Source organism: Helicoverpa armigera, chromosome 29, assembly GCF_030705265.1.
Source record: "Helicoverpa armigera isolate CAAS_96S chromosome 29, ASM3070526v1, whole genome shotgun sequence".
NCBI classification, from domain to species: domain Eukaryota; kingdom Metazoa; phylum Arthropoda; class Insecta; order Lepidoptera; family Noctuidae; genus Helicoverpa; species Helicoverpa armigera.
Window position 1 is genome coordinate 1,216,920 of NC_087148.1, and position 60,948 is coordinate 1,277,867.

General features: G+C 40.2%; 5 protein-coding genes across 6 annotated transcripts; 3 read left to right on the forward strand and 2 right to left on the reverse strand.

Annotated features, from left to right (window-relative positions):
* The first annotated feature begins 2,758 nt into the window (after nt 1-2,758).
* LOC110381861 (fatty acyl-CoA reductase wat) lies at nt 2,759-13,150 on the forward strand. Its single transcript, XM_049851066.2, has 11 exons — nt 2,759-2,880; nt 3,424-3,620; nt 4,097-4,187; nt 4,896-5,018; nt 6,257-6,381; nt 7,750-7,908; nt 8,613-8,722; nt 9,051-9,118; nt 9,663-9,852; nt 12,177-12,372; nt 12,729-13,150. Exons 2-11 carry the CDS (start codon nt 3,445-3,447, stop codon nt 13,090-13,092), a joined length of 1,602 nt encoding a protein of 533 aa, XP_049707023.2. The 5' UTR covers nt 2,759-2,880; nt 3,424-3,444; the 3' UTR covers nt 13,093-13,150.
* A 332-nt stretch (nt 13,151-13,482) lies between these two features.
* LOC110381862 (fatty acyl-CoA reductase wat) lies at nt 13,483-38,890 on the reverse strand. Its single transcript, XM_064042571.1, has 12 exons — nt 38,674-38,890; nt 29,040-29,211; nt 27,986-28,076; nt 27,237-27,359; nt 26,368-26,492; nt 25,777-25,935; nt 24,952-25,061; nt 22,589-22,659; nt 21,908-22,103; nt 15,071-15,266; nt 14,298-14,498; nt 13,483-13,664 (listed from the first exon to the last, which is right to left on the reverse strand). The coding sequence occupies exons 2-12, from the start codon at nt 29,207-29,209 to the stop codon at nt 13,505-13,507; spliced, it is 1,602 nt and encodes a 533-aa protein (XP_063898641.1). The 5' UTR covers nt 29,210-29,211; nt 38,674-38,890; the 3' UTR covers nt 13,483-13,504.
* Nucleotides 30,815-33,707, forward strand: LOC135119071 (uncharacterized). The gene is made up of 4 exons (XM_064042580.1): nt 30,815-30,873; nt 31,145-31,232; nt 32,384-32,536; nt 33,462-33,707. Exons 1-4 carry the CDS (start codon nt 30,831-30,833, stop codon nt 33,598-33,600), a joined length of 423 nt encoding a protein of 140 aa, XP_063898650.1. The 5' UTR covers nt 30,815-30,830; the 3' UTR covers nt 33,601-33,707.
* A 5,927-nt stretch (nt 38,891-44,817) lies between the features above and the next one.
* On the forward strand, nt 44,818-51,749 carry LOC110381870 (fatty acyl-CoA reductase 1). The gene is made up of 10 exons (XM_064042517.1): nt 44,818-45,021; nt 45,505-45,595; nt 45,823-45,945; nt 46,364-46,488; nt 46,915-47,073; nt 47,667-47,776; nt 48,445-48,512; nt 49,475-49,652; nt 50,075-50,279; nt 51,221-51,749. Exons 1-10 carry the CDS (start codon nt 44,852-44,854, stop codon nt 51,576-51,578), a joined length of 1,587 nt encoding a protein of 528 aa, XP_063898587.1. The 5' UTR covers nt 44,818-44,851; the 3' UTR covers nt 51,579-51,749.
* Nucleotides 51,750-51,856: 107 nt separating this feature from the next.
* Nucleotides 51,857-60,746, reverse strand: LOC110381868 (uncharacterized). 2 transcript variants are annotated; one of them, XM_064042567.1, is made up of 18 exons: nt 60,608-60,746; nt 59,787-59,912; nt 59,150-59,329; nt 58,940-59,020; nt 58,262-58,366; nt 57,496-57,639; nt 57,195-57,281; nt 56,915-57,127; nt 56,489-56,593; nt 55,978-56,121; nt 55,669-55,755; nt 55,389-55,601; nt 54,954-55,058; nt 54,404-54,550; nt 54,101-54,187; nt 53,829-54,033; nt 53,055-53,203; nt 51,864-52,612 (listed from the first exon to the last, which is right to left on the reverse strand). In XM_064042567.1, exons 1-16 carry the CDS (start codon nt 60,675-60,677, stop codon nt 53,966-53,968), a joined length of 1,962 nt encoding a protein of 653 aa, XP_063898637.1. In that variant the 5' UTR covers nt 60,678-60,746; the 3' UTR covers nt 51,864-52,612; nt 53,055-53,203; nt 53,829-53,965. The 2 variants fall into 2 exon arrangements, with proteins under 2 accessions (XP_063898638.1, XP_063898637.1); XM_064042568.1 differs by lacking the exon at nt 59,787-59,912 and having other exon boundaries at nt 51,857-52,612; nt 60,608-60,688.
* Between the last annotated feature and the right edge of the window lie 202 nt (nt 60,747-60,948).

Below are 60,948 nucleotides of genomic sequence, written 5' to 3' on the forward strand. Positions count from 1 at the left end.
CGTTTTTCACCGGAAAAATCGACATTCAAGCCAGCATGGCCGGTTTGTTAGTCACCGAAGTTCAAGACACCCGATCATCGGGTGTCTATTTAGTTGCTGGTTCTCCGATCGATGCCTAACAGTTCTGCGAAGAGCAACAAATTTATTTCCACGTTTTTCACCGGAAAAATCGACATTCAAGCCAGCATGGCCGGTTTGTTAGTCACCGAAGTTCAAGACACCCGATCGTCGGGTGTCTATTTAGTTGCTGGTTCTCTGAGAGACATTAATCACCTCTGTGACGAGCAACAAATTCATTTCAACGTTTTTCACCGGAAAAATCGACATTCAAGCCAGCATGGCCGGTTTGTTAGTCACCGAAGTTCAAGACACCCGATCATCGGGTGTCTATTTAGTTGCTGGTTCTCCGATCGATGCCTAACAGTTCTGCGAAGAGCAACAAATTTATTTCCACGTTTTTCACCGGAAAATCGACATTCAAGCCAGCATGGCCGGTTTGTTAGTCACCGAGTTCAAGACACCCGATCGTCGGGTGTCAATTTAGTTGCTGGTTCTCTGAGAGACATTAATCACCTCTGTGACGAGTAACAAATTCATTTCAACGTTTTTCACCGGAAAAATCGACATTCAAGCCAGCATGGCGGGTTTGTTAGTCACCGAAGTTCAAGACACCCGATCGTCGGGTGTCTGTTTAGTTGCTGGTTCTCTGAGAGACATTAATCACCTCTGTGACGAGCAACAAATTCATTTCAACGTTTTTCACCGGAAAAATCGACATTCAAGCTAGCATGGCCGGTTTGTTAGTCACCGAAGTTCAAGACACCCGATCGTCGGGTGTCTATTTAGTTGCTGGTTCTCTAAGTGACAAGGAACAGTTCTGTGACGAGCAACAAATTTATTTCATATTTTTTTCATGAAACAATTGACATTCAAGCGCGCAAAGCAAATCTATTTGAAAAAAAAAAAATTTTTGCACCTCAAATTTATTTTGGTTATACAGCATCAAATTAGCAACAAATTTGTAGTGATTTTGTTTATTTTACCTTTACTTTTATCTTATAATCCATGCCAGCTTATGGTGAAGCTAGCATTGTTGACGATTTCTCGAAATCGGCAAAAGCAAAAAAATCGATTATTTGGCAACTAATTAGCAACAAATTAGCAACAAATTTTGAGCTTTTTTTTTTAATTTTTGCCCACTTTGTACTGCCAGCTTTATAGAGCTATGAGCAAGCGTGGTGGTGATTACTACTCAGTGCTTCCCCGTGGGAGAGGAGGCCGCAGCCCGCAGTGAGGCGGTTAAGGGGTTGTAACTAGGGCATGCAATTTCGGTAAAACAAAAATTACCGGTAAAAATTCGGTAATAAAAATATATATAATATAAAACGGTAATTTTTGTATTTTTTTTCTAATGTGATATTATAACAATAAGATTGGGTAGTCTTAAAGCAAAAACTAAATACATATGCAAAGTATAAGGTAGTAAACGTTTTTTGTGACGTGGGCCGTAACAAAAAACATGTCAGTACCATCCGTACGCGATGTCGCCGACAAAATGGAAGAGAAACGGCTGCGCTGGTACGGACATAAGAAGGAGGACGTAAAAAGGAGTGTCACCTGAGGACATCGGCAGTGTGAATGTGATACTCAATCTCAATATACCCGGTCAAATGCGCAAAGGCAGGCCGAAACCGTGGTGGTTGAACCGAAAGGTCGCCGCTGCCTTGCCTCGACGACAACACGGTGGTAGGTACCCTTCCCAGGCAGTGCACACCTGGACTGTGTGCTCCACCGTGTCCTCTGAGCTGTCCGCATGGTGGTGAAGTAAAAGCCCCTGCTCAGTAAGGTCATAGGGTAGGTAAAATAAGCATTAGCTACATTTGTACCTAGTATGAGCTGACAGCTATGAGGAAAAACAGAATAACCGAATGATACAATTTGTTTAGATTTTATAAATTAAGATGAGAAACAAGATTTGTATCTCAGCTAGAGATAGTTAAGGACACACACGTTTACTTTCCTAAAAAACAGCAACTTTAACACTCTTACAATACGTAATGTATGCAACATTACATTATATTCAGGCTACATAACAAAGATTTGACGTTAAATGAACAAACGCTATATTTTATCACAAAAACGTAAAAACCGGTAAATTACCGGTTTCATATTATTTTTACCGGTAATTTAAAACTCGCAAAAATGGGCGATTTACCGGTAAAAACAAAACCGGTTAACCGATATTGCATGCCCTAGTTGTAACAGTAACATGTACTGACATATTAATACCTACCTGATCGTTGCGCTGTCGCAAGCTCGGCTGCTGAACACGAGGTATCGGGTTCGATTTGTGGGTTTTAATAACTTTCACAAAGCAGCCCGGAGCCTGGAAGTTGGTGATTGATACACCCGTGCATCTTAGAGCACGTAAATGACGGTCCTGCTTGTGATCTCTCTCTGGTCGTGTCGGATTGCCGTCCCATCGGGTTACGAGAGTGAAGGAATAGGGAGTGCACCTGTGTCCAAGTAAATGCTCGTGCACTATAATATGTCCTGCAAAATTGGGTATATCTCTTTATGTGAGAACAGCCGCCGTAGCCGACAATATAATCAGAGGACATCATGTCAGTATTGATGATGATGAATTCACGATTTAATATTTTTTTTGAACCATCGATCGCGCCGACTGTCGACTGAAAATGTAGTCGACAGTATACGGGTACTGTACAAACTGTTAAAATAATCAGTTGATTATTAACAATATGTAAATAAATACAGAAAACAAAAGCAACGTTTAAAAAACAATTTCTAACTATAGTTTATCATTAGAAGTGGTCTAAGTAGGTTGGTTCTATTTGGAGTTAACCATTTAGGATACTGGTAAATGTTTTTTTTATATTGTAATTTGTGCCCTCCTAGACGTTTGAAGAAGGGGTAGAAGGGGGTTTGGGAAGTCACGAGAAGTATAGTTCCACCACCATGGAACCATGAGACGCGGGTGAAACCACGGAACACCTGACTTTGGACGTGATCATTGTTGTATATTCGATAAATCAAGTGATTGTAGGAACTTGCTCGATTTGTAAAACATGGTCCGTTTTCAGTGGTAGATTTTAGTCATGAACCATGAATTATAGTCTAAATTCGTGGTTCATGATTAGTAATAGTAAAAGTATCAAGTGAATATTACACTATGTCACTTGGCGTTTTGGTGGCTTTTGTCCGCCACGCCACGCCACGAGGTCAGATCATCCAGTAAGGGTTATAAAGGTCATAATGGCAAAAATATCTCGCTACCTACTGTAGGTACTCGGAGGCCTCATGAAACTTGTTAGTCATGTTTCCTAACATACAGCAACAGCTTTATTTAAAAGTATATTATTTCACAAACAACAAGTCTAATTCTATGACTTTTCATTAAAGGATCAAGAACCAAAGGCCAAAATGACGCTGAATGCAGCAGAAATAGTAGAACAGGCAGCCTTAGCGCTGCAGAAACCCATGAACGATGTAATAGACCGCGGAGACTCGGCCGTGCAGCAGTTCTACTGCGGCGCCACCGTGTTCGTGACAGGCGGCTCCGGCTTCCTCGGCAAGCAGCTCGTAGAGAAACTCTTCAGGTGAGGGATATTTGTCAGGCCGTGGAGACTCGGCCGTGCAGCAGTTCTACTGCGGCGCCACCGTGTTCGTGACAGGCGGCTCCGGCTTCCTCGGCAAGCAGCTCGTAGAGAAACTCTTCAGGTGAGGTATTTGTCAGGCCGTGGAGACTCGGCCGTGCAGCAGTTCTACTGCGGCGCCACCGTGTTCGTGACAGGCGGCTCCGGCTTCCTCGGCAAGCAGCTCGTACAGAAACTATTCAGGTGAGGGATATTTGTCAGGCCGTGGAGTTCAGCAGTTCTACAAAGCATAGCCGGATCCTCACAATTGAACTCATCTTCTGAAAGAAGGATACAGATAATGGCATTGATCATTACCCATCTACATATCGACCACGCGAGTTGTTCTCTTTAAACGTTGATGCCTCAAGCCACTACTCTTTTCTATAGTATTGCAATATAAGCCACTTTTTATTCACATGTAGCGTTTTTCTTTTCAGGGCATGTAAAATAAACAAAATATACATGTTATTAAGACAAAAGAAGGGAAAGAATATCAAAGATAGATTGGAAGAAATACTTAAAGATCCAGTGAGTATAACAGTTCAAATTATAAGAGTTACTCCCTCGCTTACATAGTAATTGGTGGTTAAACTTTCCTTTATATTATGCTTGGTTTAAATTATGGTTTAAATAGACCAAACAACATTTTAAACTATCAAAGTATTTTAAACATCATCATCGAAGACCTCAATATCATAAATAATATCAATATCGTGATCCATGAAAAAATCCATCTTGTATGCATGATACAATATCATGCATATGTACTTGTAGTATAGCTACCACTCTTCAACCCCCTTGCATATGCACACACGCGGAAACAGAACACTATGTAAGCAATTATTGCAACCATGAACTTGCACCCTGCATACATAATATAATTGAACTTGCATAAATAATTTATCAGCCTTTTTATCGTCCCACGTCCTTGGGCTGCGGGATCGTTCGCGCGAGTTACCGCGGCCCTGGTACATAAAAGACCTGAGGAGGAACATGATGGGTTTTAGTCAGTAAGAGTCTGACACTCCCTCACGCTGCTAAGCCACAGCGGGAGGGGTCATTTGATGATTTCCTAAAAAAGGCTGCGGCCTCTCACATAATTTATCATAAGTATTTCATTTATGTCGCCTCCAAAAGGTATCTGTGGAGATCTAATGGGGAGGCCTATGTTCAGCAGTGGACGTCCTATGGCTGAGATGATGATGTTGATTTAATTTATGTTTTTTTTTTGTCTAGGTATATGATATGCTAAAAGAAAAGCAGCCTAAATTCGCTGAGAGGATAATACCAGTGGAAGGTGAAGTGGCAGATCTCAGGCTTGGTATCAGTGATGCTGACTGGTCGACTCTCACTAGTGAGGTAAGATATACTGCAAAATCTTCTAGAGGCTTTCATCATAAAACATCAAGCTTAGCCCCTTACTGAGTAAATACTACAACGCTCCATGTAAAACAGTGGTACTTAAAAACAACATTCTAGAAACATTCACAAAGTAGCCCGTAGTCTGGAAGTTGGTGATGGATACACCGTGCATCGCAGAGCACGTAAATGTCGATCGTTCCTGGTCTCTTTCCGGTCGTGTCAGATTACCGTCCCATCCACCAAGGAATAGTGAGTGCACCTGTGTCCAAGCAAATGCTTGTGCACTATAATATGTCTTGCGCAGCTGGCTCTCCTTGCATAAGAATAGCTGCCGAGGTAAAAACCGGCCTTGGACCTCATGACTATTAAAAATTAAATCAGGCGTTTTCAAAAAAACTGGTAATTCTTTAGCATTGCATACAATAACTATTGCATTAAATCAACAAGTGACTTAATTATCTAAATAAAAAAAGTGTATATGAATATTCCGATTAACTAGGTAATGTAAATAATAAAAAGCAATATCATGGTCACGTCATTATTAGAAAACTTTCCACAGTCAACAACTGATTATATTATCATTATAATGATATGTAATATATACATAACTTACTTCCGAAGAATTTGCAATAGGCATAAACATTATATATGTAAAGCATATTTATTCTACACCCGGCGGTTTTCCGACTTTGTAACCCGCGTTTTGGGGGACTGTTCTCGAACAAAATGTAGCCTTATGTTACTCAGGGATAGTCTAGGCTTAACAAAATATAGCTCATGCTACTCAGGGATAGTCTAGGTTTAACACACTATAACCTATGATACTCAGGGATAGTCTAGTTGTAACAAAATACAGCCTATGCTAGCAAGGGATAGCCTAGGTTTAAGTTAACATAGCCTATGCTACACAGGGATAGTGTAGACTTAACACAATAATATATAGCCTATGCTACTCAGGGATAGTCTATATCATCTTAAGCGCCAAACGTTTCCATACTAATGATCGATCGATCTATGCGACTGTTACTTACCCACGATCGCCCCATTTTAATGATCATGTAACATCATCATGATCTCCCGAGCCTTTTCCCAACTATGTTGGGATCGGCTTCCAGTCTAACCGGCTGCAGCTGAGTACCAGTGTTTTACAAGGAGCGACTGCCTATCTGATCTCCTCAACCCAGTTAGCCGGGCAACCCAATACACCTTGGTAAGACTGATGATTACGTTTGCAGGTGGATACAATTTTCCATGTGGCTGCCACCGTGAGGTTTGACGAGGCCCTCGCCAAGGCTACATTCATTAACATCAGAGGAACCAGAGAGGCTTTGGCACTTGGCAGAGCCTGTCCAAAACTTAAGTGAGTTTAAAAGGAACTTTTTTCATTTTAGCGGTTACCTACTTACAATTTTGGATGCCTATATTAAAAGCTCTTCTCGGGACTAAAAGTAACCAATTGTCCCGTTACTGAATACTAACTTCTGCCAGCGGTTTCATCCGCATCGTTTGCACGAACCCAGATAAAAAGTAGCTATAGCTTTCCTCGATAAATGGGCCATTTAATACTGATTTACAAATCGGACCAGAAGTTTCTGAGATTAGCGAGTTCAAGCAAACATACAAACTCTTCAGCAGTATAGATTCATGTATGATAGGTTCATGTTTTCCTCCACATTTTAGTAAGGGTCAATTCCCACTGAAAGAGCAGCGGCCGGCAGCGGCCGTAAGAGCACGGAAAATGTAAGAGCGCGGCGCGGTGCGGCGCCGCGCGGCCCGCCGCGCTCGCGCTCAATCCCTTGCAATTACGGCCGCTGCCGGCCGCTGCCGGCCGCTGCTCTTTCAGTGGGAATTGACCCTAATAGGCATGGTGAATGAATATTAGTAACTAGTCCGATCTTTTAGATATTGGACACGTGTTTTTTCATCTCTCTCATGAACAAATGAAAACGAAGATACTACACGATTGAATTTTGTGTTACGTTTTTTCTAAGTACAAAAAATATAACATAGACGTGACGTCACGAGCCCCCATTATTATCAATCTTTGTTGAGTTATACATATATACTTAGTATTTTTTAGGTACCTACGCATGACGGGGTTTTATTTCATCCATTTACATAGATATTTACACATTACTTTAAAAATATAAATACATATATGTCCAATATCTTTTGCCAATTTATATGGCGGACCAATTAGAATCACCTTTTTTTAACCTTGTCATCGCGACTATTATATGTAAATTCTAAAAGTAGCTTTAGTTGCTTGACCTGGAAGTGAACCCGCACACTCATACTTAATAGGCTGGTGCTTTAAACACAAGATACATAAAATACTGAATACCTCGTTGGTCTAGTGGTCACAAGCGCGACTGCTATGACTGAGGTCTCGAGTTCGATTCCTGGGTCGGACAAAAATCGCTCTGTAGGTTTTATAAAACTTTCACAAAGCAGCCCGTAGTCTGGAAGTTGGTGATTGATACACCCGTGCATCGGAGAGCACGTTAATGTCGGTCCTGCGCCTGATCTCTCTCCGTTGTGTCGGATTACCGTCCCATCGGGTTATGAGAGTGAAGGGATAGTGAGTGCACCTGTGTCTGCAAATGCTCGTGCACTATAATATGTCCTGCGCAGCTGGCTGAGCTCCTTATATGAGAACAGCCGCCCTGGCCGAAATCGGCCTTGGACGTATCATTATTATTATATCAAATACTTTCCTAATTTTCAGATGTTTCGTACATGTGTCCACGGCATTCAGCCACGCGACTTTCGAACGTATTGGGAAGGAAATAAGAGAGGAATTCTATAAAACCCCCGTGTCTCCTCATATCCTGATCAAGATGGCTCAAGAAATGGACAGCGAAAGACTGGACGGTATTACGCCTGCGTAAGTGATTTTGAACTGTAGTGCTTTGGCATAAGAATGAATTTTCCTAATTTTACTTCTGGGGAGTTTAAAAATTTACCACAGGTGTCTTGAATATAAAATTTCCGATTGCTATTTAGAAAACTTTTAACCCGTTTCACCGGATACTGATAAAGTATCTGATACCCTATCAGGAACTTTTCTGACAGCTAATCTATAATTTTTCACGGGTCACCGATAGCAAGATCTGGTAGAAATTATAACCAGCCTTTGTCTAGCAGATAGCATTAACTATCAGATAACTAACTAGCACTTTATCGGTGACTAGTTAAACCGGGCCTTAAAGTACTTAGGAGCTCCTAAAATGCTACCATACTGGTTACCATATGTTAATGATTCATGTAATACCTATTATTTAAAAAAAAGGACCCATGGAGTTTCTTGCCCGTTCTTCTCCATAGGAAGCTACTTTTGAAATAGGCAACTAGAATAAAACCTATTTATAATTTTTGACGTTCATAAGTGCTTGTAAAGACCTAAATGAACTCAAAAACGTTTCATTCGAATTAGGCTGATAAATCAGCACTTTTCGAACGTCAAAAACAAAAGACAGTCCCCAAAACGCCCACCCTTCACCACTTCCTATGTGTTTTTGCTGGGAAAAAGAAGTGGTGCAACAAACTCCCCAGAAATAAATGATTTGACGTTGATGATTTTACTTCCAGGTTGACAAAAGGCTGGCCGAACACGTACACCTTCACGAAGGCTGTAGCTGAGGAGATGGTGAGGACCGACGCCGGAGATCTACCCGTCACCATCGTCAGACCACCTGCTGGTAAGATCCGAGAAGACTTCATTTTACAGCCTTTTTATCGTCCCACTGCTGGGCTGCGGCTTCCTCTCACACGGAGAAGGATTGAGCGTTAATCACCACGCTTGCTCAATGCGGGTTTGTGATTTCAGACTATATAGTCCAGGTTTCCTTAAGATATGTTCCTTCATCTTTTATCAGCCACTGGTGTCTAAGGTATACTTAGAAAGTACATACAAACTTAGAAAAGTTGCATTGGTACTTGGAATTTGGTTGGTTGACCCACTAGGCCACCACCACGACTTTGTGGATTTATGCTTCAATCCAATATCATACTTACTTATATTTTCAGTGATAGGCAGTTACTACGAACCAAGCCCTGGTTGGATGGATATGAGCTGTGTCTACTCCACAAGTGGGGTATGTTCTTTATTATTTGTTCTTTGTAATTTGCAGTTAGTCTATTTGGGCAATGCTTATCGTCCTCGTCCAGTAGTGGACGTCTTTTGGGTGAAACGAGAGTCTGTGGAAGATAACTTTAAACCGGCAAAGTTATTTAACAAGAACTGACAATAGTGTAGAAAATAAGGATTTATCTCAACCACCATTGGGCCGCTTGAAGTAAAAGAGGCGAAAGTATAATAACCTTATAGGCAACTACATGTTTGAACCGTTTGGGGTTGAAACTCTAGGGCCGTGGGGTCCGAGCGCCCACCTTCTTGCCAGGGATATTTCCCAGCGCCTGGTTGACACTTCCCGGGACCCAAAGGCTGACTTTTATTTCGCACAGAGGTTGAGCATTGCCATCCAACGTGGCAATGCTGCCAGTCTTTTGGGTACATTATTGGGACAGCAACGAGGAGCAATTTTTTGATACAATTTATTAGTTTTAAGTTTATTTTCAATGTTTAAAATTAATGTAAATATTTCAATTATTATAATTTATACCATCATTTATTTCCAGATAATCTTAGGGGTGGGCATGGGCCTAATCCACGTGGCTAACGTTGACAAACACGTGGCTCTTAACGTAGCCCCCGTGGATATGGTGAACAACACTATTTTGGCCGCTGGATGGCAAGCGAAGGAAAGGGATGATAAAAACGAAGTCAAAATATACGCGTTGGCTACCGGTGAACAGACAGTCACGTTTGGTAAGATTAATTTTTTTTGACGACCTCGATGGCGCAATGGTCACCATGCCGGACTGCCGAACCTGGGGTCCCGGGTTCGATTCCCGGTTCGGTCGACATTTGTGTGATGAGCATACTTGTTGGCCGTGGTCTGGGTGTTACAATATGTATTTGTGTAGCTTATGTAATTTGTCAGTTGTGTTAGCACCCATAACACAAGTTAATTAATAACTTACCATGGGGCTAACCAACCGTGTATGAAAAGGTGTCCCGACATTATTTATTTATTTTATTTAATTATATCAATTAAGCGCACATTATATAATCATACCCCTGCTAGTAATCTGTGCCCCTGCGCCCTGAGCCCTGACCTTCACCTGTGCAGAAGTGATTTATTGGTTTACTGCCATAAGGGTACGGTGCGCAAAGCGATCCCCACTCTTCCGGAGCTCATTAGCCGTGTCGATAACTATACCCTATTTACCGAGCCGTGAGCCAAAATGTAAACAAAGAATGACACTTTTTCAAGATGGCGGGCATAACCCGATCGATGACAAAACGTAACATTTTTATGTAAAATGTTCGCAGTATCTGTGGTCTACAATTTAGTTGGGTTCTATGTTTGACAGTCAAGTCTTTTAGGTTCTTTTACATGTAAACAATATTTGTTTTTTTTTCATTGTAGTGTCATAGTATTTCAGAATTAACCCAATTTTATGAATGAAAATGAGTGATCGTTGCATACCTATGCTTTGTGTTTGCGTTTGTGTGAGGGCGCAGTATGGTTTTAAGGCCAGTAACACACGCGCCGAGTTTAAATACGGGAAGGTGACATTGACGGAATTTCGATTTTTACACGCTTTTTATTAGCTTCACCTGTATGTTTGTAGGTTTGTATGTTTGTATGTTTGTATGTTTGTTTGTAACCGACTTCTTTGGGCGCGATTTTGACCCACTTTAAACGGCCAGATTTCGTTCAAACTTTGTAGATTTATTGAGGACCGATGACAATACACTAATTTGATAAAATTATTCCATTTTTAACCGACTTCCCAAAAAGGAGGAGGTTACACATACACATCGATTACTCCGAGGTTTATAGACCGATTTACGTGATTCTTTTTTTGTTCGACTCGGAATAGCTGCCAGTTGGTCCCATAGTCATCAGGTCAGGATCTGATGATGGAAACCCTGAGAAATTGAGGGCAACCTTCAAAAGTTGTAGGCATACATAGGGTAAAAACTTGACACTCAGGTGTACGCCTAAAAGCACTATTCAACTGTGAAGATTTGGAGCTGACCTGATGATGGAGACCAGAGAGGGTCGAGGGAACTCGACAACTGAATATGTAAACTACCTCGTGTTTGGGCTTATATTATTTGTATTGACAAGACCTTTGCAACAGTGAAGGTTTGGAGCTGACCTGATGATGGAGACCAGAGAAAGTCGAGGGAACTCGACAACTGAATATGTAAAATACCTCGTTTGGACTTATATTCTTTCTATTGATGAGAACTTCCCACTTGTATGGATAGTGACAACTATGAGTATCACTGAAAAGCTTTAAATAAATAACCTTTTTACAAAAAAATTAAACCGACTTCCCAAAACACTAAAAAGCAAACAAAAAAACTAATTTTAGGTGCATCGGCCTAGAAGTCGGTGGCAAAATTAACTTAGTAACGTCCATTAGACACCAACTTCGGCTTTTCAATTTGCAAAATATGATTTTTGTTAATTTATATAATTTTCATCTATAGTCGATAAGGTAAGAAAATTAATTAAAATTTTATAGAATTTTTCTCTACAGTCGATAAGGCAGGACTCGATGTTAATTTTTATTTCCAATAATTATCTTTAGCCATTTTCTCTAATATTGTCAAATTTTTGTATACTAAAGAGAATTTTAATTCTACAAAACAAATAATAGTTTTAAAACAAACTAAAAAGTAGAAAATAAATAATAGTTTAAAAAAACTAAAAAACACGCTTTTTATAGAAAATCGAACTAAAAAATAGAAAATAAATTTTAATGAATTTAAATCAAGAAAACAGTGTTAAAAATTTCAATGAATATAAATTAATAATAGTGTGAATACAAAAAAAAATATTTAAAAAAAGCGTGGGGTGCTTTTTAAGATATTATCGAAATGAAAATCACTGTACTCATATCTGTCAATAAAATATTTATAACTATTGACACCATGCACCCCACGCTTTTTTTTAAATATTTTTTTTTTGTATTCACACTATTATTTTTGTTTATTTATGTTGAGAATCATTAGCATAATTACGTCCTTGATTGCACGGATGCAAATCAACAGCTTTAATATTCATATTACAGATTATACTGCCAATATCATGAGGAAGGAATGCGTGAAGTTCTCAGCTAATAAAGCTATCTGGTACTGCAGCCTGATTGAAGTGAAGAACCGATTTCTCTATAACATAGTGGCCTTGCTTCTCCATTATATCCCGGCTTTTTTCATTGATATTATTGCAGGGCTAGCCGGCCTGAAGTTGCAAGGAAAACCTGTTTCGTAAGTTGATTTTTAATAACGAATTCAAGAACTTTTTAAGCAGGCTAGAATAGGGGTGAATTCTAACTAATATTATAAATGTGAAAGTAACTCGGTCTGTCTGTCTGTCTTTCTGTCTGTTTTTTCTTCACGCCTTAACTACTGAACCGATTTGTGTGAAATTTGGTACAGACATAGTTTGGAATTAGAGAAAGGACATAGGATAGTTTTTATTACAAAAAAAGTATTCCGGACATATAGCGCCACCTATTGGTCAAACCAAAAATCTGCCAGAAGTCACGCGAACGAAGTCGCGGGGAAAAGCTAGTTTGAAATAAAAACTTTTGACTTTGAATGAAAGTTGATTTCACTTTCAGATTTACAAAGATCTACGAGAAATATGACAAGCTGCTGAAAACCCACGGTTATTTCCTAGCGTACGAATTTGATTTCAAGGACGATAATCTTAAGGGTCTTAGGAGCAAGATGAGCGATGCTGACAAGGCCATTTTCAACTGTGACTTGAGGTCCTATGAGAAAAACTTGTTCGTGAAAGTCTGGTGTCTTGGCGTAAGAAAATATATTATACAAGATGGTTTGAGAAATGTTAGGAAAGCCTACCGAAAACAGATTTACTTTGGAATAGCTAACTACGTGTTTCTAGCCTTATATTTCTACACTTTGTACTGTCTTTTCTGCTACTCTTGGTTTATTTTAAAGTATGTTTTCGCTAACTTGTAAGCGAGTAAAGTTTTTTTTTATAAATAAGATTTGTGTAAATAATTGTAACCAATAAAATTTCAAATTTTTGAATGTTAATTTTTTTTTGTTTGAATATACTAACACGTGGATGATACAGGGGGGTGGAATAGCCGCGAAACGCTTCGAGAGAAGATATTACGTCCGTGCCCGGTTTGCTCGAGTCTTGGCTGGGGCACTGCCGTGCCCCCAGATAATATAATATACAGGAAACTTTCGTTTGTTTGAATCTTTAGGGCTCCGAAACTACTGAACCGATTTGAAAAGTATTTCGCTGTTGGAAAGGTGCACTCGTCTCGAGTAAAACAGGCTATATTTTTTCCGTGTACGGCTAAACAGCTATTAAAAAATAAAACAAATGGACGGACTTAAAAAATATTTTATTTTAATTAATCTACAAAGGCATCATCATAGCAACGGTTGAGTAGACATAGTATAATACTTTCCAAATCAAGTACATGTATAGACCGATGAATATAATGTTAGCGTAATAGAACATCTTTTGTTTCCTATAACCTAACGCTGTATTTTTCAATCCATCTTTAATGATGAACCTGTAACAAAAATATCTTTTAATTTTACTAACCCATACTGAAATAATTAATAAAGAGGAAACACTGTTGTTTCTTATGCTCCGAAACTACTGAAGCAATTTGAAAAATATTTTCACTGTTGGAAAGCTACACTCTTCTCGAATAACATAGGCTATATTTTATTCCGGTACGGGCAGTAGTTCTCACGGGATGCGGGTGAAACCGCGGTAAATCAGCTAGTTCTAAATAATAATAATGGTGTCCTAGCCGATTGTCGACCGCAGTGGCTTTCCTCTTATCAGGCGATCAGCACATATTATAGTGCACGCACATTTGCTTAAACACAGGTGCACTCACTATTCCTTCACTCTCATAGCTTAATCGGACGGCAATCCGACACGACCGGACAGAGATCAGGCGCATGACCGACATTAACGTGCTCTCCGATGCACGGGTGTATTAATCACCAACTTCCAGACTCCTGGCTGCTTTGTGAAAGTTTCTAAACCCCACAAAGCTAGTTCATCCCGGGAATTGAACCCGATCTCGTGCACAGCAGTCGCTATACGACCATAAAAGCTATTTCGGTCCGACCCGGGACTTGAACCCGAGACCTCATGCACAGACAACTAGATGATGATGTATGATACCCACCTTCTTAGCCCAAGACACATGGCTTGCATAAATTCTTTCAATTTAACTGTCTCCATGTTACAATTGTATATGATTTTATCTTCTGGAGACATTCTCTTGACCATGGCCATTAAATTGTCGTCTCTAAAGTTCCATTCGTTCGATAAAAAGTATCTGTATACTTTGGTCAGCTTGTATGCTCTTGAGTATACTTTTACTAGTCTGAAAATATAAAGATGAACAAGATTAGAAGTTATTTATTGAAAGTAGGCTGAACTTTTTGAAGGTCAAGTTTACAAAAGACAGCCCCCAAAACGCCCGCCCTTCACCACTTTCGATGTGTTTTTGCTGGGAAGAAGAAGTAAGGAATAATTAACTATTTATGTTATACACATCTACATATAGATCCTACTATCCTACTTATTTACATGACCTAAAAATAAACTTATTTATAATACAACTAAAAATAATTACAAAATGGCATCAAAAACTGGGAGTGTACCCAAGGGATTAGAAGGGATGATACGGAACCTTTCAGACTCGAGTCCAATCCCTACTAATATTATAAATGTGAAAGTAACTCTGTCTGTCTGCCTGTCTATTACGCTTTCACGTCTAAACCACTGAACTGATATTAATAAATTTTGGTACAGACATAGAGTTGACCTTGAGAAAGAACATAGGATAGTTTTTATCCTGGACTTTTGAAGAATTCTCTTGGAAACGCGATATAACCGAACTGTACGCTGGCTAAGCCGCGGGCGGAAGCTAGTTTAAAAAAAATGTTATCTTACTCCGGAGCCCCTTTGGGCCTGACTCCTAGAAGATCCACAATAGTATCCAGGAAGTATCCTGGCAGGTAATGCAGAAGCCACGTCAAGATCCAGTACAGCAGACGATTATTCGTCTCCAGAAGATAAGCGTACCAGAGAAGACGAGGAGTTGAGATACGGTGGAACTCATCAGTACGAATGATGTCACCCATTTGTTCTGAAAAAGATAAACAGTTTTGTAAACCTACCGTATCTAATGGGTAAAACGGGACCCTACTATTCTCTTGTAAGAAGATTAGCCATCTACGCAGGACATATTATAGTACACAATGTGTGATATTACTTTTAACCTTTATTTACAAAAATAACGTGACTTGTTTACTAACTATGCCATTGTAAGACCAACTATGCAATAGAACTAATTAATTTAAAATATATTTATCCTATTTTAATACAATTTAATCATAGATTCATTATAAAATACAAATATTAACGAATTTAAAAGGTTATCGTACGATGTGACGTCACTTGTTTGCCACAGTCTATAAAAGCTGCCGCTCCGCCGTTCTCGGCACAGTCTCCACTTCTGACTCTCGTCGTGTACGGACGTGTCGCTCTGCGCTCGCCCGTTTACGACTTTTGTCTTTGTTACGCCCGACGTAACGCTCACCGTAGTCGCTCTGCCGACTACAAATATATCAATCTAAAGCTGCTTTTTTCAAAGCGGCGGACGATTATCCTGTTTCTAAAACGTTTGTGTCAAGTAAATTCAGTTGACCCCTTCTGGGTAAAAGCCACAGTTTCGTGGTTCTCGGTTGAAACCATACGGTGACAACGAAGCCGAGAGGGTGTTGACCCAATCACACCCGCCGAACCCCTTCAGGGCAAGGCAGTCAATTGGACGGGAGCTCGGATTTCGGCCTTGGGGGATCTCCTAGTCGTGCCTTGCATCTGGTTTGCTTTCACAGCTACACACCTGGTGTCGGTTGGGTATCTCTATACCCTTCGCACTAGACTGGCTAGGGCCCGTTCGCACAATAAGACTGGCGAACGGTTTACAAGCTTAGGGCTCACCAATAGGTACTCACCTCCCTGCCTATACCCGGCAGGAGGGTTACACATCCCGGGCCCATCCACCCGGGAGATAGGAGATAGGTTGTTAGGTTTTATAATTAGGCCCCCACCTTTAGCTCGGTAGCCCTCTTCCCTCACGGGAAAATGACTACCGAAGTAATAAAGTTCTTCTTTGAGGTCCTCCTCAAGGACCAAGACATCGTCGCCAAATATGGCGACATTATTAGTAACCTTGATATCAAGGACCCGCGCCTAGCGCGCTATTGTGTTATAGGTAACTGCTCAACAAAGGAGGCCGGCGCAGCTGTGCCGCGCCCCATTGTCGAGCCTATAATTGTCTCTTCGGGGAAAACCGCCGCATTAGCGGAAACGGTAATCCCAATACAATGGTCGATGCCCAGCTGCACTCGACCATTGTTTCTAATCCCATTGTCTCACAGACAATGGAAATAACTCAGGCGAGTGCACCTGCGTCAAACGTCGACGCCGAATGCATGGACACCTCGTCCTCTCGCTCTGCCTCACCCGTCCCAGAGGATGCTCAACCCTCCGAGCCCTCCGACTCCTCTTCCTCCGATGACGACTTCACCGTCGTACTGGGAGGTAAGAGGAAAAAGAACAACAATAATGACAAGGCGCGCAAGACCATCGCCCTTGCCGCATCTCCTCTCCCTAGCCCGCCCGCTGTGTCTACAGCATCCCCCGCCCCGTCACCCTCGACCTCGCAGGTCGCTTCCTCCCAAGGTGCCGCTAAGCCCAAAAGCGCACCAAAAAACAAACCTCCGCCGCCTGTATACTTACAGGACAAGGCAAAATGGACCGAAGTGTCCAAGCTGTGTGTTGATCGTAAGATCAACTACAGATCGGCCTCCAATACCGGCAACGGTATAAAAATCGTCCTCCCTACGTCAGACGACTATAGGGAGATAACTAAAGCGCTAAGAGCGAGGAACATTTCGTTCCACACATACTCCCTCCCCGAGGAAAAACCTCTCCGGGTCGTCATTACCCGTATTCCGAAGGAAATCCCTTCGGATGACATTTTAAGTGACCTTAAGTCACAAAACATCCCTGCGACGCAAGTCCATAGGATGCACCGCGCCCGCAGCGGCCACGCCTTCGACATGGTGCTCGTAGTATGCGAGCCGTGTCCCTCTAAAATCCACCCGATTTTTAACATCAAATCGGTGTGTAATTTAACCGGCATCTCAATCGAGAAGCCAAATAGATCTGGCATTGTATCCCAATGCCACCGTTGCCAACTGTGGGGTCACTCACAGCGCAACTGTTTCGCCCAGCCTAGGTGCGTGAAATGCCTAGGCCAACACGGCACCTCCGACTGCCCGCGACCCAAGGACCGCACTCTGTGCACCGAGCCTCCGAGCTGTGTACTCTGCGGCGCCTCAGGTCATCCCGCCAACTACCGCGGCTGCCCAAAGGCCCCAAAACGTCTCCCTGCTGGCCAAGCGTGCAAACGCCCGCCAGCTAAGGGAAAGCCCATCAGCGAGGCTACCTACCGCTCAACTTCCCGAGCGTCTCAGCCCACAACGGCCCTCCCCATGGAACCCTCTCAACCATCAGAGAGCCTGAGCCAACTCAGCCTCGCGTCCCTCCCGTCCTTCCCTCCGCGCCCTCCGCGCCCTCCGCGGCTCCTATAGCCGCCAAGCCCGCGCAAGCGCAAGCGATCGCGCCTTCTTCTAGCCCAGTATCAGCGCTCAGTTCTATGAACGTTATACTGAGCACGTTCAGTGTATTTACGAGCGACAGAGCTCAACAACTTTCGAGGGAGATAGTCGCCAGCAATGGCGACCTTATCAAACTCTACTCCGTTATGCAGGAGTATTCAGACGTCGCCCAGGCAGTTCAAAACCTGCCTCACTTTAGGAAATAGAAATGGATAATACATCCAAAATTAAACCCCATTCCCTTAGGCTTGGCTATTATAATGCCAACGGTATTCTCGGCCAACGCGACGAGATTTCCGCCTTCCTACAATCCCATAAGATAGACATTCTTCTCGTACAAGAGACCTTCCTAAAGCCGCGTGTACGCGGCCCTAATATAGCTAACTATAAGTTAATTAGAAATGACAGGATCACACGCCACAAAGGCGGCACGCTTATCTATTATAAAGATCGCTACATTGTGTAGAGATCACTCCCCGACTTAAGCTGCATTGAAGCCTCGATCTGTCGACTAGCCATGTCCCACCACCAGTCGATAACTCTCGTATCGGCCTACTGCCCTCCCACGTCCTCATCCTTTCAATCCTACGACCCGATCCTTTCACGAACGATCTCAGAGCCTTACTAGGCCTGAGCGACTCTGTAATAATAGCAGGCGATCTAAACGCCAAACATCCCGCCTGGAATAGCAACACTACTTCTCCAAGAGGCAGGTTGCTATTCAATCAGTGTGAATCCTCAACTTCGATGTCATCGCTCCGATGCATCCCACTCACTTTCCTAATATAGTCGACCACCTTCCCGACGTTCTCGATGTAGCTCTCTCAAGAACGTAAACTTACGTTTACATTCGATCGAGGTACTACACGAGCTCACCTCCGACCACAGACCGGTTCTTGTGGAACTAGCCTCGCGCTCAGGCCCACTCGACCCGGATCGCCCTCCTCCCACCCAGATTGTCACGGACTGGAGAATGCTAAGCGAAAGCTTGAAATCCTCCTCCGCCCAGTTAGAATCAATTCCCGATGAAATCAACTCAGTCGCTGACATGACGGGCGCGATCGGCTCGTTCACCGAGCACGTACAATCCACCGTGGACAAGTGTTCACGTAGAGTTGAAGCGACGAGCTTTCATCGCTTCAAGCTCCCGGATGACGTGCGTGCTCTGGTGACCGAGAAGAACGCGGCTGTCCGTGCCTACAGTACTTTTCCCTGCGACGCTAACAAGTCTCACATGCGTAACTTACAGCGTGCTGTAAAGGAACGCCTTGCTGAGATGCGTGAAACGCGCTGGGACAAGACGCTGAGCGAACTGGAGCCGACTCATCAAGCCTTCTGGCAGCTTCAAAGGAAACTCAAATCCGATGAAGTAGCTTCCACCCCGCCGATCAAACGCCCCGACAATTCCATCGCCTTCGAGGACGATGAAAAAGCGGAATGTCTGGCCGACAGCCTCGAGGCTCAATGCTCGCCTAGTACCCAACCGGTCGACCCGGCTCACCTACTAAAGGTCGAAGCCGAGGTCGAGCGCAGATCCTCCCTACCACCGCAAGAAGACCCCGACGATCCCCTGCCTCCCGTCACTCCAGACGAAGTGGCAGAGATCATCAAACGTCTCAAACCCCGTAAAGCTCCGGGCCCAGATAGAATAACCAATAAAGTGTTCAAAATCCTACCCGCTTCCCTCGTAATGCTCATGACCGCGATCTTCAATTGCGCCATGACCCATAACCTGTTCCCACAGGCATGGAAAGAGGCAACCGTAATCGGTATTCCCAAACCCGGTAAACCAAAATCAGACCCGTCCAGCTATCGCCCTATCAGTTTACTCAATGTGTTCGGCAAGATCTACGAGATACTTATCTATAAGCGTCTCAAAGATTACGTCGAAGCAAAGAGTCTTATTCCATTAGAACAATTTGGTTTTCGAACCCATCACTCTTGTGTCCAACAAGTCCACCGCATCGTGGAAGGTGTGAGCCACGGATTCCAACGTGGCCTACTCACCGGTACGATTCTCTTCGATATAGCAAAGGCATTCGACAAAGTCTGGCACAAAGGCTTGATTTACAAGCTTTACCAACTCGGTGTCCCAGACCGTCTCGTCGTCATCTTACGAGACTTTTGTCGAATCGCACCTTTCGCTATCGCATAGACGGCACTCTTTCTTCGGCCCACCCTATAAAGCTGGCGTCCCACAAGGCTCGGTACTCTCCCCCATCCTCTTCACGCTATACACTAGCGATATTCCTAAGAACAAGCATGTTCAATTAGCCCTATTCGCCGACGACACGGCAATCTACTGCTCAGGCCGCAGCCCAGCCGCCATAGTGAGGCATCTCCAAGCCTATTGCAACACCCTAGGTGTCTGGACTAGGCTATGGAGAATCGAACTCCACCCCGACAAAAGCCAGGCCATACTCTTTTCGAGCCCCGCCGTAGGCTTCCTCCCGCGCCCCCGTCAGTCACCATGTTTGGTAGGCCGATTCCTTGGAAGGAGCATGCCAAATATCTAGGTGTAATCTTAGACCAGCGCCTCTCATTCGCCGAGCACATACGTAAGGTGCGCTCTAGAGCAGCCTTTGTGTACGGCAGATTGCACTTCTTGCTCAATTCAAAGAGCAAATTATCTCTTAAATCCAAGTTACGCCTCTACGGATCGTGCATACGCCCCGTCATGATGTATGCTTGCCCTGTGTTTGCACAGGCAAGCCATCGCCTCCTTCACAGAATGCAAGCCCTTCAAAACCGTGCCTTACGGAAAATCACAGGAGCTCCCTATTATGTTCGAAATGAGATTCTTCATGTCGACTTAAAATCCCTACCATCCGCCAGTATATGAAGCGTGCCGCCATACGGTACTTCGAACGCGCTGAGAAACACGATAACTCACTTATCGTGTCAGCCAGTAATTACACTCCCTCCCGCATCAGTAGGATTCGCCGCCCTAGGCATGCCCTTCTAGAACCTGACGATGAGATAACTGTCCTCCAAGAGAGTAGTAAACTCACTAGCACCCTATACAAACACAAACCGCGTTCGTACAAACCTCGCCGCCGAGGTCCGCCGCGACGTCCCTTTCTCTGTCCTCCCGACCCTTGCTCATCGAGCCAGCCCGCGAGCTGAGCCAGTAGCTTTAAATTCCCCATTTAATAATAATGATCATATGATCCAGCCTGTCCCTTTGCTGCCTCCCCAGCGACGCCCTAAGCCGAGGTCCGACCCCACAGGGGGTACCCTTAGCGCAGTCGCTTAGTTTATAAGTTGTTTTACGCCCCTGGCTGGAGGCCTTAAATTCTAGGCATCCACAGGGAAAAGTCCGGTTAAGCAGTACACGGCCTCCTAGGCTGAACTGCGAGATGCCATACCAAAAAAAAGTTCTCGGCACATTCGATCCCGAGCCGTCGCACCGAGCGGACCTAAGTTAAGTATATTTTTTGAACTTATTGTGATTATGTTATAATTATTGTTTTGGAATAATATGTTGGAAATTATTTTTGATATTTTAATATAATGTGTATACTTCAGTTTTTAATAAACATTGTTACTAAAATAATTCTGTGATATTTATGAAGTAAACCTAAAAATCCTAAATGTGTAATTTTCTTTACAAATGAATAACCCAATTAATTAGATTTAATTACCCCAATATTTTAAATAAATTCTTTATTCCTTAGTATGTCTGTTATTTTTAAATCTTCATATTATATTTATCTATTACAGGAGTGTATCAATCACCAACTTCCAGGCTCCTGGCTGCTTTGTGAAAGTCTTCTACAACCTACAAAGCGATTTCGGCCCGATCCGAAATGAGACCTCGTGCTCAGCAGCCGCACTTGCGACAGCTCGACCAACGAGGCAGATAATAATAATGATAAATTCTCGTTATGACATCTCAGGTCGTCATATTGTTCTCCATGGCTTCAGATCATACTTCATCATCATCATCATCATCATCTCAGCCATAGGACGTCCACTGCTGAACATAGGCCTCCCCCTTAGATCTCCACAGATACCTGTTGGAGGCGACCTGCATCCAGCGTCTTTCGGCGACCTTTATAACGTCGTCTGTCCACCTTGTTGATCAGATCATACTTACTCCAACTGAATCCATATTGCGAAGTAGAGACAGTATATATGGGCACATCTCCTCGCCACATTTGACGGTTCTGTACGGAATCCCACCCGGCAGCAATGATGGCGTTGTTCACGTAGTCTATTGGTGCGTAAGAGAGGTTTCTCTCTCTGTCCACTAGCATCACGTGGATGACTCCTAGACCTATTCCTAGGAGGAACTGGAGATGAAGTTGGGTTATTAGAATTATCATAGGGGTAAGTTTGTATATTATGTAGTATAACTTCACGATCTCAGTGGCGTGCACTTGGAGAGGCCTATGTCCAGCAGTGGATTACGATAGGCTGATGATGATGATGATGATGATGATGTAGTATATCTTCTGGTCTTGTGGTCATGTATATTATGTGGATGTATAAATGATTTTTTCTCGTAATAACTACTGGATGAATTTTGATGAAACTTTTGAAGAATCAAAACATAACAAAGAACTTTCGAAGCATAGAAATTAGTTTTAGAACATAGGGAAAATTATGTACTATTGTCAAGTATGATATTATATTAGTATAATATTCGCAGCCATTTAAGTTTTCCTCTGTAGAGCATACTCGTAGATTTCTCACACAGGTAAGGTTTCTACATGCAAACAAACTTTCAGGTTTATTATAATAGTACCATATAATATTATTTCAAGTGTATACATACCCCTACTGGATTAGACATGACTGTCTGGTTGTCTATCCAACCCGGAGACGGCTCTAAGTAAGAACTGCATACTGAAATAAATAAGCCATTTTTGATAAAACTATTTACACCTGCTTATGGCTAACTGTATGGTCAGACTTGATAGTTTATTTGAATCGAATAGCCTCCCGTAATAACTATTGATTTATTAATGCTCAATCCTTCTCCATGGGAGAAGAGGCCTGTGCCCAGCAGTGGGACGATAAAAAGGCTGTAACAACAGTAATAACTATTGAACCGATTAAAAAATCTTTCACCGTTAGAAAGCTACATTATCTGTGAGCAACATGGGTCATATTTTATCCCGGTACGGGCAGTAGTTCCTACGGGACGCGGGTGAAACCGCGGTAAAACGGCTAGTAGTATTATAAAGCTGAAGAGTTTGCACCCACTAATATCAAGAATTACCAACGCCGCACTATGGGACCAAACCGTATTTTCCATCTCAAAAATGGTTGAGATAAAGGTCGTGTTACTGAAACTGTTTTGATTGTTTTACAATCATTAATAATAGAACTATCCGAAACCGAAGCAAAAAAAAATAAAAAAAATGTTTTACTTGCATAAAATTACATGCAAACTTCATACTTTGAAAATTTCATATCAACTAAACTACTCGTTATAGAAGTTCAACTTGAGATATTTTCTATGTCTTTCAAGGAAATATATTAGTATTATACATTTTTGAATAGCTTAAGATCTCTTATTTACGATTCCGTTATGTTTTTATGACTTATATTTTTTTCTGTTTTTTTATTTAATTTTTAAACGTCATAAGGAAATTTTACGTCTTTCTAATTTTCAAGTGGAGGTTTTGTTGTTATCGGTGTCTCCCGGTGTCGAGTTAATGACATTTTAAGATACCTTACTTATTCAGCGTTACAGGGAAATAAAAAAAACCTGCGTCATTACTGCGCCATTTCGAGCTAGAAGCCGAAATATCGAAAAAAATATTTTTTATCATGCTATTTTTTTTTTGCAGTGAACATTCTAACCACATGTACATATGATAAAAATCATGTTGCATAGTTTTTTTTTATCTAAGTGAGAACTATTCTTATCATTTTTCTCATTGGGTTTTCACAAGTTACTAAAACTAGGGTCCTATAAATACTCGGGTTTTCAGCATGTTCATCAATGTGTACGAATATTTTCTTTGTGTGACTAACTGCAATATAATAAAATTAAAAATGAGTGAATTCGTTTGTTTTCGACGCGATATATATGCTCAGATAATAAGCGGGAAAAGTACTTCAAATATTGAAAAATATTTGTTGGACAATTTTAATTTATCAACAGATATGACAATGGTTATGCAAAGTATCAAATAAAATTTAATTACGACTTGTTCTAAAGTGGTCTGCATCGACTCCAGAGAATAAGAAGATTAAAGAAAAAGAGAAGTACGTTCAAACTCGTTTCCGAAAATTGCTTGGCTTAAACATTGATAAACCTCGTCAAGGTTCTGGAAATAGCAGTGACGGAAATACGGCCAGGAGATTTTTCCAAAACTATCAATGTCTACAGAAACCTTGTAATCGGAATTTTCTGTAGTAAGTTAAGTTTGGTGACTATGCGCTGGGAACAGCACAGTTATACTATATGCCATCTTCAGTCACAAAATTCTTATACATGGTATCAAAATAATAGAACATTTTGCAGTTTTATTAATAGTTCAATTATCGGAAGATGCTCAAGACGCGTAATAAAGACTATTAGAAATATCGGTTCAATCACACGCTAGGAAGTGTTCCAGGTCTGCCACAATGGAAGACTTTCTGCACATGTTGTTCTATACTTCTGACCCCTATATATCTAGCTTAAACTGAACCAGTACTATGATACCAAAATAACTACTTCACGAAGCTAAAGGGCTTTTAATATTGGCAAGTGATGAGAAATTTCATGTTTTTTTTTTGCTTAAAATTATGCCATAATCTTTTTATTAACTTCTTAATATTTTTTTTTGTAATGTAACGTAAGCAAATAATTCATTATAACGATTTCATTTAATTTTTGTATGAAAAATTTCTAAATTTTATATTTGACTTTTTTTTCCGTAATAAATCTATTATTTAAAGATGCAGCGATTTATTTATCTAAAAGCATAACTTTTCAGACGTACATACACAAAATTTCAATGCAAAATATCGAGAAACAAAAAAGTTACAGAATTTTGAGATGAAACGCACAGGTTCGTCCCATAGTGCGCCGGTCCGACTTGAAAAAATATTTCAGTGAGCTATCCTCTAATCATAAACCAAAAGATAGACAGGTTATAGAAATCCACCTTCAACCTACTTCCAAACAATTTTCATCCTTACCTACGGGTGGTTTGACCACACACACGGGAAGCTCTCCACCATATGATCTGACCAGCTCCTCAGCAATAGCCTTTGTAAACGTGTAGGTGTTTGGCCAGTCCTTCACTAGGCTGCAACAAAAAACATCCAAATTGAGGACCCCCTTTTTGGGAAGTCTGCTAAATTCCTTTTTAGGCTACCCACTGTCCCACATCTAATAGGTGACCGACCGTTTTTAGGAGAAAAATAGAACACACTGATAATAGTTAGAGTCCTACGAAAAGTCGGTTCGAAAATTCTAGTCAGATCGTCCTACAAAATGTCGGTCCGATTATCTGACCTACAAAAGCCTGACATGGGTAGCCTTTGTCAAATGTATTTAAAATGGTAGGTCAGTAAAGAGCAAATTTTTGATGTATGTAGAAGAAAAGGACGACCACAGAAATCATGGATGTATTGATTGTCAAAAGAAAATGTTACTTGTAAAATGATGCCCGATCACAAGGTATGGAAGAAAAATAAAAATTGTAAGAAGAAGCTTTTAACAAAATCACTTCATCCTAATCAGATGATTCGTTAAAGAGCTACAGTGCCATAAGCCTGTCAAACTTATAACACCCCTTTTTTGATGGGAAATCATCAATTGAAGGGGTCATTTCCCTCTGTGGATTAGCAGCGCAAGGGAGTGTCAGACTTGTATTGACTAAACCCCATCATGTTCCTTCTTAAGCCTTTCAAGTACCAGGGCCGCGTTAACTCTTTCGTACTAAGTTATCCCGCAGCCCGGGCAGAACTTATAACAACCCTCTTTTTACTAAACGGTTAAAGAACATTAAATTTACTTACGCAGGAGTAATATCATTAATTCTGTCCACGTCCATACTCTCGATCATATTAAGAAAGATGTCCGGGGCTACTGGGCTGGGGTAAAACTTCTCTTCCACATCAGTTTCAATCCTACTCGCTGTAGCGTGAGCAAATGCTGTGGACACGTGGTTCAAGAGCCTGTGAAGTGACAACAAAAAATATTACAACCAAATAATCCCTTGACCGTGACTGTGTTTCGGATGGCGTGTCAAACTGGACGTCCTGGCTGTCATTGAACATCCTTGGCAGTCGTTACGGGTAGTCAGAACCCAGAAAGTCTGACACCAGTCTAACCAAGGGGTATTGGGTTGCCCGGGTAACTAAGCTGAGGAGGTCAGATTATAGGCAGTAGTAGTGCTCCCTGTAAAACACTGGTACTCAGTCGAAAAAACCTTGTTTCGAAAAACGCTCGGGAGATGATGAATGATCCCGTGACCCAAAGTCTGGCTTCTATTTAGCACAATAATTGATCATGGCAATGGTGCCAGCCTTTTGGGTACATTACCCAGTGACAGCGATGAGGACCAATAAAAGAAGCCTTCAAATCAAGCAAACAAAGTACAAACTTACTTGAGGTTCTTACAACGCTTGCCAAGTTCTATAACCTCCCTTGTTCCTCTGACGTTGATAATGCCGGCATTTTGGAGTGGCTCATCAAAGTTCACCGTTGCAGCCATGTGGAATATCACGTTCACCTGGAATCAAGAACAGAAACCGGTCAAGTGTTAAATTTTTTAAATTAGCAAAAACATCACGTTTGTTGTATGGGAGTTCCCCAAAATATTTATAGTATAGTTTTCAGTATTTGTTGTTATAGTGGCAACAGAAATACATCATGAATGAAAATTTCAACTCTCTAACTATCACAGTTCATGAGATACAGCCTGGTGACGGACGGACGGACGGACAGAGGAGATAAAACAACAGGGTCCCGTTTGACCCTTTGGGTAGTGGGTACGGAACCCTAAAAAAGTATTTAAATATTATTAAACAAAAAAGTTATTTGTGATTTTTTACACAGTCTGTCTAGGTATATTTCTAAATCCTAACTCTCCTACTGCAGGCTTGCTGGTAGAGTGTTCATTAGAAATGATCGGTACCTTTGTACTATTTATGTTACTTCTCGTCTAATAAAAAAAATATGAATGCCATCAGCTTTTCACTGTCTCACTGCGGGACGTGGTCGTGGACTAAGTAATAAATGACGGCGCCACCGTCGATGTGTCAACCGTCCATCTGTCAACGGTGGACCTTATATAAAGCGGCGCGCGCGCACGACTCGGGTCATTCGTTCGCCGACCGTTGCCGAGTGCACACCTCCCACAAATTCGTGATAAATAATTGTAGTGACTAATATTGTGCTAATTGGTTTATTCCAATTGATATTGAAGCTGACCCCAACATACTTGGGAAAAAGCTAGGCAGATGATTGAATTTACCTCGTCAGCCATTTCCGAGTACACCTTTTCATCGATGCCAAGTCCAAGCTCTGCTACGTCGCCTTCTACCGGAACTATTCTGTCAACGAAGTCTGGTTTCTTGCTGCGTATAGTATCATATAACTGAAAAGAAATATAATTATCATCAACTATAATTAGGGTTGGACCACATCTGGCAGCACGGAATCGCCTTTTTCCGTCGCCCTTTCTCTTTCTGTCGCTTAGAACTGCCAATAGCTAGACCGAGACAGAAAACATAATGCGATCCTCGAGGTGACCGACAAAATGCGACGGTCGGCAGGGAGCTTCCGGAACGCTGAAGCGCGCGATAGCATAATATGCTAACGCATCCTTTCACCAGTTCACAGTATCAGTTTGACCAGTTCGCAGTATGCATACTGCAGCACGTGGTAACACAGGAGGAACAAATGCGATTCCGTGCTGCCAGATGTGGTCCAACCCTTATTCAGATGCTTCTTTCAAACCTTGACAATATTTATGTTATCCTAGCTGTTTCTCACGGTTTGAAGAAACTGCTTCTCGTACCCGAATAAAATGTCATCCATAGTCATTCTATAGGCTTTCATGACAAAATAATGGGCTATCGAAAAGAGGAATATTTTTGTCACAAGCGTTTAGCGACTCTCATCTCATCTCAGTCATCTTCGCAGGAATTAGTGCATCAGTTCCTGAGATTTACGCGTTCGCTTCAGCTATATGCTATTAATACAATTTTATTGTTTCCTTACCGGATCCTTGAATATATAAGTCATTCTTTCCTGTATAGTTTTCCCTCGTTTCGGCCGAAGTAATAAGTATATCTTCTTGATTTCACATGATCTGCAACATATCATAAATATTATTTAGATTTGATTAAGGTACATATAAGTAAGTGCTTGTAAAGCACTGGTACTCAGCTGAATCCGGTTAGACTGGAAGCCGACCCCGACATATTTGGGAAAAGTCTCGGGAGATGATGATGATGATGAGATTTAAAGTATATTGCAAAGCAAGTTCGGCAGTTGGTACGAGTATCAATAGGTATTGTTCTTGTCTAGGTAACTGAGTTGAGGAGTTCAGGTAGGCAGACATTCGTTTAGACGGAAAGCCGATCCCTACACAATAGGGTATTACATGCATTTTTGAAATATATCTTAAATAAATTCTTTAGTCTTAATATATCTCTAAAAAATTGAAAATATTTTTTTTCTCACGTTATGTACATACGAATATAAATTAATTGTTTTATCATAATTTCAAATTTCGCGCGTATTTCGCGAAAACGCGGCACACAACGGACGCCATGATTGTTTTTTGGTCATGACGTCATTACGTTAGTAAACAAACTACAGCTGTCAGTAATACATATTTTGATATGTATTGAAAATTTTAATAATGAGTAATTATGCTCCGTATCGTTGGTGTGTTGTTTCTGAATGTGAGAACACTAGTGTAAAAACACCAGACAAATTATGGATTCAGGTACCAGTGGATATAAATTTGTTTGACACTTTTGTTTACTACCGTAATGACGTCATTAGCATGGCGGCGACATTTCGTAGTGTTCAAAGACAGATAAAAAAACCTAAAAACTTTAAACTGCAATAAAAATATATTTATGTACCTTACGAAGTGAAACTAACATTTCCCGATTGCTTTTCCTCTAAACAATCATTGTAATACACTTTTAATTTTTTTCTCATCTAGACTAAAATACCCTATTGGGAAACGTTGTAAACCTTGTCGGGTTATGAAATTCGGATCTTCTAGTCTTGTTGTAACCTATCTGTAAATATCCCTCACCTGAAGAGTTTCTCTATAAGATGCTTGCCAAGGAAGCCGGAGCCGCCTGTCACGAACACGGTGGCGCCGCAGTAGAACTGCTGCACGGCCGAGTTACCACGGTCTGTTAACTCGTTTATGGGTTTCAGCTGCTCCAAAAGCTTCAGTTCTATCTCTCTGGCGTGGTCCATGGCTGTGGATTACAGAATTTTTATTTGTTTTAATAAATATCAGTAATTTTGCTTCTTAAAGATGAATAATTACTTTTTGTGTATCCCTAATGAAATTAAGCGGTATTCTAATTAAATTAGACTTAATTACTTATATATGCAATGTTCGCAATTGTATTTAAATCGTAACATCTACGATACCGTATGCCGATTAGTAGGTAAAAGCACAATTCACCGGTGTGAGGCTCTGTGACGCACACAAATGTATCTCGTGGTCTACTCACTCTAGCGAACAGTAACACATTGCGTGCGAACATTTCTAAAATGTCCGCGAAACCACAACCTTTGTTCGCGAACATTATGCTAGCAGTGGACTCAATTGAAGTGGACACAATTTGTTCGCGAATAAATAAAAGAAAATATATGTGAAGAGAATTGAGAATTTTAGTGAATCTTGTCAGTATGACTCCTTTGACGCACTCTTTTGTCATTCTGCGTCATCATTAATGTTTATTTTGAAAACTTGCTTGTTGATTTCAATTTGACAAGAAAGTTCGATTCGTAGTCAACATACTTTGTTTGTATGCATATAATTAATTATGCTATTGCATAGTACATCATCAATGTATACACCTTCATATTTTAGGGCACTCTGACAGAGCAGCCCGTAGTCTGGAAGTTGGTGATTGATACATTTGCGCATCGGAGAACACGTAAGGGCCAGGCCACAACAGTGCGTTGCGGCGTCGCATCGCAAAAACAACATTGCACAGCTATGCGATTAATATGATATGCGTCGTTGATTTTTGCGATGCGACGCCGCAACGCACTGTTGTGGCCTGGCCCTAAATGTCGGTCCTGCGCCTGTTCTCTCTCCGGCCATGTCGGATTGCCGTTCCATCGCGCTATGAGAGTGAAGGTATAGAGAGTGCACATGTGTCTGTGCAAATGCTTGTGCACTATAACATGTCCTGCGCAGCTGGCTGATTTTACAGTGGCCGCCATTATCGACAATCGGTCTGGCTGGATACTATTATTTAGTTTTTTTACTTAATATTGTAAATTAAAAGTAGACGGTACAAATTGAGGACGCATGTTTTATTAATGAGTAAGATTAATTGTAATTTCTAATGAAGTGTCGCACGTTCTGTTAGAATCAAAGCGGTTCAAGGGTGATGACAATATGAAGAGTAATGTTAATTTATTAGCTTTTGTTGTACTTGTAGATGACATAATGTGAAATGCGCAAGTTGTTACAGCTTTGATTTTCTTTCTGTCAAGTCATTCTGATATTCTCATTGTCAACTGAAACTCAAAGCCAGTAAGTCTGACCAACCAGTCTTACCAGTCTTATTGGTTGACCTGGGTAGCTGGGTTGAGGAGGTCAGATAGGCAGTCGCTTTTTGTAAAAAACTGGTTCTCAGAAAAACTGGAGAAAGAGAAAGGTGAAGCAGATGATAATCATGAAAATATACATGAATCAACCAACCAAAGGACGACAGTTTAGTCTGCAGTGTGTAGGGACTGTATACAAGATGAATTTTATGATTTTCAGTTCCTTCAATTAATTACAAAAAACAAATGACCGTGCAATTCCAAGTTTTCAATCAAACCGAAATTCTGATACAATCAAGATGTCAACATGAAAAGTTTTTCTATATTTTTATCGTTTTTTATTTTTTTATGTGAGTGTTTTTAACTTAGGTAAAAAGTTATTTTAGTAGATGAAATAAAAACAGCCCTTGCGAATGCTACTCAGTAGCAGTCGTTGTTACAATTCCACGTCAGAGGCCGTCAGGCGGATTTGAGAAAACTCTGACACTAGGGCTTGTTAAGTGATTAAACCTGCAGTTCACTCGATAAGAAAAGGATAAAGTAAAGCGGTGCCAAGGAGTATTTTACATAGATGATTCATAGTTTATGTGAAGTGTTAATTATTTACGTTTTTAATTACAGTAAATAACGTACTCACACATGATGAAAGCCAAAATACTACTTATCAAAACACCACTGACAATGCGATATTTGAATCTTCCACAATATTGTAAGTATGGAAACAAACAATCACTGTCTTTGGAACATCTTTGGCAGTCTTTACGGGTAGTAAGAAGCCAGTAAATTTGACAAGCAGTCTTACTAATGGGTACTGGATTGCTTGATAGATAGGCTCGTCAGATAGGCAGTCGTTCCTTGCTAAGCAGTGGTACTCAGCTGCATCTGGTTAGGTTAGGTTACGTTAGGTGAAAAGACTAGGCAGATTATGAGAAACTTTCAATCGCCTTTAGAAGTGCAAATGGTTATGGACACGTGATGAGGTGTGAAACGCATGCTGCAAAGACTGTTAAGTATGAATGTGGAAGGATAGAGAGGCAGAGGTAGACCGAGGAAAGATGGATGGATTGCCTGAAAGATGACATGAATAAGAAGGCAATGGATGTTAGAATGAGGGCTGACAGAGACTAATGGAAGCGGAAAACAGAGTTACTTCTATTAAACTCTGCAGTTAGCGACAAGTTGGTCTTGATTAGGTATATACTAAGCATATAAATTAAGGGTCAGCCCTTCGACCTCTTGAGCAACTCCTTATGATAATAAAAAGTATTGCAACATATGTTTTTCAAATATCAAAGCAGAGAACAATAGGTAGGAAACTGAAAATGATGAAAATTATTAGTTCAATTGTTTTTTTTTTTTGATACAGTAAAGACTGATTATTATGAGCATTGTCAAAATCACGGAAGAGAAAGAATATATTACATATATAAATTAGCTTTTAGCCGCGGTTTCACCCGCCCCGAGATAACTACTCCCATAGCCAGATGGTGGCAAAAACTATCCTATGTCCTTCTCCCGAGTCTAAGCTACCTTCCCTCTAATGTTGAACGACTCAGCCATTCATGCGTGATGTCGTGACAAAGGGATTATATATTTGTGTCAAATATGTAGTCGTATTTAACAAAAATAGTAACACAAACATAAACCAAGGGTTGTCCGGGTAACTGGGTTGAGGAGGTCAGATAGGCAGTCGCTCCTTGTAAAGCACTGGTACTCAGCTACATCCGGTTAGACTGGAAGCCAACCCCAACATAATTGGGTAAAGGCTCGGGAGATGATGAGTAACACAAAATATAAACAATTGAACAGCCAGGAAAAAAACTTAAATAATATGTTAATAACTTTATATCTCCATTTCAGTGCCCTTGATACAGTACGACCTGAGAAAATTATCCTCGGAATTATTGATGCCACACCAACGACTCTTGATTTGGCAGCTAACAATGCAACCATATTATTATATACAAATACATCTCTTTTGAGAAACAATGAAACTTATGGTGTGAATGATACGTAAGTAGATTAAGTATTTACTACACAAGATAGAGTAGTACAATCTCTGCTGGGCCTGCGAGATTAGAACGAAAGAGTTACCGCGGCGCTGGTACATAAAGGCCATCATGCGGAAGAAAATAGCATCGGTAGTAGCGAGAACCAGAGCCAGTGACAACAGCATTCTGGAAACAGTGGCCGAGAGGGTGTTTTCCCCTTTGTTGAGACATTTTGTGGAGAGGATGGCCGCTTGAAAATCTTGTGTTTCATCCTCTGTACAAGATAACTCAAATTCTGTTTTTGTTATTTTTAATTTTGTATGTACTAACACTAGATATAAGGTATATATGTTAATGCTACTAACATTATGGATTTTTTGTTATCCGATTTTTGAAAATAAATAAATAAATTAATTAATTAAAGGGCTTAAGAAGGAACATGATGGGTTTTAGTCAGTGAGAGTCTGACACTCCTTCACCGCTGCACCCACAGCGGGAGGGCTCATTTGATGATGGCACTGAAAGCGACACATAAAATTCCTCAAAACACAGCTAAAACGACCTATTCAAAGTCAAAAACGTTGATTGAAACTAGGCAAAAACTCCTTTCATCACTTCCTAGTGTTCTGGCTGGGAAGAAGAAACGGTGAAGAACAAACTTCCCAGCAACACAGCTGTCTATTACAATTTAATGATGATATTTTTATTTGACTTGTTATGTATAAATTCTGGTTCTTCAAACCCAACAGACAGACATGTGTTGCTGGGGAGTTTGTTGCGCCACTTCTTCTTCCCAGCAAAAACACATAGGAAGTGGTGACGGGCGGGCGTTTTGGGGGCTGTCTTTTGTTTATGATGTTCGAAAAGTGTTGCCATTTGATTTATCAGCCTAATTTGAATAAACGTTTTTGAGTTTGAGTTAATTATATTAATTCTTTACTTAACAGCCGTCGTCAAAACTACAAAGACAAGAAAGCCGTGGAAGCTATGAAAGATAAAGCTGTTAAGAAAAAGTTGGCGCCAGAAAAAGAATTAGGTCTTGGTGAACCCTACTGGCCTCAGGGAGACTGGGTATTCTTGAGGTAAGTTGTACAGTAGACTGCACATCAGTGGTAACTGTCTTGCACCTTAACTCAATAGTAATAAGAACGATTTTCCTGTAAAACTGTTAGGTACCACTGACCTGAAGTTGACTGTACACACATTGGTCCAGGCCGATTGTCGGCTACGACACTTGTCCTTAAGAATATCAGCCAGCTCAGCAGGACTTAAAGTTCAGCAAGAGCATTTTCGCAGACACAGGTGCACTCTCTATTCCTTCACTCTCATAGCCCAGACAATCCGACACGGCCGGAGAGAGATCAGACTCAGGACGGGCATTTATGTGCCCTTCGATGCATGGATGTAGCACAATTTGCTCTCTTTCAAACTCCGGTCTGCTTCGTGAAAGTTTCCTAATTCTGAATTGAACCTGAGACACAGAACACAGTAGTCGTGCTATGCGACAACTAGAGCAACGAAGACCTGTATGAGACCAGTACAGCAGGCTCTTCAGGACAATTGTCCTCGATATAAAATAACCTGAAATATTAATGGGGAACTTTGGATTACAGGACGATGTTTCCGACCACAACCGTCAAAAGTGAGTAATAACCGGTAACGCGATTAAATTAGCTTCAGTTTTAACTATTTATTTAAAAAAAATCTTGGAATCTTAAATTTGGCTCCAAAAATTGTTGTATATCGTCATCAAAATACACTAAGTTACATCTCTGTACTAAAAATCTAAAGATTTTTTTTTTTGCTTTTGTACCCGTTGAGAAGGAATTTGAAGAGCAGGTGGGAACAAGCTCATGGGACGCAGGTGAAATCGCAGTTCTTCAAAAAAAGAATTGAAGAAAAACTTGATTTCAGATTATCGCGGAACTACCACCAACCCCATGGGACGAACATGTGATAGGATTTGTAATCATTATTATGAACAGTAAGTACTTACATCTTCATCAGCCTTTTTATTGTCCCACTGCAGCACGTCGATTCTAATAAAATTCAGACAACAACTCGCACACTCGCACTCGCAACTTCTCACTTCACATTCGGTTCAAAACGTTCTAAAAGTCATCTCATACTTTATCTGTCAAAATCTCGAGTTTAATTTAGTTCAACTCGCAAACACGCTCGCAAGAGTAGCGCTAGTGTAGTAACTCACGGCGGATTCAGATGCGAAGTTTTGAGTGAAGTCTTATAGAATCACACTGCAGGGCTTAGGTTTCACATTATACAAAGAAGGAATGAGCGTTAACCATACATAATAAATACATAATAAATAAATATATTGGGACACCTTTTTCACACACGGTCGTTAACCCCATGGTAAGTTATTGATTAACTTGTGTTATAAGTGCAACAACTGATATACTACGTAGGTAGACACATATTAAAAAACTAACTTCTGCCAGCGGTTTCACCCGCATCCCGTGAGAACTACTTCCCGTACCGGGATAAAAATAGCCTATAGCCTTCCTCGATAAATGGGCTATCTAACACTAAAAGAAATTTTCAAATCGGACTAGTAGTTCCTGAGATTAGCGCGTTCAAACAAACAAACTCTTCAGCTTTATAATATTAGTATAGATACATATTATAACACCCAGATGTCATTGCTTGATTGATTGGTCAAAAATATTGAAAAAGTTTTTAAAATGCATGTAACCTGCGCATGTGCCTCAACGTGCGCAAGCTACTTGCACCGAGAAGACTTTATTTAATGAAAAGAACCGATTATATTACCCCTTTTTTATCAGGTACGGAAAAATTTGTGCTCATCGTTACAATACGAAAAAGTGGAAAAATGAATATAGGAATTTTACTAACCTGTGTGACTTAGATCACGTCAACTGTAATGACACACAAATCAGTAAGTATGGTCAATAAAACTTATAATTATCGGCACGAATCTTGAGCGCTGACCTTCACCTGAGCAGAAGTAATTTATTTTGTCCCTTTTGTGGTATGAAGTGAGGCGCGGGAGCGGGCTAAAGCGGTGATTGGCCCGCAGCGCATCGCGTCATAGCCGTCACTCGGGATTGGTTCTTTGCTAATAAATCACTTCTGCGCAGATGAGATGAGGTCAGCTCTCAAGATTCGTGGCGATGATTCTACTTACAGGGGCTTGATCCTGCTAAGTTAATAATGTGACAATTTGATTTCAATTCACTCTCAATAGGAGCTTTAACCTTAGCGGGCATTCTGCTACTAATTTAAGACCAAGTAATCCAATGACATTTCATTGGTTTGCTATTGGTCTGTCATTTGATCTATAGGGTAGTCTGTTTAAGCAAACATACCTATCATTTGTATTCAAAGGTTACCTTAACTTTAGTGTTTTACATAAATATTCATATTTTATGAAGGGTAACGAACATGCACCTTCGTAAAGGTTAAAAAATAGGCTTATTCGTTACTTCTTTGTTATCGAAATAATTACGTGTTTACTCAAAAACAGTATGTTTACAATGGTCAATACACGTAAATATTAAAATTAACGAAGTTATATTTTAAGTTTACACATTAAGAATTAACGATTCCGGCCACAGCGGCTGTTCTCATATAAGGAGATCAGCCAGCTGCGCAGGACTTAATAATATTAAAGTGCACAAGCATTGGCTTGGACACAGGTGCACTCACTATTCCTTCACTCACATAGCGCGATACGACGACAATCCGACACCACCGGGAGATATCTCCGATGCACGGGTGTACCAATCACCAACTTGCAGACTAAATGCTGCTTTGTGAAAGTTTCAAAAATAACATTACTATAGATGGATAAATATATAATTTCCTTTTTGATTAATTGTCTGTCTTTTTATTTGCAGAGCCGAGTAAGTATATTATTCATTAGTAACTTTCTTAGTAAAATGATTAGTAAGACATCCCTTACGCTATTTTCAAACTGATCTGATGATGGAGCCGGAAGATAGGAACTGGTACTTCATGATGGAACATAGTATGATACTTAGCTGTATTTGGACTTGGAAGAAAAGTCTTGTAATGAACTTAGATCATATCACGTTTTTAAGTGCAATTATAAAAGCGTGTTTTTTAAGCTAGTAGTTTTCCCGTGGTTTTACTCGCGTCCTGTGGAAGCTACTGCTCGTGTTTGTATAAAATATAGCCTATGTTACTCGAGAATATAAGTATGTATACATAAGTTCCTAGCAGTGAAAGAATTTTTCAAATCGGTGCAATTGTTTCGGAGCCTTAGGGGTAAAAACAAAAAAGGTTTCCCATGATGTCCTCCTAGCCGATTATCGGCTACGGCGGCTGTTCTCATGTAAGGAGATTAGCCAACAACGCAGGACATATTATAGTGCACGAGCATTTGCGCAGACACAGGTGCACTCCCTATTCCTTCACTCTCATAAGCCGATGGGACGGCAATCCGACACGACCGGAAAGAGATCAGGCGCAGGACCGACATTTACGTGCTCTCCGATGCACGGGTGAATCAATCACCAGCTTCCTGGCACCGGGCTGCTTTGTGAAAGTCTTCTAAAACCCACAAAGCGATTTCGGCCCGACTCGGGAATATGGGGATATGGTGTGTCGTACCTAATCACATAAAATCTATCACATTTACTTTATGATATTCTATGGCGAATTGTAAAAAAAATAACATAATCCATTCGTTGGCTTAGCCACAGGAGTCATTTTTCGTAATAACTGACTCCTATATGGTGTTCTAATTTTCGCACATTTTTATTCTATTTTCGAAAATATATATTTTTTATTTTTGCTTACTTTTCTTTGTGTTAATCGACATATATTAACCAGTATATTAACGCATTTCTTTTAATGTGATTAGGTACGACACACCCGATATTACAGAGGCACGGATTAATATATTACCGTTCACAGGTTGGCATCTGCTACACAGAGGGGACTGCGAAGAATTGAAAGAGATGGTCTTGCTACCACGAGGGAACCCTAAGACTATATTAGCCAGAGCCAAGAAATGGGCCCCATACACATACATACCAAAATTCCAACCAAAGAGACCGATTAAATTAAAATAGATATTTCAATTTCACTCGCTTTTTTTTTAACGACGTCAAAAATCATCAAATGACCCCTCCCGCTGTGGGTTAGCAGCGGTGAGGGAGTGTCAGACTCTTACTGACTAAAAACCGTCGTGTTCCGTCGTAGGCCTTTTATGTACCAGGGCTGCGGTATCTCTTTCGAACAACCCGCAGCCCCGGCAGGCAACTCGCTTTTGTTTTACTGAATCACTACATAGTATATTACAAAGTCGCTTTTTCTGTCTCTATATCCCTATGTCCCTTTGTACGCTTAAATCTTCAAAACTACGCAACCGATTTTCATGCGGTTTTTTTTATCGAGTAGAGTGTTTCAAGAGGTAGGTTCATATGTATAATAACATCCATTAAATAGTGGGTCAAAAATATATATTTTTTAAAGATGCTTTATGCAAATTTTTTAAACAAGGAGATGAGAATATTAAGAAGAACGTGTGGTGTTACGCGAATGGATACATGGAGTGAAGAATGAGTATATCGGGTGTGTCGTTCATAATCACATTAAATTAAATGCGTTAATATAAATTATTAGGTTAATATATGTCGATTAACACAAAGATAAAAGAAAAATACGTAAAAATAAAAAAATGATTTTTTCAAACAAAGTAAATGGAATAAAAATGTGCAAAAATTAGAACACCATATAAAAGTCAGTCATTACAAACAACTGAAATTCTCCCTTGAAAACTGACAGCTGTCAACTGATCAAAACATACGATACTCCTAACTTTATCTCTGCTTTACACATGATGTTGTAAATTATAAAAACGAAAAATGACTCCTGTGGCTAAACCACTGAATGGATTAGGTTATTTTTTTTACAATTCGCCATAGAATATCATAAAGTATATGTGATATGATTTAATGTGGTTGTGAACGACACACCCGATATAAAAGTTTGGAAGTGACTGGTGGAAATCGGCTGTCGTGGTACGGGCATGTGATATTATGTGGAAAGTAATGAGTATACAGGAGGGGACAACCGGAAAAACGATGGATGAATTATGTGATAGTCGACATGGCTAATTAAGAACAACATAAGAAAAAAAAATTTGCTCACCTGACAGTATTATCCCTTGCCACTAACTTAAATTAAAATTGAACTTATAACAGTCACCACTAAATGTTAAAAATTAACGGTTTTAAACACAAATTTGTGTTAATTACACAACAAAGGTAAATTGGAGACTGATTCAAATTAACAAGTTTGGTTATATTTAAATACTTCGACTTTATAATTGAGATAATTGAATCAAGAAAAAAATTTGACCGTACACTATTTGATGCAAAATGCTATTGAAAATATATGAGAACAAATTAACGAATACATTGTATTATGTAGTCTTGTTAACTACTTTATATCACGGCTTCACTCGCCCATAAAAGAGGCTACTGAACTGATTTGGGACACAAAGAAAGATAGCAGAGAAGCCATAAGGAAGGCAGGTCAAGCGCCTTCTTGAAGTTTATCAGTTGTGTTAGCACCCATAACACAAGTTAATTAATAACTTACCATGGGGCTAACCGACCGTGTGTGAAAAGGTATCCCGACATTATAAATGCGACTTTCAGAGAGCACGTTTCAAACAAACAGACTTGTCAGCTTTATACATATAAGTGTAAGTATATGATACATTTACCTTGTAACATAGAATTAAATAACTTACATTGTTTCTTTTGTCTGTACATAATTAATATTTTACACTTGCTGTTCCACACGGTTTCACGCCTAGAGGGATTTACTTCATGTACTTTATGCTGTCCTGGTACATGGTGAAGTGAAGAAAAGTGTCGACACTTGAGTATTGGTATGCTCTATAACTCGTTGGTCTAGCTGTCGTAAGCACGGCTGCTGACCACGAGGTCTCGAGTTCAATTCCCGGGTCTGGCCGAAACCGCTTACGATTTGGAAGTTTTCACAAAGCAGCCCGGAGCCAGAAAAGTGATTGATACACCCGTGCATCGGAGAGCACGTTAATGTCGGTCCTGCGCCTGATCTCTCTCCGATGGTGTCGGATTGTCGTCCCATCGCGCTATGAGAGTGAAGGAATAGTGAGTGCACTTATGACCAAACAAATGCTTGTGCACTATAATATGTCCTGCGCAGCTGGCTGATCTCCTTATATGAGAACAGCCGCCGTAGCCGATAAGCGGCTAGGAATGGTTTGGATGCATACAGTAAGTTGGTTTTTGAATAATCACTCCCGTCCCGAGGAAACTTCTTCCCGTACCCGGATAAAATATAGCCCATGTTCAGCGCAGAGAGTGTAGCATCCTTTCAGTAAAAGAATAATTAAAATCGTTTCAGTAGCTCCGGAGCTTATTCGATGCAAACAAACACACATACAAACAAAGAAATAAAAAAGTCCTCTTTATTAAAAACATTCATTATATAAATTAATGTGATTAATATAAATTAGTATTTTACAAATACTTACTTATGTTTTTTTTTTTACTTATGTTAATAAAATTGTATGCAAAGCTATCGACTTTCAAGTTATTTGCATGCATCCAATGTCATTATCATTTGCCTAGCCTTTTCCCAAATCAGTATAACCAGATACAGCTACGTACCAGTGTTTTATAAGGAGCGATTGCCTATCTGACCTCCTTAACCCAGTTACCCGGGCCCCCACGATATCCCTAGGTAAAGATTGGTTGGCCGACTTACCGGCTTCTGACCAAAGATTTTCAAATGACAGCCGGCACCTACCAGTTTAGGGTTAATTTTTTCAAAACCAATGAATTATTCCGTGTGAGACCACTATAACAAAAACTGTGAATTATCCTTATATTAGAATTAACATTTATTAATTAGAGGTAGGTATATTAGTCTAATTTTATGCTACGCTAATTTAAACACACAAAAAACGGTCATGCGCGATTCGGACCGGTGCGGACGCACTGTATACAATTTTTTATATCAAACAATGTTTAAGGTTCTTCCAACCTATAGACAGACATGTGTTGAAGTGGTGAAGAGCGGTTGTTTTGGGGGCTGTCTTTTGTAAACTTGACCTTCAAAAAGTGCTGATTTTCAGCCTACATACTTTGAATACATGTTTTTTTGTCTTTATCTTATCCTGTTTAATAAAAGTTTGTTTAAGTATAAGGAAACCGATTCTTTTCTATGTCCGCCTATTAATAATAATGGAGTCCAAGGCTGATTTCGACTACGGCGGCTGTTTTCATATAAGGAGATCAGCCAGCTGCGCAGGACATATTATAGTGCACGAGCATTTGCTTGGACACAGGTGCACTCACTATGGCTTCACTCTCATAACCCGATGGGACAGCAATCCGACACGACCGGAGATCAGGCGCAGGACCGACGTTAACGTGCTCTCCGATGCATGGGTGTATCAATCACCAACTTCCATACTCCGGGCTGCTTTGTGAAAGTTTCTAAAAACCCACAAAGCAAAGTCCATATTATATCTGTTCCGCGTGATGCGTGTGTAAAAGTTAATTGTAAATAGATATTAACATACAATTGCATAGGTAATGTATTACTTATCATTCCGACTTCTGACGTACATACTGACGTACCTATTGAACTTGTAATATTAGTTGCTGATTCACTATGGTCTAGATTTTATGTAAGAGGTAATTTTCTATTTTTATACTTGAGACTTCAACGTTTAAGTATACTGAGACACCAATGACTGTTTCTGATGGCACGTTAAACTGTAGGTCCCGGCTGTCATTGAACATGTTTGGCAGTCGTTACGGGGAGTCAGAAGCCAGTAAGTCTGACACCAGTCTAACGGGTATTGGGTTGCCTGGGTGACTGGGTTGAGGGGGTCAGATAGGCAGTCGCTTCTTGTAAAGCACTGGTACTCAGCTGAATCCGGTTAGACTGGAAGCCAACCCCAACATAATTGGGAACAGAGCTCGGAGGATGATGATGACTGCCTATCTGAATTCTTCAACACAGTAATTGAACAACCCAGTACACCTTAGTAAGACTGGTTGTCAGATACTCCGTCTGACTACCCGTAACGACTGCCAAAGATGTTCAAATACAATGTACAAAGTTCTATCCCTAGTTAGTGGAAAGATAGATGGATATATTATTGAGATTGGCCATAAGCCGAGCAGCGCCATCTTTAGTCAATTAAAGAATTTATGCAGTGTAGGGTCAATGCATTGTTTTCAAGTAGTTAGCTAAACAATGTAAAGTAGGTAATTTGTTGTCTTAACAGTTTTGAAGAATACTTATAGATGGCATTGTTTTATATCAGGTGTGTCGTACCTAATCACATTAAATCCTTTCACATATACTTTATCAAATTATATGGCGAATAATTGTAAAATAAACAACCTAATCCATTCAGTGGTTTAGCCACAGGAGTCATTTTTCGTTTTCATAATTTACAACATCATGTGTAAAACTGAGATAAAGTTAGGAGTATTGAATGTTTTAACCAGTTGACAGCTGTCAGTTTTCAAGGGAGAATTTCAGTTGTTTTTAATGACTGACTCTTATAGGATGTTCTAATTCACGCACATTTTTATTTTATTTACTTAATTTGAAAAATTCATTTTTGTATTTTTGCTTATTTTATTAGTATTTTTATTTCTTTGTGCTAATCGACATATATTAACCAATATATTAACGTATTTAATTTAATGTAACCACAATTTGGCTTTAGAGAAAATCACGGAACGATTGAGCAAATCCACCGAATCGTCAATGTTATAAGTAGAGCACTGGAGGACAAGAGATATTGTTCAGCGGTCTTTTTGGATATCAGCCAGGCTTTTGATAAAGTGTGGCATGAAGGTTTGTTATATAAAATCAAGAAGCTGCTACCTCACTCTTTCTTCCACATAATCAAGTCTTATCTCAGTAAACGATGTTTCGAGGTCAAGTTTCACGACGAACCTTCCACCCTACATGAAATTAAATCAGGAGTTCCACAGGGAAGCATACTTGGTCCGGTACTCTACATTATATACACAGCCGACCTACCAACAACAAGTAAAACTACGGTTGCAACATATGCAGACGACACAGCATTGTTATCCACACACACTGACCCAGTAACTGCATCAGAACAATTGCAAAATCACATCAATGAAGTAGAGGAATGGCTCAAAGTTTGGAGAATCCATGCAAACCAAAGCAAGTCAATACATGTAACTTTTACTCTCAGGAGAGACACGTGCCCTCCAGTCACACTCAACAATCAACAAATCCCTCAAGATGATAGCGCAAAATATTTGGGTATGCATCTGGACAGACGGCTGACATGGCGGAAACACATTTGGACAAAGAGAAAACAATTAGATTTAAAATTGCGTAACATGTATTGGTTAATAGGGCGTCACTCGAAAATGACCACACAGAGTAAGCTGACTGTATATAAAGCCATCCTAAAACCTATTTGGACTTACGGCATCCAGTTATGGGGTACAACCAGTAACAGTAACATAGAAATATTGGAAAGATTCCAAACCAAAACACTAAGAGTCATGTTTAACATCCCTTTCTACATCAGCAATAAGATCATCTACCTCGACCTAAAATTACCAACTGTCAAACAGGAGATAGCAAAGTATAGCAACGTTTATCAGAGAAGACTATCAAAACACAAAAATGAACTTGCCCTCAGACTGTGTGGAGCAGAAGGCCTTCAACACAAACGATTAAAAAGACACAGCGTTCCAACATTAAAGTATAGATTTAGCAGGATGGAATGAGACACCAATCTAAGAAGTGCCTCTCCAAGCTATAAACCACAAGCAGATATGTTTATCAGACAATGTAGTGGCTTATTGTTGTACACAACAGATTGCCGCGAAGCAGAAAAAAAAAAAAAAAAAAAATTTAATGTAATTAGGTACGACACACCCGATATAATAAAAGTAAGGATTTACATTTGTGTGTATTTGTATAAATGACTTGAAATTCTAATTATTTTTAGTTGTACCATTGATAAATAAATAATGATTCATTAATCATATGCATATTAAAATTGTTTCCTAATAGTTTTTTCTAGTTTCCTATTCAAAATGAAAATATTCATTTTCCTGTTGTTCTAGTAGTTGCAAGTAAGACTGTCTCACCCGGTCTCATTGTTGATGAACGGACGGGACGAAATCGCTCTGTGGGTTTATAGGGAAACTTTCACAGAATAGCCCGGAGATTTCGATATAAAAATGGCGTCCATCGATTTCAGGTCCAGCTGCGCAGGACATATTATAGTGCACAAGCATTTGCGAAGACACAGGTGCACTCACTATTCTTTCACTCTTATAGCCCGATTTAATGTACAATATATAGGTTCCGCCAGAGGATTCAACCGCCTCCCGTGGGAACAACACACAGGGATAAAATATAGCCTTCTTCGATAAATGATTTATCTAACACTGAAAGAATTTTTCAAATCGGACCATTCATTCCTGAGATTTCGCCTCCAACAGGTATCTGTGGAGATCTAAGGGGGAGGCCTATGTTCAGCAGTGGACGTCCTATGCCTGAGATGATGATGATGATTCCTGAGATTAAACAAACAATCAAACGAACTCTTCAGCTTTATAGGATAGGTACATACATTTATATAGGCACCTATAGAGAAACCAAGCTAACACTAATTTATGCAAATTATTCCTTCGTAGGTATAAAAAGTGCATTGATATCATTCAAGGGTGAAGTTCAATAAATAAATAAATATTAATTAGATTGCAGAAGAATTGAAGTGCAGCGGTATAAAAAATACTGTAAAAAGAATAACTGTTTATTGCGTTTTTAGTTTTTACTAGAATCATAATAAAAGTATATATCAATAAAAAAATAAAGTCAAAATATACTGTTAGAAAATAAACTGAAGTAAGTTTACCGTTTTGAAAAGTTAAGAAATCTTTTTTTACTATGAAAATAAAACGAAACGTTCGAAAATGTGGAGTATGTGAAAGTTAAAGGATATCTTAAAAGCTAAAAAGGTAAGATACTTCATCATCATCAGCCTTTTTATTTTTATCGTCCCACTGCTGGGCTGCAGCCTCCTCTCACACGGAGAAGGATTGAGCATTAATCACCTCGCTTGCTCAGTGGGTTGGTGATTTTAGGCTACGGTACTTAACTAGTTCATCATCCTTCAGCACTTATCCCAATATTATCTGACGTCGGCATCATATGTCTTCTTCCATCTGACGTCATCTCACAAGTAACATTCTTTCCAGCCATATCAAAAATATATTTGAATTGAGAAAATCTACCGCACACGGACAAAATGGATGCAGCACAGGAAGTCATCTTCAAAGCTGTAGAATGTCAGAAAGGAACGAAAGAGATCATCGCTCGGGGAGACTCGGCCGTGCAGCAGTTCTACTGCGGCGCTACCGTGTTCGTGACAGGCGGCTCCGGCTTCCTCGGCAAGCAGCTCGTAGAGAAACTCTTCAGGTGAGGGATATTTGTCAGGCCGTGGAGACTCGGCCGTGCAGCAGTTCTACTGCGGCGCCACCGTGTTCGTGACAGGCGGCTCCGGCTTCCTCGGCAAGCAGCTCGTAGAGAAACTCTTCAGGTGAGGGATATTTGTCAGGCCGTGGAGACTCGGCCGTGCAGCAGTTCTACTGCGGCGCCACCGTGTTCGTGACAGGCGGCTCCGGCTTCCTCGGCAAGCAGCTCGTAGAGAAACTCTTCAGGTGAGGGATATTTGTCAGGCCGTGGAGACTCGGCCGTGCAGCAGTTCTACTGCGGCGCCACCGTGTTCGTGACAGGCGGCTCCGGCTTCCTCGGCAAGCAGCTCGTAGAGAAACTCTTCAGGTGAGGGATATTTGTCAGGCCGTGGAGACTCGGCCGTGTAGCCTCTCTTTTTGTCCGGTATTAAATAAAAGTTAGCATGGCAAAGTCAGCGTAAACTAAAAGGACGTTTTTGCATTTCAGAACCTGTAAATTGAAGAAAACATACGTTCTGATGAGGGCGAAAAAGGGCAAATCAGTCGAGGAGCGGCTTGCTGAAATTTATAAAGATCCTGTAAGTAAAACAACATAAAGACTGTGACAGAAGTATTGTATGTAAACCACCTGGGTAACTGGGTCGAGGATGTCTGATAGGCAGTCGCTCCTTTTAAAGCACTGTTACTCAGCTGAATCCGGTTAGACTGGAAGCCGATCCCAACATAGTTTCCCAACTCGGAAAAGCTCGGAGGATGGTGATATCTTTACCTAAGTAATTCTACTAAAGTATTTAATATTTTTCAGCTATATGACAGTCTTCGCGAAGAACAGCCAGATTTTATTAATAAAATAGTTCCGATTATTGGCGAGCTATCTGAAAAGGACTTGGCGTTTAGCAAAAACGACAAGGAGAAGTTAATCAAAGAGGTATGGTACACTTATGAATAATATTTTATTGTAAACGCCAAGAGAGTTCTTTACGTGTTTTTTCCGGGCTATGGGAAAACTCGCCCCTGAGCCGTGGACCAGAATATACGGTATACACTTCAAAACAGTTGGGAAAACTGGGCCGAATGTGTGGGCCAGATTACCTACCATGAGAAATAAGTAACTTAGGTAAATCGATCCATTTGAATTGAATCTCATGCAATCCGGTAGTTGTAAAATTTTTCACCGCTCAAAATCTTCAGGAGGCAAAAAGACTAAGTTAGATCTTTTTCATAATATCCTTGTTATTGGTTTTTGAGAGCAAATAAAAAATACGTGCCCATTATATTATTTTAGGGTTATCTACATATAACACCGTCTAATTATTTTTTTCATTCATCATGCATATTATATCCAGGTGGATGTGATATTCCACGTCGCAGCCTCGGTGTACTTTGAAGCGCCTCTACGCTCAGCAACCTTCACCAACGTCAGAGGAACCAGAGACCTTCTGCGATTGGCCAAGCAATGCAAGAAGTTGAGGCAAGTATCAGTCCTCCTAGTCGATAATCTGCTACGGCGTCTGTTCTCATGTAAGGAGATCAGCCAGCTGCGAGGGACATATAGTGCACAAGCATTAGTGCAGACACAAGTGCACTCACTATTCCTTCACTCTCATAGGGACGGCAATGAGACACCTCCGGAGAGAGATCAGGCGCACGACCGACATTAATGTGCTCTCTAATGCACTGGTGTAACAATCACCAACTTCCAGACTATACGCTGCTTTGTGAAAAATTTTAAAACTCACAAAGCTATTTTGGCCCGACCCAAGAATCGAACCTAGACCAAAAAGGTAGTCCTGGTACAGAAAATGCAAAAAAATACATCCATACCGTCACTCGAAATATTATATATCTTCTTTCTTCTGCTAAGAATAATAAATCAAAGTCTATTTTCAATTTGCAGGTCTTTTATCTACGTGTCTACAGCATATTCCCATGCTACCTTCAGCAGACGAGATACGCGAGTCCTGGAGCAGTTTTATCCAAGTCCAGTCCCTCCAGACCTCATGATAGAGATGGCGGAAACCATGGATGAAGACAGGATCAACCTCATCAAAGATGGGTGAGTGATAAACTGATTTGCATGGAGCCTTGAAACGAAATAGGCGTGATGACGGAAAAAATAGTCATTCTGATTAGTCCGCATTTTAGATAGGCCAAAAATATTGCACATGACGGCACCACCGTCGTCGATGTGTCAGCGGTGGACCTTATATAAAGCAGCACGCGCGCACTTATATACTCCCTTATGTACACCTTTATATACTCCCTTATGTACACCTTTTTATACTCCCTTATGTACTCCCTTATGTACTCCCTTATGTACTCCCTTATGTACTCCCTTATGTACTCCCTTATGTACTCCCTTGTATGCACCTATGTCTAAAAGAAGGACAAAATTTTTTTCGTCATCATGCTTAATGGGTTTAAGAAACTTTCGCTAAGCATACCTGATTCCGGGAGTTAAACCTAGGAGAAGACGCGTAGCCGATGTCCCCGAATGCTACTCAGTAGCAGTCTTTACAATTCCACGTCAGAGGCCGTCAAACGGATTTGCAAAAACTCTGACACTAGGGCTTGTTAGGTGATTAAACCTGCAGCTCACTCGATAAGAAGAAGTTCATACTCCTCACAGGACGAATTTTATCATTTCAGTATAATAAACGACTGGCCGAACACATACGCTTTTACCAAAGCTTTGGCTGAGGACCTAGTACGCAGTCATTTAGAGGAACTTCCAATATTCGTGGTCAGACCATCCATTAGTAAGTATTACTTAGAGTGCATCTACACGGTGCAAGTAGCTGGAGCAAGTTAACATGCGCAAGTGACAAGAGCACGCGGGTGGGTATTTTGCTTTGGTACATGCGCGAGTCGCTGGACCCGCACGTTTTTAAAATGCATGTAACCTGCGCAAGCTACTTGCACCGTGTAGTTGCACCCTTAAATCAGTCTATATTCTAAGATTTTGCCTACGCGCACACAACTAACACATAAGTTGGCCGACTGTTGGCCTGGTTTTTTTTAAGAAAATCATGAATTAATTTAATCCGAACAATCGGTTTAATTATCGGTTAAATTCCTTCTTACTGATATCGACTTACACACAATCCATCCATCGTTTCTTCGGTCGTCCTCTTCCACTTTATCCGTCCACGTTCATACTCATCACCTTCCTCACAACATGACTCTCATTCCTCCGCATCACATCCCCATACCATGACAGCCGGTTTCCACGCAGTTTTTCTGTTACCGGCGCCACTTTCAAACTTCCTCTTCTATACTTATTCCTTACTCTATCCATTCGCGTAACACCACACATTCCTCTTAACATTCTCATCTCATCATATGCAATGTGCATGTATGATCCATGAACCAATGACAAGTTATATGACCCTATACCCTTTATGGGAAAAATATTTTTTACTTTCAGTTGTTTGCGCTAAAAAAGAACCATATCCAGGCTGGATAGATATCAGTAGCATGTTTGGACCCAGTGGAGTAAGTACAATTTATCTACAAATAGTAAACAATTATTTTAAATGCGGAAGTAACTCCGTTTGTTTGTCTGGTCGGCTTTTACGCTAAACCTGCTGAACCGATTCAAAAGAAATTGTGCTCACAGATAGTCTAGCCTACTTTTGTCCGGTTGCGGGAAGCTTTTCCCTCGGGAAACAGCTACTTAATACAGATAAAGACGTATGTCTTTTAGATACTTTTTATGTAGGTACTTTCTAAGTATATCTTAAACACCAATGACTGATTAAAGGTGAAGGAAAACATCTTGAGGAATCCTGGACTATTAAATGAATCACTAACCCACATTGAGCAAGCGTGGTGATTAATGCTCAATACTTCTCCGTGTGAGAGGAGGCCGCAGCCCAGCAGTGGGACTATAGAAAAGGCTGATGATGATTATTTGACATCCTGACGTTACAGAATATCATATCATATCGTTTATTGCATTCCACAATGTACATTCGGTAGAAAAATATAAAATAGAGTGCCAATTATGGACTCTGATGGTTCAGCAAAATAGTTAAAAGGGTGGAAGGCGTTTAATGTAAGATAGTAGTAGTAGTAGGCGGCTGTTCTCATATCTAAGGAGATCAGCCAGCTGCGCAGGACATATTATAGTGTACGAGCGTTTGCGCAGACACAGATGCACTCACTATTCTTTCACTCTCGAAGTCCGATGGGACGACAATCGGACACGACCGGAAAGAGATCAGGGGCAGGCAGGACCGACATTTACGTGCTCTCCGATGCACGGGTGAATCAATCAATAACTTCAAGACTACGGGCTGCTATTTGAAACTTTTAGAAAACCCACAAAGCGATTTCGGCCCGATCTGGGTATCGAACCCGAGACCTCGGGCACAGCAGCCGCGGTTGCGACCACTAGACCAACGAGGCAGTAGCAGTATATTATTTACTTATTCAATTGTTTTTTTATGTTTCAGATAACTCTAGGCTGCATGCTGGGTGTGATCCATGCCCTCCAATCTGTCCAGGATATTCGGATTGACTTCATCCCAGTAGACTACGTTAGTAACGTTGCTATCGTGGCCGCTGCTAATACTAACAAGAAACTTAGGGTTTACAACATCGCTAGTAGTAATAGAAATCCTATAACTTGGGGTAATATATCTATCTATGCTTTTAAACTATAATAATGGCGTCCGGATCGATTTCAAGTTAGAGCGGCTGTTCTCTAAGGAGATCAGGTGGCTTCTGTCTACCCGTAATGACTGCCAAGGATGTTCAATGACAGCTTAAATCTGTAAAGCATTATTTGATCATTGACCTTTCGACCCTAGCTAGCTACTTACTGTAATTTAGCTTCGCTCCTCCTATAGATCTTTAAGCATCATCATCATCATCATCTCAGCCATAGGACGTCCACACAACATAGGCCTCCCCCTTAGATCTCCACAGATACCTGTTGGAGGCGACCTGCATCCAGCATCTTCCGGCGACCTTTATAATGTCGTCTGTCCACCTTGTTGGTGGACGTCCTACGCTGTGCTTGCTAGTCCGTGGTCTCCACTCCAGTCTTTAAGCATGTGGTCTGAATTTTTCAGGTGGTCTTTCATATATTCTGAACAATGTAGCAAGGAGGACCATTATTTCGCCCCAAGCCATTTGGTACTGTTTCGCGGTCCAATCTCCGTACAAATGGGTGTTTGAACTGGTCAGTTTCTTTCTTCACACCATACCTTCGAACTTAGCTGATGCCGCTTGCGTCTTGGTGAAGAAACCGCCCAGGTATTATATTTTCTTATCATATTTTATGTCGGGTGTGTCGTACCTAATCACATTAAATCCTATCACATATACTTTATGATATTCTATGGCGAATTGTATTAAATTTAACCTAATCCATTCAGTGGTTTAGCCACAGGAGTCATTTTACGTTTTCATAATTTACAACATCATGTGTAAAGCAGAGATAAAGTTAGGAGTATCGAATGTTTTGACCAGTTGATAGCTGTCAGTTTTCATGGGAGAATTTCCGTTGTTTGTACTAACTGACTTTTAAATTGTGTTCTAATTTTCGCACATTGTTTTTTTTTTATTTACTTTGTTTGTTAAAATAGTTTTTTTTTATTTTTGCGTATTTGTTTTTTTGTTTGTGCTAATCGACTTATGTATTAACCAGTCTATTAACGTATTTAATTTAATGTGATTTGATACGACACACTCTGTATATAAGTAAATAAGCTAACTATATAGTTTGTATGTAATTGTATTGCTGCGCCCTAACAGGGTATCATATATGTACCTCTACATTCTATGGGTCTGATCAGGTAGACCGGCTCGGAGAGCATCGGCGCGCATTTTTCTTTTCACACAGACCGGTATGGGCTCTGATCGGCTGCGTGAGATGCTATCGGAGCTAAACGTCAGCAAGAAAGACCAAGAAAAAGTATGCGATCGGAGCCGATCGGAGCCGGTCGGCTCCTCTTATTATTTCACACCAAGCGCCTTCGAGAATTCTTAATGACAAAAGCAGTGCGCATGCAAAAATAAACCTTACTTCAAATTCTAAGTACCCGATTTTCAATGTGTTAAGAATTTGTTCTCCTCTCCGAGCCAGTCTGTCTGAACGGACTCTAAACCACCCGTGTAACACTCATGATCGCAATAAATATGTGAAGTTTGAAGAAGCTACTTAGAAATAAAAACATTTTATATTAATTTTACAGGTTGAAGAAAACGTACGCAACAATAACAAAAATGGCAACAACAGTTGCGTTTTACACAAACAACAACTGGATATTTGAAGACAACAACACTGTTGAACTGTTTAGCAGCTTGTCCGCAGAAGACAAGGTTATATTCCACTGTGACGCAACAGACATCAACTGGACCGAACAAATTGTACTGTGGTGTGTTGGCCTAAGAAAGTATATCGTTAAAGATGGCTTGAAAGACACAGAATGGGGGATGAAAAAGCAGTTTTATTTTAGAGTAACAACATACGTTGTTAGTGGGTTGTTAGCCTTAATTCTTTTGTGGTTGACGTGTCATTTGTCTGTGTTCATCAAAAATGTTTTTTCTTAGTAAATTAAAGTGTACTTGGTGGTGATTTTTATTGACTTTTCGTGCATCGCAACGAATCACGGTTCATCATAGACGTAATACATATATATTATAATCATCGGCACGAATCTTCAGCGCTGAACTTCACCTGCGCAGAAGTGATTTATTGGGTCCCTTTTATGGTATGATGTAGATATAGTAATAAATAAATAATTTTAAAAAGCCTTTATTCACTGTCGGAATTATATTTTAACTTAAGCTACTTACATAAAAAACATTACATTATAGACTAAAATCTAAAGAACAAAATAAAAATGATTTTAAAAATTACAAAGCTACGTGGCTCTAAAACTACGTGGGGAATTATAAAAACATCTAAATCTAACGTTCTAAAAGTAACAATATAATCGAAAATCGGAGATCGTATAGAAACGTCTCCACAAGCAATATCTGATGCTTTTAATAGAAATACAGCCTAGTGTTAGCAATTAGTAATAACCTACTTATAATAGGATTAAACCCTCGAAGAATTACCATCATAAACAAAAAATACTAAATAATAATCATTGAAATTCTAACTAATGATTTCTTTATCGATAAAATAAAACCAGTATCAGGTTCAAGTAATCAAGTTACATCCATGATAGACAAAACAAATCTATGTTTATTTTTGTTTAGACGACCTCGTTGGCGCAATGGTTACCATGCCGGACTGCCGGACTGATGGTCCCGGGTTCGATTCTCGGTACGGTCAACATTTGCTTGATGAGCATGCTTGTTGGCTGTGGTCTGGGAGTTATAATATGTATTGTAATATGTGCTATATCAGTTGTGTAAGCACCCATAACATAAGCTAATATAAAGCTTACCATGGGGCTAACCGACCTTGTGTGGTGTTGCTATATTTAGTTATTTATTTGTAGATGTAACATAGTGATGACTTTTCTTCACGAAATCTCTTCATACACCGGTTCCTGCGCTTGTCGTTCAGCCTCAATTTCTCTGTCACATTCTTTGCGTAACAGCAACAGCTTATTCTCATAAAATGGTTCCCACTGAAAACACAGTAGTATTTTAATCTTTATCCGATGATTCACGTAGTGTGTCACAGAAGAAGTTAGGCGGGTGAAACCTCGGGGAACAGCTAGATAAAAACAACAGTAGCGTCAAAGCAGGGTAAAAGAGGAACAGCCAATCACGAGCCATAATAGATAGCTGGACGGTTCGGTTGCTTGTTGCAAGAAGTTTCATCATATCATATCATCGTCCTCCTGTCTTTATCCTAATAGTATTCGTATTCGGAGCTGCATGTTATCTTCATACTCTTCTATCTGCCGTCATCTCACAAGTAACATTCTGTCTAGTCATGTCGACTTTCACAAAATCCATCCATCGTTTTGGTCGTCCCCTTCCGCTATATCCATCCACATTCATCACCTTCCTTACAACATGATCCTCATATCACATCTCTGAAAATTGAGGGTTGACAATACTTACCTTTGATACTGGCTTTGGTTCTGATGATGTGGGCGTCTTATTACAACAACGTTTTATAACTACAATTGTTATTGCGACTGCAAGAATGAGCACTGCGGCAGTAACAGACGCATATAGCACTGTAAGATCTGTTGTAATGCCAGAATCAGCTGAAATAAATAAATAGATTAAACCACTCAATAATAACTCACTTTTATAATTCACGGTCAAAGTTCATAACAAGTCCAAACACGGCTATGATACGATACTCCTTCATGGAATACTCATGCATATGCCATCTGGAAGATATATCATCAGATCACATCAAGAGTTCCTTATTACTGTATTCTCATCGGAACTACATACAGTTGTCAATTTTGTAGAAATAGCTTTGTTGGTTTTAGAAACTTTCATTAAGCAGCCCCCGGCCTGGAAGTTGGTGATTGATACACCCGTGCATCGGAGAGCACGTTAATATCGGCCCTGAGCCTGATCCCTCACGGGTCGTGTCGGGTTGCCGTCCCATCGGGCTATGAGAGTGATGAATTAGAGTGTGCACTTGTGTCTGCGCAAATGCTTGTGCACTTTAATATGTCCTGCACAGTTGGCGTATCTGTTTACATGAGAACAGCCGCCGTAGCTGGTGATAGGCTAGGACTACATCATAAGAGCGGAAACAATAACATTTCTCGCTCACCCGCATTTTGGCGCTTCTTTCTTAGGAGATTCTTCGTTATGTCACCTCCTCTAGTCATTTTGTTCTACCATAAGAAAGGTTAGTATAACGCTACTTACCGAGTGCTTCAGTAGAGTATAATAAAAGTGTCTTATTCTTTACATATCGTTGTACATATTTTTCTGGTGGTAGTTCAGATTTCGTGTAATACAAACAACATAATATACTACCGTTATATTCTGCACCATATTTTTTATTAAATTTTTGTAGTATTCAGTGTCGTTATCTTGTTTTCTGTTGTATTAATGAGACCTACGTATACATCTGAAAATCGTAAGGAAACGTTGCATAAATGTAAAAAAATTCAATAAATTAACATCATGGTACTCACATTTTGTTTGCTGTAAATATATTTCACAATCGAATTCAATATTGGTTGAGTCATTAAACGTCAGTTTGCTCTCAGTTCTGTACTCAGCTGAAAACCAAAGAAAAACTACACTTGGCAAAATACCTACTTAGAATAAAGTAAAAATTAATCAAAGCACAGGATAGAATAGAATGGAATGCAACAGAAGAGAATAGAATGGAACAGAAACACACAAACAAACAACTACAATACATGTCTGCGTGATAGTTACTTAAATCCGCGAATACTGAAACTGACACAAAAACAGCTTTACAGATTACTTACGGATAAAATCGGGATCCACAATTATTTTATTAGATATAGATTTGCCTGGCAATACTTTCACAAATGTGTTGTTATCGAAGTATTCTACAGCAAATATAAATGTTGATATCGTCACTTTTATCTCAGGTGTAGTGCCTATGTAAGAACCTGTTATAGAAAGTAAATTATTAGCTGGTAGACATACTTGGACACCAATGACAGTGTTTCCGAGGGCACGATAAACTGTAGGTCCCGGCTGTCATGTGAACATTTGTGGCAGCCATTACGGGTAGTCAGAAGCCAGTAAGTATAACAACCATTGGGTCACTTGGGTAACTGGGTTGTGGAGGTCAGGCTGTCACACCTTTGAGGCTACTACACACATGCCGGCGGCAAAGCCGCCGGTTTCATGCCGAGCGGCTATGCCGCCGGCAATACAAGCGGCACAAAATCGTTTTTTTTTTGGTTGGCACTATAATATTTCGTGTAGGGACTGGCTGACCTTCTTATATAAGAGGGCGTTATTTTTATACCTGCGGCTCACTCGGTAAGAAGAAGCTGATATGCTTACCATCATCATATAACTGTAACCAAGTGAATGTAGCTTCCTTGTGTTCCTGTTTGGTGCATACGATGAGCCGATCAATCGATGAACAATTGAAATAAGGTAGTAGTTCTGAAAAAAAAACGAAATCGAAATATCAAGAGTGAAGTGAAGTGTGTAGAATTTTGTAAACAAATTCCCTCATCATCATCCCTGATTCCAATTATATTTGTGGTCGGCACATGTTTTCTCTTTCCACACTCTTCTATCTGCCGTCATCTCACAAATAACAATCTTTCTAGCCATGTCCACTTTCACACAATCCATGTTTGGTTTCTCTTGTCCAATCCAAAGCATTAAAAACACTTTCCGCTTCTTTCTTAGAGAATATTTTGCTATAGGACCTCCGCTAGTTATTTTGTTCTGCCATAAGAAAGGATAGTATAATATAACGCTACTTACCAGGTGTTGCAGTGGAATATAATAACAGTGTCGTATCCTGTACATGTCGTATTACATTTATTTCAGGGATTTTTTCCGATATTTTTTGAGTGGTGTAATACAAACAACATAAAATACTACCGTTATATTCTGCACCATATTTTTTATTAATTTTTGTAGTATTCAGTGTCCTTATCTTGTTTTCTGTTGTATTAATGAGGCCTACGTATGCATCTGAAAATGGTAAGGAATCGTTGCATAAATGTAAAAAAATTCAATAAATAAACATCGTGGTACTTACATTTTGTTTGCTGTAAATATGTTTCACAATCGAATTCAATATCGGTTGAGTCATTAAACGTCAGTTTGCTCTCAGTTTTGTACTCAGCTGAAAACCAAAAAAAAAAATACACTTGGCAAAATACCTACTTAGTTAGAATAAAGTAAAAACATAACAAACAACATGATAGAATAGAATGGAATGCAACAGAAGAGAATAGAATGGAACAGAAACACACAAACAAACAATTACAATACATGTCTGCGTGATAGTTACTGAAATCCGCTAATACTGAAACTGACACAAAAACAGCTGTATAGATATACTTACTGATGACAGGTTTCATTTTTATTGTATTACTTCTAAAATTGCCTGGCAATGCTTTCACAAATGTGTTGTTATCGAAGTTTTGTAAAGTATATATAAATGATGATATCGTCGCTTTTATCTCAGGTATAGTGCCTATGTAAGAACCTGTTATAGAAAGTAAATTATTAGCTGGTAGACATACTTGGACACCAATGACATTGTTTCCGAGGGCAGGATAAACTGTAGGTCCCGGCTGTCATGTGAACATTTTGTGGCAGCAGTTACGGGTAGCCAGAAGCCAGTAAGTATAACAACCATTGGGTTGCTCGGGTAACTGGGTTGTGGAGGTCAGGTTGTCGCACCTTAAAGTCTACTAAATATATGCCGGCGGCAACGCCGCCGGTTTCATCCCGACCGGCTATGCCGCCGGCAATAAAAGCGGCACAAAAACGAACTGGCTGATCTTCTTATATAAGAGGGCGTTATTTTTATACCTGCGGCTCACTCGATAAGAAGAAGCTGATATGCTTACCATCATCATAGAACTGTTGCCACGTGAATGTAGCTTCCTTGTATTCCTGTTTGGAGCACATGACGACTCGGTCAAACGATGAACAATTAAAATAAGGTAGAGGTTCTGAAAAAAAAACGAAATTGAAATATCAAAAGTGAAGTGTGAAGAATGTTGTAAACGAATAGATGATCATGCCTGCTTCCAATTATATTTGTGGTCGGTACATGTTTTCTCTTTCCACACTCTTCTATCTGCCGTCATCTCACAAATAACAATCTTTCTAGCCATGTCCACTTTCACACAATCCATGTTTGGTTTCTCTTGTCCAATCCAAAGCATTAAAAACACTTTCCGCTTCTTTCTTAGGGAATATTTCGCTATGAGACCTCCGCTAGTTGTTTTGTTCTGCCATAAGAAAGGATAGTATAATATAACACTACTTACCAGGTGTTGCAGTGGAATATAATAACAGTGTCGTATCCTGTACATGTCGTATTACATTTATTTCAGGTATTTTTTCCGATATTTTTTGAGTGGTGTAATACAAACAACATAAAATACTACCGTTATATTCTGCACCATATTTTTTATTAATTTTTGTAGTATTCAGTGTCGTTATCTTGTTTTCTGTTGTATTAATGAGGCCTACGTATACATCTGAAAATAGTTTGGAATGGTTGCATAAATGTAAAAAAATTCAATAAATAAACATCGTGGTACTTACATTTTGTTTGCTGTAAATATGTTTCACAATCGAATTCAATAGTGGTTGAGTCATTAAACGTCAGTTTGCTCTCAGTTTTGTACTCAGCTGAAAACCAAAGAAAAACTACACTTAGTAAAATACCTACTTAGAATAAAGTAGAAACAAAAAAAAACAACAGGATAGAATATAATGGAATGCAACAGAAGTGAATAGAGTGGAACAGTAACAAACAAACAACTACAAAACATGTCTGCGTGATAGTTACTTAAATCCGCTAATACTGAAACTGACACAAAAACAGTTTTATAGATATACTTACGAATTACATTATTCATTTTTAATGTGTTACTTCTAGAATTGCCTGATAATGCTTTCACAAATGTGTTGTTATCGAAGTTTTGTAAAGTATATATAAATGATGATATCGTCGCTTTTATCTCTGGTGTAGTGCCTATGTAAGAACCTGTTATAGAAAGTAAATTATTAGCTGGTAGACATACTTGGACACCAATGACATTGTTTCCGAGGGCACGATAAACTGTAGGTCCTGGCTGTCATGTGAACATTTGTGGCAGCCGTTACGGGTAGTCAGAAGCCAGTAAGTATAACAACCATTGGGTCGCTCGGGTAACTGGGTTGTGGAGGTCAGGCTGTCGCACCTTTGATGGCGCATCCACACATGCCCGGCGGCACGGCCGCCGGCCATGCCGCCGGCATTTGCCACATCTCAGCCGCGGCACGCGCGGCTTTTGGTTGCCGGCGGCAGTTTGCGTGCGGCTTCGATACGGAGTAGTGTTGTCGTATAATTTCGCGTCTGCAGGCCGCCGGCTTTACCGGCGGTTGCCGGCGGCCTGCATTCAGCAGCAAGGCGGTCTGAAACCCGGCGGCATGTGTGGATGCGCCATGAGGCTACTACACACATGCCGGCGGCAACGCCGCCGGTTTCATGCCGAGCGGCTATGCCGCCGGCAATACAAGCGGCATAAATTCGTTTTTATTTTGTGAAGGAACTGGCTGAACTTATATAACAGGGCGTTATTTTTATACCTGCGGCTCACTCGATAAGAAGAAGCTGATATGCTTACCATCATCATAGAACTGATGCCACGTGAATGTAGCTTCCTCGTATTCATGTTTGGTGCATATGACGAGTGGATCAATTGTTGAACATTTGAAATAAGGTACTGTTTCTGAAAAAATAAGAGTACTGTGTAGTTAGAATGTTGTTAACAAACACGTCGTCATCCCAATTTTATTTGTGGTCGGCGCAGCATGTTTTCTCTTTCCATACTCATCAATCTGTTTTCATCATTTCACAAGTTGCGTTATACATATACAGCGATGTCGAATGTCACACAATCCATCTTTCTTTTGTCGTCCCTATAGACTTTATCAATTCACATTTCGTGATCAAAGCATTAAAAACAAATAGCTGTTTTCCTGCGGCTTCACCTGCGTCCCGTCTGAACTATTGCCCGTATCGGGATAAAATATATTGCTTATGTTACTCGGGAAGAGTGTGATATAATTTTTCAAATCGAGTAGTTTTGGAGCCTTTAGGCTACAAATAAAAACTTTCTTATTTATTAATATTACAAGCAATATAAACCACATTATAATCCGAAACAGCTCTCAAGCACTTGCGTCAAGAACTTTCTAAATCCTGTGAGTTGAGTTAAGTATTTCGGTAGGTGAATCCGGTTAGACTGGAAGCTGACCCCAACATAGTTGGGAAAAGGCTCGGGAGATGATGAGTTACTTACTTGTACAAGAATTTCGAAAATCCACAGCAATCGTACAATGTTTGTCATTTAAACAGTCGTCGGTTTCATCTTGTTCTGAAACTAAATAATCACAATTTTTAATTATCCTTCTTAAATCCGTAAGAAAATGTCTTCCAGGCTCCAGATTGCTTTGTTAAAGTTTCTTAAACCTATGGTGTATCAATCACTCTCTGTTATTTGACTACTTACTGGATCGCAAGCTATTTTTCGGTTGTCCTTGGGCTATGTTCACGGTGGTACATGCATTGTTAGAGTCGTACTTTTCATACAGTAGCAATTGAATAGAATGATATGAGTTTTGCGTCGCTATTGTATCGATTATAATATGCCATATATCCCAACGTGAGATTTCAAATTTGTTTATTAAGCCTGAAAATACATAAAAACACCTAAAATACATTTAGTCTCAAATAAACCGACAACATTAACGTCAGTTTTTTAATTGGTTGCTATGAATTTTCAAAAGAACACACGGCACGGCGGAACTTCAAGCTAGCGATTAACTACGTCAAAAATTATCAAATGACCCCTCCCGCTGTGGGTTAGCAGCGGTGAGGGAGTGTCAGACTCATACTGACTAAAAACCGTCGTGTTCCGTCGTAGGCCTTTTATGTACCAGGGCGGTAACTCTTTCGAACAACCCCGCAGCCCCGGCAGACCTTGGCCCTACTGGGCCTCGCTGGGGCTATGACACTAGTGGACTAACGAGGCGTTTGGGCTGTGTTTATAGTAGGTACACTGTTAGCAGGCTAATAGGTACTTTAACTTCTAATATTGTGATCCCGTGAGCTAGTTTAGGCCATCAATATATGTGGATTTTACTTACTTTTTTCACCAGAATTAACAGAGAAGTAATACACATTCGGCGGTATATTGAGCATCGCAATATCCATGTTCAGTACATCATTCACTTTGAATTTGAAATTGTAAGGAGTTTTAAGAATATATACATCTGAAACAGAAATTTAGCGTGTCAGTGTTTTGAGATGGTAAGTAACGGAACTTGGTTTATAAGAGGAAGTATATGACACTTAAGCTCGTGGTGGCCTAGGGCCTAGTGGGTAAAGGACCAACCTCTCAAGTATGAGGGCGCTTATTCAATCCCAGGTCAGTCAAGTACCAATGTAACTTTTCTAAGTTTGTATGTGCTTTCTAAGTATCCTATCTTAGACAACATTGGCTGTGTTTCGGATGGCACGTTAAACTGTAGGTCCCGGCTGTCATTGAATATCCTTGGCAGTCGTTACAGGTAGTCAGAAGCCAGTAAGTCTGACACCAATGGTAACTTGGTTGAGGAGGTCAGGTAGGCAGTCGCTTCTTGTAAAGCACTGGTACTCAGCTGAATCCGGTTAGACTGGAAGCCGACCCCAACAAGATTGGGAGAAAGGCTCGGAGGATGATGATGATTATGACACTTGAAATATTAGCAAATTCGGTTAGGTTGGTTATCGGACTATGCTAATATACTATTTATTGCTATATTAGGGGGTTCATTTTTACTATTTATGTCCTTCTACGGTCACAGTGTGCGGTGGTACAAAGTTAGGGATAGTTAGATTTTAATTAACGAAAAAACTAAAGCTATGTTATAAAAAAAGACTTCATTGAGGGATAGAAAGAGCTAGTTAAAAATAAGAAACAACTTACTATAATCCGAAGCACAAACCACATATACAGGGAGTAACAAGAAAAGAGAATAAACTGCTAAAGAATTCATCTCAACACACTAAGTTCTAATAACTTTGTTAGCAATGACATACTTCATGAAATTGATCTATTGAATGAGGTAAATTACGCAAACAAACATGATAAACGTCTTGGACAATATATACTTTTTTGTTTTCCTGGTACGTGAGAGCTCGTTTCCACTACGTCATCTGTCGGATTCCGATTTGAGTCGGCTGTCGGCCACGACCACAGCTGGGGCCCGATTCTCCTAAGTTAATAATGTCAAAATTGAATCGCAATAGCAGTTTTAACCATATCGG

Excerpts from the sequence above, each read along its gene's own strand:
- LOC110381861 (XM_049851066.2), top strand. The coding sequence starts at position 3,445 with ATGACGCTGAATGCAGCAGAAATAGTAGAACAGGCAGCCTTAGCGCTG. Across the intron at positions 6,382-7,749 it reads AGAGCCTGTCCAAAACTTAA|ATGTTTCGTACATGTGTCCA; the intron begins GTGAGTTTAAAA and ends CCTAATTTTCAG. Across the intron at positions 7,909-8,612 it reads CTGGACGGTATTACGCCTGC|GTTGACAAAAGGCTGGCCGA; the intron begins GTAAGTGATTTT and ends TTTTACTTCCAG.
- LOC110381862 (XM_064042571.1), bottom strand. The coding sequence starts at position 29,209 with ATGGACCACGCCAGAGAGATAGAACTGAAGCTTTTGGAGCAGCTGAAA. Across the intron at positions 25,936-26,367 it reads AAGCGTTGTAAGAACCTCAA|GCTCTTGAACCACGTGTCCA; the intron begins GTAAGTTTGTAC and ends GTCACTTCACAG. Across the intron at positions 14,499-15,070 it reads AGGCCCAAAGGGGCTCCGGA|ACTAGTAAAAGTATACTCAA; the intron begins GTAAGATAACAT and ends TTATATTTTCAG.
- LOC135119071 (XM_064042580.1), top strand. The coding sequence starts at position 30,831 with ATGAAAAGTTTTTCTATATTTTTATCGTTTTTTATTTTTTTAT. Across the intron at positions 30,874-31,144 it reads ATCGTTTTTTATTTTTTTAT|TAAATAACGTACTCACACAT; the intron begins GTGAGTGTTTTT and ends TTTTAATTACAG. Across the intron at positions 31,233-32,383 it reads TTTGAATCTTCCACAATATT|TGCCCTTGATACAGTACGAC; the intron begins GTAAGTATGGAA and ends TCTCCATTTCAG.
- LOC110381870 (XM_064042517.1), top strand. The coding sequence starts at position 44,852 with ATGGATGCAGCACAGGAAGTCATCTTCAAAGCTGTAGAATGTCAGAAA. Across the intron at positions 48,513-49,474 it reads GCATGTTTGGACCCAGTGGA|ATAACTCTAGGCTGCATGCT; the intron begins GTAAGTACAATT and ends TTTATGTTTCAG. Across the intron at positions 50,280-51,220 it reads TTGGTGAAGAAACCGCCCAG|GTTGAAGAAAACGTACGCAA; the intron begins GTATTATATTTT and ends TTAATTTTACAG.
- LOC110381868 (XM_064042567.1), bottom strand. The coding sequence starts at position 60,677 with ATGAATTCTTTAGCAGTTTATTCTCTTTTCTTGTTACTCCCTGTATAT. Across the intron at positions 58,367-58,939 it reads TTTTCGAAATTCTTGTACAA|AAACAGTACCTTATTTCAAA; the intron begins GTAAGTAACTCA and ends TTATTTTTTCAG. Across the intron at positions 56,594-56,914 it reads ATATTCCACTGCAACACCTG|AACCTCTACCTTATTTTAAT; the intron begins GTAAGTAGTGTT and ends TTTTTTTTTCAG.